At 48.3% G+C, this 70,154-nt stretch overlaps 2 protein-coding genes across 2 annotated transcripts; one reads left to right on the top strand and one right to left on the bottom strand.

The window, feature by feature from the left end:
• Positions 1–14,600: 14,600 nt before the first annotated feature.
• On the top strand, positions 14,601–33,766 carry Strip1 (striatin interacting protein 1). The gene is made up of 21 exons (XM_075981643.1): positions 14,601–15,024; positions 18,083–18,152; positions 18,873–18,947; positions 19,294–19,428; positions 19,528–19,648; positions 20,661–20,729; positions 21,692–21,798; positions 21,908–22,035; positions 24,355–24,537; positions 24,874–25,091; positions 25,945–26,010; positions 26,115–26,178; positions 27,064–27,135; positions 27,809–27,883; positions 28,055–28,152; positions 29,220–29,346; positions 29,560–29,660; positions 30,346–30,412; positions 30,897–31,001; positions 31,520–31,724; positions 32,848–33,766. Exons 1-21 carry the CDS (start codon positions 14,752–14,754, stop codon positions 33,093–33,095), a joined length of 2,607 nt encoding a protein of 868 aa, XP_075837758.1. The 5' UTR covers positions 14,601–14,751; the 3' UTR covers positions 33,096–33,766.
• A 6,179-nt stretch (positions 33,767–39,945) lies between these two features.
• Alx3 (ALX homeobox 3) lies at positions 39,946–50,405 on the bottom strand. Its single transcript, XM_075979024.1, has 4 exons — positions 50,083–50,405; positions 44,667–44,983; positions 41,368–41,496; positions 39,946–40,965 (listed from the first exon to the last, which is right to left on the bottom strand). The coding sequence occupies exons 1-4, from the start codon at positions 50,357–50,359 to the stop codon at positions 40,657–40,659; spliced, it is 1,032 nt and encodes a 343-aa protein (XP_075835139.1). The 5' UTR covers positions 50,360–50,405; the 3' UTR covers positions 39,946–40,656.
• Between the last annotated feature and the right edge of the window lie 19,749 nt (positions 50,406–70,154).

Consider the following 70,154-nt stretch of genomic DNA (forward strand, 5'->3'; position numbering starts at 1 on the left):
CACCTCCCTAGGCATTACCAGGGTATCCCAACACACCTGGTAAACACAGATGTCTGCCCACGACCCTGCTCCCTGGAAAGTCTGTGGTCGCACCAAGACAGCGGTGTGACAGTGAACAAATACTTCATGTCTTGGTTTCTTCTGTCTGCGAAGGGAGCTATGCCAGTGCCCAGCTCATCGCGTTGTGTGAGGACTGAGCTAATTTAGGCCCTTGATGGTGAGCCTGCCACACCAACAGCCTACATCAATATTTGCCATTGTTATTGTTAATATCTAGAGAAATGGCAAGCCAACCCTCCCTGAACAGCCGTCCCCTAAAACACAGTATTGCAATGCAGTAAGCATGACCTGGGGAAGATGGCCATGGAGCCATTCTCAAGGACCATAATGAGGGATGAGCTGAGAGATGCAAGCAGAGCCCTGGATGGCCCACAGGTCATCTGAATTCAGTGCGAGAGTAATGGGAAGGACCAAAACAGCATCGAAAAACAGCCATTTCAAAAAGAACAAAATATTTGTTGAAAATATCTTTGTAGTTAAATTATTAATAACCTTTTTGCAAAGTCTAGGATATTAAGAACTTTTTATGTTCTTATTCCCCATTTATTTATCTTCCTTAAATGTAAACTATCCTCAGACTTTACAATTTTTATTGATTTATCTTTTTATTATTGAACTCTAAGATATTAATATTAGTGCTATATTTTAGATACAAGTTTGCAAGTATTTTCTTCTATTCTTAATGTCTTTTCACTGTTTTGATGGGCTCTGAATCAAAAAATAAATTTTAATTTGATGATATAAAAAAAGAGTAATTGGAAGATTAGATACAAAGGGTGAAGAACAGAGAAGTTAAAGATGCAGCTAAGTTTGGGCTTAAGAAAAATAGGTATTTGGCAACATTATTTGTTGAAATAAAGAAGAGTAGTGTCTAAGTTAGGATTTCTATTGCTGTGAAGAGATACCATAACCGCAGAAATTCTTATAAAGAAAAACATTTAATTGGGACTGGCTTACAGTTCAGAGGTTCAGTCCATTATAATCACGGTGAGAATCATGGCAGCATGCAGGCAGACGTGGTGCTGGAAAAGAAGCTGAGAGTTCTACATCTTGATCTGCAGGCAACAGAAGGAAACTGTCCCACACTGGGCATAGATTGAGCATGTGAGACCTCAAAGCCCACCCCCACAGTGACACACTTCCTCCAACAAGACCACACCTAATAGTGCCACTCCCTATGGACCAAGCATTCACACACACGAGTCTATGGGCATGCCATACCTATTCAAACCATTATAGCAGGTTTAGGATGGGAGACAGAACTCAGTAAGCAGCCACGTTTGAAATATCCATGACATCTGAGAGACCAAGTCAGCCATCGGATGTGTACGTGGGTTCTTTTGACTACTTCATAGTGCTTTAAAAAAGCTGGAACACTATGATTCAATCTGACCCAGGTTAGGGAAGAAGTTGAGTTGGTGGAGTGCTTACTTAAGCATGCAAAAAGCACTAGACTGCATAAAAACAGGCATAGTGGTGCATGCCTGTAATCCCATCACTTATGAAGTAGAGGCAGGGAGGTCAGAAGTTCAAGACCATCCCTCAGCTACATAGCACATTTATCTCACTAAAATATTGTTACTCTTTCATTCTTCTCATGGCTACTAATGGAAAGAATTGCGTGTACCACCATGCGAGTACAGGACCAGATCCACAGATGCTCCATGGCTCATGGCTTGTATTGTGTATTTCAGTGAGCAGGAACATCTTAGCCAGGACACAGGGTGGAAATTGCCAGAAACAAGTTTACTCTATCTTCCAGCATGTACTTAGGCAGCAGTGGCTCCAAAGCACCTTGCCCAGCACCTGACACCCACGTTGTCCAGCACCTGATGACACTCCATACATTTATAACCCCAGCTGGTGTCCTACATAACTCAAGTGGGACAACCATCAGATTTGGGAGGCTTCTGCCATGCTGTGAAGTTCCACTATGAACTTTTGCCTCCTCCAGAGTCAAACCAGGATTCTTTGTGGTGGCGGGAAAGCTTCTTGCCTTACGCATCCCTTCTTCGTAACAATAATCACTCCCATTTAAGAACAATTTTCAGAATAATTTCAAAGATCTGTCTGCTTTGATCCATAGCTTCTGAGGGTAGGTGTGATGGTCCTCGTTTTTCATACAAGCAAAAAGGGCAATACTTGAAGACACTTCTGCAGTGTCCTTTCTCCTCTTGGTTGTAGCTTCCTGGGGTTTCCTTACAAAGTGGTGGCATGAGCTGTGTCTGCAGCTGCACTGTAACACCTTCATGTCTGGAAGTCTTCACCAGTTTGTATTAGCCTGTTTTCGATGCTAAAAAAGAAACACCACTGACTAAGTTATAAAGAAAATACTTGATTTTGTCTCATTGTTCTTTCTCAACGGGTAGCCAATGGCAAAAACAAACAAACAAAAACATATTACTAAATCATCACCCTAGAGTTGAGTGTGGTGGTACCTACCTCCAGTCCCAGCACTTGGGGGGCTGAGACAGGAGGATTACCACAAGTTCAAGGCCAGTCTGGCTTACATATTGAGTTCTGGGTCAGCCTATAGAATAAGAATATTTAAAGCAAATAAGCATTCATATTAATATTTCATACAAATGCTAGAGCTTCTTCATATTCTAGCTTGCGTATGCTCCGCTTGCTACTTTCTTCCTATTTCTCAAATTATATATGTCCTTACGTTATACCACCAAGAATACCCTGCCTGGAACATTTTCATCTTTATGAAAATCTCTGCTGTTTCCTTGAGATCCATAATATTACTAGGAAGTGAGTTATTGAGCTCAACTCTAGTATATGATAGTAGTATAGCGTAGCAGATTCAGAATCTGCTATCCTGACTGTTTACTGAAATAGTCACGTGTGTTTCAAGGTTTAAGATGTTTCTCCCCATTAATAAAGAATGCTCAGTCTTAGAACCTGACCAAGTTATGGTCCCTAAAATGATGTGTGTGGGATCCTGTATGATTTGCTGCTTTGTGTGTGTGTGTGTGTGTGTGTGTGTGTGTGTGTGTGTGTGTGTGTGTGAGAGAGAGAGAGAGAGAGAGAGAGAGAGAGAGAGAGAGAGAAGCCTCTAGATACTGACACATCCTTCAAATCCCTTAGTTTAGCCCACCTGTTTGGCCTAACCCAGGAAGGGTGAAATGTTGACTTAGAGATATTACTGGGTATGAAGGGGCCCGATAAAGTAGCCGACGGCAGGAAGGAGGAAGTAACAAATGGCAGCTTGGGATGCATTCATTAATTTACAGCACAGACTTTATAAACACCTCGTGGGTGAGACCCACAGGAAATCACACAAGAGTTACATCACAGGAAGTCAGAGAGACTTCAGCCCGAGGTGTGAAGCAGCGAAGATGGAGCACTGGAGAGACAAAGGCGGAGGAGATACCTGTGAGGGTTTTACTGCATAGCAACAAGGGGCAGTAGCAGCCACCTCAGTGGGACACATCCAACACAGAAGTCTAGACCTGTTCTTTTTCTTCTGCCTTCCATGTGTGTTAAAGATTGAAAGCATGCATGCCTGCTACTCCACTCCCTTTCAACTCTTAGACAGCTCATGACTCAGACCCAGGGAAGGGTGTCACCTCTTCTTAAATCAGGTCAACCCCCCACAGACTTGCCCACATGCCAATTTTGATCTAGACAGCTCGTCACTGAGACTCTCTTCCCAGGGCGATTCTAGATTAGGTCAAGCTGACAATTAAAGCTAGCCGTAGTGTTGCCTACACAAGACAGAAGAATTACCATGCTAAGCCAACATTCCACACTGGTGTGAGCCGCCATCCCCTCCACCTACAGAGTGTTCTACCCTCACCTGTTCTTGCAGGGCCTCTCATTCTTTCTTCCCAAAGCAGTCAGGTTGAGTTGTAAGCACCAGACCATGGTATCTGTTTAGTTAACACTTAGGATAAAATAAGAGGTCTGTCCTTTAGGATGCGTTTTACAGTCCCTGTATTCTCTGAGCTCCCCATAGACTCGGGGCTGCTGCCTTTAGCTGGCCCCTCTACCCTCGTTCCCTTCCTGGATCTTGGCTGAGCTCTCTATAATCTTTCAGAATGCTTCCAAGTTCTCATGCTCAGGCTTGCTTTCCCTGCACAGCCTGCCTGACCATAGCCACACACACTGCCGTCTTCTGATCTCTTACATGTTTTTTAAAAAGATTTAATTATTTATTATGTGTACAGTAGTCTGCCTGCATGTATGCCTGCAGGTCAGAAGAGGGCGCCAGATCTCATTACAGATGGTTGTGAGCGGCCATGTGGTTGCTGGGAACTGAGCTCAGGACCTCTCTGGAAGAGAAGCCAGTGCTCTTAACTGCTGACCCATCTCTCCAGCACCCTGATCCCTTACACTTCTTATTTCTTTTGAAAAAAAAAAATCTTTCTCTTTTGGCCAAAATTTTGTTCTGTGTGATTGCTAATCTCGGTTGTCAACTTGACTACATCTGGGTGTATCTGTGAGGGATTTTTCTTGATAAGTCTTGTTTTTGTTTTGTTTTTTAAACAGGATCTCTCTTCACAGTCTTAGCTGTCCTGGAACTTACTACATAGACCAGCTTGTCCTCAAACTCACAGATATCTCCCGCCTTCACCTCCTGAATGCTGGGATTGAAGGTGTGGGCCACCAAGCTTGGCTTTTGGCTTTTGATTGGATCATTTGAGGTGAGGAGACCCATCCTAAATCTGGGCCTTCTGGTGGCAGCTCACACCTGCTTTTTCCCTGCCAGCCCTCACTCTTGATGGCAAATTCAGCTATCCTGTTCATGAGGCAGTCCTTTGCTGGTGTTAGAACCTTTTCATTTGGGATTCCAGCATGGACTGGAGTCTCTAGGACTTCCTGGGATTCCAGCTCCAGACCAAGACTGCTGAAACAGCCTCATGGACTGAGCCTTGGCCTTTCCATCAGCCATTGTTGTCTACTTGAACCACAGCCTGTAAGCCACTCTAATAGATCACCTTTTACTATACATGGACAGATATAGTCCTTCTAACCATTTGTCGCGTTAAAGAACCATGGCGGACTCGGGAGGCAGAGGCAGGCGGATCTCTGTGAGTTCGAGACCAGCCTGGTCTACAGAGCTAGTTCCAGGACAGGCTCCAAAACCACAGAGAAACCCTGTCTCGAAAAACCAAAGAAAGAAAGAAAGAAAGAAAGAAAGAAAGAAAGAAAGAAAGAAAGAAAGAAAGAAAGAAAGAAAGAACCATGGCGGACACAGTCAGGCTCCTCCCCTCCTCTGCTTGTCTCCCATTCTCTCCTTTAGTCCAATCTGAGTAGCCCGTTAAATGTTTTAGTTTTTGTTCGTATTTTTCGGGATTCATGTTTATGTCACAGAGCCACAATTTTCTGTCAGCGGCTGTTACGAAGCAAGGACTCTGCAGTTAAGATCACCAGTCGTATTTAGAGCACAGACACTAGGAAGATGTTTATGCAGTATGCATAGAGCTAGGAAAGGCAGCATTTCGATACAGTAGAACCCTTAAGACAAGAGGACAGATGGGCACTAGGATTCAGACGATGAACAGCAATAATGCGGACAGAAAGGCTTTGCCTGGGAGACTTTCAGGAAATTGTTGGGCTATTTGATACATAGATAAGGACTTGAGTTTAATCGTTTCCTATAGACACTTTTGTTATTATATGTGTCTGTATGTGTTGTATGTGTTAGTGTGTGTGCACGTGTGTGTGCAAGTATGTATGACATGTGCTGCTCATGCAGTGGAGGCCAGAAATCAATGTCCTGCCTTCCTCTGTCACCACCCACTTTTGTCTTTGAGACAGAATGTCTCCCTCCCTGAAGTGAAGCTCATCAGCTCTGCTGGGCTGGCTGGCTGATGAGCTTTGGAGAGCCATCTGTTGCTCTTTGCCCCAGTTCTGGGGTTACAGGTCCACACTGGCATCTCTGGGTTTTTCCTTTTCTTTCTTTCTTTCTTTCTTTCTTTCTTTCTTTCTTTCTTTCTTTCTTTCTTTCTTTCTTTCTTAAATTTTATTCACAGTGGTGTTTTGCCTGCATGTATGTCTGTGTGAGGGGGCCAGGTCCCCTGAAACTGAGTTACAGACACTTGTGAACCGTCATACGGGTGCTGGGAATTGAACCCTGGTCCTCTGGAAGAACAGTCAGTGCTCTTAACCACTGAGCCATCTCTCCAGCCTCTTCTTTTCCTTTTTTGAATGTGGATGCTGAGGATTCAAGTTCAGGTCCTCATGCTATCACAGTAGGCCCTTTACGCCCGAGACATCTCCTCACACTCTTTCTCTTTTATTTTTAGTTTTTAATTTTTTGTATACTTCATGTAGCTCAAGGCTCAGGGTGGCCACCAAGCCGAGTAGCTGAGGGTGAACTTTAGTTCTTGGTCCTCCTGCTTCTACCTCCCGAGTGCCAACAAACTTGGTTTATTGCAGTCTTTCAGTGTATGATGCTGATAATAGAATTCTAAAATAAGGAAAGCCTTGCTGGGCACTGTGGCCTAGACGTGTGATCCTAGTAATTTGAAGGCACACACAGGGGGATCAGGAGCTCAAGCATAACCTCAGCTGTCGTAGAGGCCAACCAGAACCATATGAGAACCGATGTCCAAAACAGTGTATATGGATAACCATAGTGCAGAAATAACTGTTCAGTGTCTTACACGAGAAAGTGCTATGGGTGTATAAAGAGAGTATTGAGAGAAATTCAGCCCACCATTGAAGATATAGTGTGCCTCTGGTTCTCACGGAAACAATTTGTTTTGCTAATAATGGCATATACTTGGGGACTATCCAGTTTAATTTATCAGTAATGACATATTTTATAGTTATGGACAATTGAAGTACTATTGTTGGAAACAAATTCTACTATTTTTATTTTTAAGTAAAAATAACTATTACTGATTGAAAATTGAGTCAATACTGCTAATAAAGTTTACTGCTTCATGTCTAGAAAAAAGCTAAAGAAAAATCAAATTTTATTTTTTTCAGAAGGTGCATTGGGAATATGTTATTACTATAACAAAAACATGTGTCAAAATAATAATCCTTAACATTAAGAAAATCCTGGTTTCTATGCACCTGAAAAAAATGAAGTTTGATGAAAGTCCCACCCCAACCCTGCGTTGGGATACTGAAGCAGGATTTCTGTGAGTTTGAGGTTAGCTAGGCTACAACAAACTAACAAAAACAAACAAGCAAACAGATGCTTTATTTAAAAAGGAACTTATTTGTAGAAAAGGATGCTTTATTCAGAAAGTTTTAGTTGCTTTTCTGAATCTGTAATCTTGGGAAAAGATGAAAAACAACTCTGTGATTCACAGCGGTCTCAGGAGGGAAGAACCTATATCATCTGTGGTGACATCATCGTATCCTTTCCATGGGCCATCAAGAGAAATATCTAGACTGTGTCCTAGCTCGCTTTCTATTGCTGTGATAAAAATACCATGAACAAAAGCAGCTTGAAGATGAAGGGTTTATTTGGCTTACACGCCCACGTCACAGTCCATCATCAAAGGAAGCCGGGCAGAAGCAGAAGCAGGGACCACAGCTATTATCTTGCTCCCAGAGTCTAGCTCAGCCTGCTTTCTTACACACCCAGGACCAGCTGCCCAAAGGTAGCATTGCCAGTAGTGACTGGTCCCTCCCATACCAATCCTCAATCAAGAAAATGCCTTATAGCCGGGCGGTGGTGGCACACGCCTTTAATCCCAGCACTCGGGAGGCAGAGGCAGGCGGATCTCTGGGAGTTCGAGACCAGCCTGGTCTACAAGAGCTAGTTCCAGGACAGGCTCCAAAACCACAGAGAAACCCTGTCTCGAAAAACCAAAAAGAAAAAAGAAAAAGAAAAAGAAAATGCCTTATAGACTTGCCTGCAAGCCAATCCAATGGAGGCATTTTCTCAGCTGAGACCCATCTTCCCAGACAGACAGCTCCTGCTATTATTTTGTCAAGTTGACAAAGAGCTCATCAGGACAGACTGTGACCTGTTTGTAGGGATGTTTGTCACCCTCAATCTATTAGCACACTGGCTGCTTCTGTCACAAACTGCACACACTGGATAATCTTATTAATCAGATCCCCAGATATCCTTGTCCTTGACATTCCCACTGACTTCCATGCTGAGTCTTCATTACAGATCCTCACTTCTCTATTTTGGACTCAGATTTAAGTCCACTCTCCCCTCTCTCTCCATTGCAAAACACAATCCCAGTGACTCCTAGCCATAGCATCGCCATGACCCCCACCTTGAATAAAATCTCTTGCCATTTCTTTTAATTTTAAAAATAATTTTTAAGACCTTTGAAACTATGCTATAATTACACTTCCCTCTTCACTTTCCTCCCTCCAAACCCTCTCATGAAACCCTCTTTCAAATTCATAGCTTTTTTTAGTTGCTACATATGTACATATAAATGTATGTATATATTCTTAAGTACATAACTACAACATACTCAGTTCATATAATGCTGCTTTTATGTTTATGCTTCCAAAGCTGAACATTTGGTACTGAATAACTAATTGGTGTGTTCTTCCCTAGGGAAAACTATTTCTCCTGTTCTTAGCATCCCTTTGTTGCCTGAAGTTCTTTGTCTAGGGTTGAGGCTTCATGAGGGCCCCCGTCCATGTTAGCTGTCATTCTTGTTCAGGCAGTCATGCTGATGAGAGAGACTTCATAGGTGTAGCTGCTGACATTTCTAGGAGACACAATCTCACAGCAAAGTGTTCTTCTGACTCTTCCAATCTTTTCGCCCCCTCTTCTGTAGTTATAGTGATCCCTGGCTCTTAGGTGGAGGAGCTGTGTTGTAGATGTAACAGTTGCAACCGCTGCTTGCCCTCTTCGAAGAAATTCTTTGGTAATTTCATACATGTACCCAATGTATTTAGATCAGGTCCTACACCCCCTCGGTTGCTTACCTTTTTTAGCAAGTGGCAGAGATAATTTTTAACAATTACTTTGTGTGTGGCTCAGACGAGATTTGATTTCTCATTCAATCCCAGGACCCCAGCTGTGAGAGTCTGAAGCCTTCATCTTGTTCCTTAGAATTGCTTGGGAGGCGACCCCCTGGGCATGTCTGTCAAGGCATTTCCAGAGAGGATTAGCTGACAGGGGAAGATCTTCCTTAACCTGAGCAGTGCCATCCTGGAGACTGCGGGGAGGGGGTGGGAGAGAGCCAGGTAACCATCGGTCCTTTGTCTCTTGTTTCTAGACTGCTGCTGCAATGTGACCAGCTGACACACCCGTCCCCAAATCTCTGCCGCCATAGACTGCACCATGGTACTGTGAATCAAAACACACCCTTCCTTACGTTGATTTTATTAGTTATATTGTCACAGCGGTAAAAAGAGTGACGATCAAGGATCTAATGACGAGTCGAGCTGGTGCGCATCTTTGGAGCTGGTGCGCATCTTTGGAGCTGGTGCGCATCTTTGAAGCTTGTGCGCATTGTTGGAGCTGGTAAGGAGCAATTATGAGTCTTAAGATTCTGAGCACAGTTTTTGAAGCGGCGGCAGAGTGTGCCCAGCTTCTTTTGAGAGGCACCTGCAGGCTGGGAGGTCTTCCTGGGCCTCTTTCCTAAGTGGGAATTACTCCACGCCTCCCTGGGTTGAAGTCCTTACTGCATCTCTGTGAGCCTTTCTGTTCTCTCCATATCCTTCATCTCCTACGAGAACTCCTCGGTTGGCTGGATGACCTTCTTCTGTTCAGCTCCTCTGTGCACTGCCAGACTTCTACCTTTCCCAGTCAAGAACTCGAGTCACTTGAGCTTTAGGTCCCGCTGCTCTTAAAAGACGCAGGAATCTCCAGGAGACTGATTACAAATGGAACAAATCTTTTCTCTGTTCAGCGACGCTTTGGAAACATTCAGACAGCCAAAGCTTCCCTCCAGTCTCTCACCTAAACTAAGTCCAAAGACCCCACAAAACTGACCTCGACAAGTGTGTCTTAAACTCCTAATAATAAACCAACCCCAAAACCAAAAGAATAAAAAAACAAATGAACAAAATAAAACACAAATTTAGAAAGCAAGTGAGGGTCTCAGAACGTATCTCAGCTGTTAAGTGCTTGCTGAGCACAAATGAGGCCCCGTGCTCAGTCTTCATTACTTCAAAACAAACCAACAAGGAACATAAAACCAACAAAACCACACACACATACATGCCCACGCACGCGCGCACACACACACATGCACTCATGCACACACGTGTACACACATGCACACAGGTGCACACACACATGCACGCACACACATGTGTGCACACATGCGCACACGCACACACACAGAGCAGAAGAAAAACTTCTGTGTTTTAAGACAGAAATGTTCTACTTCACCACCTAGGACTTGAGGGGTATCCTCAAGAATTGAGAGTTCAGAAGAATAGAGGCAGTGAAAAAGAGGGCCTTCTGAAACAGAGCAAGCATTTTTAAGTCTTCAAAGTTTGCAACACAGATCCTGGTAAGAAAGTTTTCTCTTCTTCATGGATAAACTTAACCCACCTGTCAGGAGCACGGCTTTGGTCTAACTGTTCCACAGTAGCGAGTCCGGTATAACTACTCCTGCCTACAGACTGAAGTTTTTAAGATTTGAGGCTTCTGTTTGTGTCTGTCACTATGTTTATATAAGCCATATGTGTCATATGAATGATATCCTCCTATCTCCAAAAATAACTTGTAAAAGCTCTACTTAATCAGCTTAAAACAAATAAGCTCTTACGTAATTAAGTATTTCTAAAAAAAGAACTGACCCAGACATTTAAGATTTTGAGAAAATCTTTATTAAATAAAAATACTGTTGGATTAGTGGAGCGATTTTACAGTTGGGTGTGGTAGTACATACCTGATCCCAGCTCTCAGGAGGCTAAAACCAAAGAATCACAAGTTCAAAGTTAGCCTAGAGCACACAGTGAATTCCACGTCACCAGAACTACCTATCAGGATTTTCTCTCCAAAACAACCCAACTACAACAACAAAAAAAAAAAAAAACAGTAAAATAGAAAGACAAAAGATGACCTCTCAGAGTTGTCAGCATTAAATATAATCCAGACTTATGCCTTGGATTCCACGTGGGTTTCCTAAGTAAGTTCATGTGATCTCTGTCACAAGGTTCAGAATGAGGTGACATTTAGGTGATTATTATCTCAGGAGATTTTTATTAGTAAACCAACTACAGTTTTTACAAACAAATTATTAGAGAAAAGTACATAAATAAGTAAATTGTTTGACTATGATTGTTTTGTTTCATGTATGTTTTATATGTCTACTTAAAAATAACATCCTAAGCTGGGTGTGGTGGTTCACACTATGTATGGGCTGTTTCATAACGAAAAGGGAGGCGGAAGGACACAAACTAAAACAACAACAACAAAACCAAAAAACCCCGAAGTGCCATAGGAAGTTGTAGCAAGAAAAAAAAGAGGTCAAATTATCTAAGCTTAAATGCTTTTATTATAGAAGTCTTAAAATAAGCTGTAATATAAAACACATTGATACAGATAGTAAACTTTGGCCACATCTCTGTTAGGATGACAACGTTTCTCTGGAGAATTAAGGAACCAAGACTGAATAATACTGTCCTTGGCAAAACTGGCCTGATAGCTTGTTTTTTTAAAAAAAAAAATGTTCCCAGCCTTACAGGGAAATAAAGAACACCACTTTCTGGTACTCCTAAAAACATACGAATATTTAGAAGATCCCTGAAAGCAGAAGAATTAACCAAATCAAAGTCTGACATGAAGGTTGGCCTTCCTATCCTTGAGGGGTTTTAAAAGTTCCTTCTGTGATGTGGGGGATTGCTCGGTTAACACACTTTGTCTTGCCTGAGACCTTAGATTGACACACACACACATACACACACACCAGTCACATTCCATATAAAGAGTTCCAGCAAAGAATACTTAAAATGAGCTCGTATGTGAAATGCTGTTCTTGCTGCACTTTTGCAAACAATCAGCCCACATCTGTCTTACTCTGATTATCTTTGCAGAAATGGGAGAGAGAAAGCTTGTGTTTTAGTAGAAAACTCGAACATAATCATTATGAGCCTGTAGCCCTGATCACAATCCCAAGCTTTTGTTACCTACCTATAGGTAGGTAGTAGATACCTGAATTCTTTCAGCTCCCTCCAACATCTGGCTATAAAGACCTTCAAACTAATGTTTCTGGTTTGGCTCTTGCCCTCCTGACTGTCTATCACTGGAAACTAAATCTTCTTGCTGCCTTGGAAACTAACGCTAAGACTAGATATAATCTTTTACAACCTCACATACCAGGCCAGGCATGAGCCACCTCACAGCACTGTTGTGTGGTTATTCAGAAAGCTCACCCAAGTGTCCACTGCCCTAAACACTCACAGTGCAAACCAGGAAAATTGTCCTGGTGCAATGGCCATCCACATCCCACTGTTGAGAGATGCTTAGTGCTCAATTTAGAAATCTTGACAAACTGTCTTCCTTCTTCTTTTTATTTTCATAGAAATTCCCCCTCACCAAATGCCTGGCTGCTTCTACAATCAAGAAAATACTCACTTTTACCAAACAAACAACTAGGCTAAGTCCTTAAGGAGCAGCACACATTGTTTAAAGATTGCCTCTTCCTTCAGAAACTGGTAAAACCTCAGCTTTGACTTCCCTTTGGCAAGGCTCCCTTCAGTTCCCTCCTTGACCAGGTTCAGCTGTAGTTTTCTTTCTCTGTCCTCACTGAATCTGATAAAGCCACACATAATAGTTCACATCTGCAATGCCAGTACTTGGGAAGCTGGGACAGGAGGATTGCTATGAGACCAACTTTGACTACATTGTAAACTCTAGGCCCTTTGCTCTTGGTGCCCTGGCATATTTTGGAAATAATCCTTTAAACAGTTTAGCCAGAAAACCCTCATCTTCAGTGTCACTGATTAGCAAGTTTCCATCGCGGCCCCCACCCTGCTACTGTTGTTAACACTCCCTTACTCCACCTTGCTGAAGAAAAGTTAGGTCCTGTCTCTCTCATACCCTCACTCCCCCCCAAAAAACTTCCTCTCCCAGTTGCCATGGCTCCTTCTGAATAAAGCCTGACTTGCCACCTTTAACAAGTATCATTAAAAGTCCGATTTTTCTTTAATGCTTCTGAATACGTATCAACATTTTACATAACAAATGCATTTTAAATTAATGTATAATGTCTTGTGTGATGATCAAATCAAATGACTTTGCTTATCTATCATTTCAGATATTTATCATTTCTTGGCATTGAGAACATTCAAAATCCTTTTCTATAAAGTTACTTGAAATATGTTGTCAACCATAGTTAGTGTACTGTGTTAAAGAAAATGCTAGGGGGCTGGAGAGATGGCTCAGAGGTTAAGAGCACTGACTGCTCTTCCAGAGGTCCTGAGTTCAATTCCCAGCAACCCACATGGTGGCTCACAGCCATCTGTAATGAGATCTGGCGCCCTCTTCTGGCCTGCAGGCATACATGGAGGCTGAACACTGTGTACATAATAAATAAATCTTTAAAAAAAAAAAAAAGAAAAAGAAAATGCTAGAAGTTACTCTGTCCACTCTGAAGATACAGCTTGATGGTAGAGAGCCCTTGCTAAGCATGTACGTGGCTCTGGATTCAGTTTCGCTTCCTAGTAACACACACAAAATTATTCCATCCAACTACACTCCTGTACCTGTAACCTAAAGTTTAGGGCAAAAGGTGCCTGGATTTTACAGCTCCACTAGTCCAGCTCCATCACCTGCTTCAAAACGGCCAATGAAGACCGAAGCTGCTGAAAAGCAGAGATTTCATTGATATGCACATTGGGAAAGGAACCGATAAGTCTAGTCACTCCAAATCTGTTTTGGGGGAATTTACAAGAGCTTTAGTTTTAGAGGAAGAATTGAGGTTCGGGACAAGAGGTAGGAATAATTGCTGGGCAGTGATGGCATACACCTTTAATTCTAGCACTTGGGAGGCAGAGGCAGGTGGATCTCTGTGAGTTCGAGGCCAGCCTGGTCTACAGAGCAGGCTCCAAAGCTACACACAGAAACCCTGTCTCGAAAAACAAAAACAAACAAACAAAAGAGATAGGAATAGTGAAACAGACCTGGTCAAGTGCAGTCTGATTGATCATTGTCTCAGTGCTGGTTCTACTTAGGTGCCTCTTTGGAAGAGGGCACTGTAAAAAGTGACAGTAGAATGTCTCGGTTACTCCTATGTGTTTGGCATTCTGATTTGAAGGAAATGAGTTTTTAGACAGATGTTCCTCGAGTTTTATACCTCAGTGCAGAGGTCAGCAGGTAACCCAGAGTAAATGAGGCGGCTACAAAATGAAGGCAAAGATGTCAGGGTTTTCTGCTTTTCATTACCTTTGGGCCCGAGTAAGGAGCCAATGCTTTTTAGCAAGAGCTGTGTCTAAGTGTCTGCTACATACCTTCCCCCTTCCCCATGATTTCTCTAGTGTGCATAGATTTCTATTTTGTGTTTTATTTACTCATTTATCTCCCCTATGTGAATGTAAACTCCATGAAGACTGGAATTCTATCTCTTTTGTTCACTACTATAGCATTAAAGTCCCTGTCAGTGGTTTGGGGACAGAGACACAGCTCCACCCAGATTAGCAGAAGGTGTTAAATGTCGCCAATTAAAAGGGACCTAAAAAGGAATTCCCGCGAGTCCAGTGGCACGTCTCTTCCTTAGTTCCACTGGAAGGAGGGAAGAGAAACTAAATGACAAAGACCTGGAGGTAATTGACAGTTCCGCCACACTCAACATGGCGAGTGGGGAAATTTCCTGGAGGAAATCACGCGAGAGTTGCCTGACGGAGCCCGTCCGAGAATTGAGCCGGGGGTGTGGAGCAGCCAAGATGGAGCCGGCAGCCGCCTGTCCCGGCCCTCTGATTGTGAACAACAAGCAGCCCCAGCCGCCACCTCCTCCTCCGCCTGCCACCGCACAGCCTCCTCCCGGGGCGCCGAGGGCCGCTGGAGGCCTCCTGCCGGGGGGCAAAGCTCGCGAGTTTAACCGCAACCAGCGCAAAGACTCGGAGGTCAGAGCTGCAGGGGGGCGAGGCTGCCACTGGGCGGGTGGCAGAGGGGGTCCCGGCACCGGGGCAGCTTCCGGGCCCAGCCGGGCTTCCGGGTGGCTTGACAGGCGGGCTGGGGCCTGTCACTTTACCGAGAAGCGTGCAGCTAGGGAGACTGGCAGCTCCCGCGGCCCCGGGAAGGGAAGCCCGGAGCGCTGCCTCGAACTCCTCTGCGGCCCGGGGGAAGGTCCTGGAGCCGGGGACAGCAGGTCTGCTCCCCGGGGGCGTGGCCTGAGGCACAGCCCTGGGGTACGGAGTTAGTGGTCTGCTCTTTGCCCCTCATCATTTTCGGCCTGTTGTCCTGGACGGGCGGTGAGCGACGCCAGTTGTCAGCGAAGGGGGACCCAGGAGAGTTTAGAGGGCGCTTTAGGACAGAGCTTGTATCTCTAGTGCTGCGTGGCCCGTGTTGTGAGAGAGGCAGAGAGAGAGAGTGAGTCCTGGCTTCCCCTCCAAACTTTAGCCAGTGTAGGATCAGGCCATGGGCAGACACCGACAAGTGTCTGTATGCCCAGTGGACCCAATACTAAATTGTTAAGGATCAGAAGTACCCAAAGGGCGTCGGATTCTCCTTGCTAGTGAGCTGTGATTCCCTCTGCCCGCGCAGTATGGAGCTATTCACCTCGCCCCAAGTTAAAATTCCTCCCACTGCTTCCGTTTGCAGAATTCATGAATGAACACACACCCGTGGCAGCATTTTAGGGCTTCTTAATCAGCACATTCATTCCCAGAGCACTTACTATGCAGTCTCCACCTGGGACAACTCCCAGTGTGATGAGCAGTCAGGCACTTGCTGAGAGGGAATTCCTCATTAACCGAATTTGATGCTCCAGCTCAAACCAGAGATCAATGATACCTCTGAAATTAGTTCCTTTCAAACATTTTTGTTGCAGGCTCGAACCTTGCTAAAACATGTTGCAAATGAACAACCCCAGAATAGAGAGACTGAGCTTAGAATGGTCTTTTTTGAAAAAGCAGAAGATGGATCCTTTAGGAATCTTTTACTGTGGAACAATGGCTCATCAGTGGCCACTTCTCAGTGATCTTTCAAGTATGGAGGAATATGAAAGTTTAAGTTTGTGAAACACCTTTAATGACCAGACTTATTCAGTTTTTCTGAAGAATACCCCAAGAATTGAACTATACCCCAGACTTTCTCTTTTAAATGTTTTAGGAGGCTGGAGAGATGGTTCTGTGGTTAAAAGCAGTTGCTGCTCTCTTAGAGGACCTGAGCTTGGATCCCAGCACCCATATTGAGCAGCTCACAACTGTCTTTAACTCCAGCTTCTAGGGATCCAGTACCCTCCTTCTGGCCTGTGTGGGAACTTGCATGCATGCATGCACTTAAACACACAGATAGACACATAAGTAAATATTTAAGAAAATGTTTTAGGGTCGGCAAGATGACTCAGCAGGTAAAGAAGTTTTAAATTTCCCTAACTAACCCCCAAGAGATAAATACCCTTTCATGCATTTTATTATTTTGTGATGCTGAGACTCAAATTCCAAGCCTTGTTCAAGCTTGGCAGACACTGTACTGCCGAGCTACACCCTCAACCTCTATTATACGTTTTAATTTCTCTTTCTACCCTTTGATTTCACCACAGCCAACATCTGGAAGGCCCGTCAAATAGTGAGATCTGTCTGCTTGTGTTAGAGATGCTGATGCTGCACACGTCTCCTAGTGACAGCTGAAGTCAATGTCTAGAGGACAGGGAGGAGAGCTCAGTATGTGCTATGTCCTCAAAATTAGCCAAGGCAGCCAGGCGGGCTTCCAGTCTCAATACACAGGACGCTGAGGAAGTAGGATCAGAGCTCAAGGCCTGGGCTCCACAGTAAAACCTTGTCTCGACTTAAGTACATTGGGAGGGGATAAGAAAGGGTAATGGATTTGATTGTGAATATGATCACAATACATTATATAATGTATATGAAATTGTCAAAAAAAGTGGTAAGAAAAGCAGATTTTTGTCATTCCCATTCCGTAAATGAGAACTCAATCTCAGTAATTTGTATTGCTGTTGATTTTATTTGTGTTTTGGTGGTGCTGAGACATGAATCCAGGACTCTACACGTTAGGTAATCATTCTACCACTGAACTATATCCCTAGCCTAGAAACTCATTAGCTTGTAAGTGTCCACTGTTGTCCATTACTAAGGAGTAGAGCTATTGTTTGTGGTATATTGTGTCATTTTGTCCATGGTCATTATCTTTCATAAGGTTCTCCCAGACCCACCCTCCATCTCACTTGCTTCTTCCCCAACCCCCAATGCTGAAGAGTAAGCCTAGGGTCTAGCACATAGTAGGTGAGGTGCCCTACACTGACCTCTACCCTCTGTTCTTTCAAGTACATTTTAATCAAGACTAGCTTTATCCATTTTTTTTTTCTGATCCTCTCTTCCCAGCACAAGGCTTCCAAGATGGCGTGTTCTCAGGAATCACCTATCCCTAACAGATTCTCATTGCATTCTCTCCTGTGTGTGGGAGGAAGGCCAATCTGTTCCGTTTCTGCTTTCTCTGTCTGTCAGTTCTCACTGAAAATTGAGATAAGAGCAAAGTGGCTGAGGGTTTCAGTACTCATTTTGTCCTTAGCTCTTTATAGTCCACAGTTCAGAAAGAAGTGCAACTTCTAGATATCCGGTGCTGTGTGGAATGGTCAGGCACTGCACAAAATACAAGTTTTGTGTTTGTTGTTGAACAGGTGTGTAGTGAATATCATTGTTCAGCAGAACAGAGTTTCTGTTTCCAGGAACTTACCGTCTTATGGAGAGGAGGATGAGTGAAAAAAGGAATCCAGTGAATAATTCTAGTTTAGAGTAGGTGCTTTGAAGGTGAAATACAGGGTGCTGGAGAGGGCTTAAAGGGGACTTCAGCTAGCTCAGGAGACAAAATACTGTGGTAAAAGATGAAAAAAGTAGAGGCAGTGATGTCACGTAGTGCCATAGTGTCTCTGAGGTATTTGTGTTTATCCCTTTGCAAAACACTCAGGAGGATCTTTTGTGTGACATTCTTTCCATTCATTAGGGCTATTCTGAGTCTCCGGACCTGGAGTTTGAGTATGCTGACACAGACAAGTGGGCTGCAGAGCTCGCAGGTAACGTATAGATAGACCGTTGTCCCATTTGACAGGACTTTTGACTTGGTTCTTAAGAAAATTAAGACTGGATATGATTTTTCTCTATGTATTCCTATTAATGATATCTAAAGCATTAGTTGGTTATTTAACTTGGACTGTGTATTCAGTAATTTTGGATGGTCCTTTATCTTCATGAAGGCTCTTATTTAGAGTCAGCTGAATTGGTTATCGCCCAGTCCCAGGGTAAGACAGTTAGTGGTACCCCTTGCTGAACAACAACTGGACAGATCTCTAAAGAGTGGTGAGTCCCAGGAATGCTAGCCACTGCACTTAAATCTTTGTATATCTGTCACAGTTAACGTCATCGATCTATAATGTAAGGTCAGCATAAGCTGCTTCTCCTGGCTTCACGATCCTTATTCAGGAGGTGACACTGAAACGTATTCAGGGTGATGGTCAGCCTCTAACACAGCACAGTCTAATACATATCATACTAGAAATGCCCAGATTTATGCTCCGCTGACATTCCAGTTAGAGCTTCCAAGTGGCCAGTGTTGTCTGTCGAGTACATGAGAACTCTAAGACCTTCCCCACTAGTAACCAGAGAGGGTAGTCTAAGGATCCCTGTGACTCAGGCAGGAGTATAGTTGGGCTGGAAACAAATGCCTTACTTTCTCTGCTGCACATGAGAACTGATGTGGAGTGTGGTAATGGTGAGGAGACTTTGTTCTTTGACAGAGCTTTACAGCTATACAGAAGGACCAGAATTCCTGATGAATCGAAAATGCTTTGAGGAGGACTTCCGGATCCATGGTGAGAGCACGTCCTCCCTCTTGGTTCACTTCATATTGCATCAGGAGAGGACAGGGTTTCTCTTCATCATCAGACTGATCTAAGACATCCAGGAACATGAAAAAAAAACTGTTGTACTAGTTGTTCAAGGCCAGATGCGACATGTAGAATGTCACATGGGCATTCTGGGCATTCTGGGCATTCTGATGGGAATTCCAATTCACAGAACAGCAGTGTGGCCCTATCCCTTATGAAGGAGTAACTTGCCTTTCTGGTCCTGTTCCTGACCTGATTTGAAAGATTAGCACAGCCCATTTTATTGTAAGGAATTATGTGGGTTCAGTTATAAGTGTCTCGTGCCCTGCAGTGACAGACAAGAAGTGGACCGAGCTGGATACCAACCAGCACCGTACCCATGCCATGAGGCTTTTGGATGGCTTGGAAGTCACTGCCCGGGAGAAAAGACTCAAGGTGGCTCGAGCAATTCTCTATGTTGCCCAAGGTATTGTGATGATGTCCCCAGGGAACCCTGACACCTCTGCCGGTGACAGTGCCTAGTTGTGTCTGGAGGGTCTTGGTAAGCTCTGCCCTGGGTTTGCAGGTACTTTTGGAGAGTGCAGCTCAGAGGCAGAAGTGCAGTTCTGGATGCGCTACAACATCTTTCTGCTCCTGGAGGTGGGCACGTTCAATGCCTTGGTGGAGCTTCTGAACATGGAAATAGAGTGAGCACTTCTGTTGAGGGCCTAAGTAGGGAAGGGAAGGGGAGGGAATGGGAGGGGAGTAGTGGGAAGTGGGCTAGAGCTTGCAGAACTAACAACATTTGAGACAGCTGAATAGGCCACTTAAGGTGAAGGGTCTCTGTTCTCAGGCTATTTGGAACATATAAGGTTGAGTAATGGAGAAGCTGCTTAATGATTCCTTGGAAAATCATATAGTAGAGAGAGAGATGAGAAAATAAAATAACAGAGAGAGGTGAGAGGTTCCCATGCTGATAGAAAGTAGTGTTGGGTTCCTGTGCTGGGTCCGCATGCTCTGTAATGTTGGAGCATTGGTACCTGGGCAGGTTCCACTCATGCCCAAAACAGTCCTCAGAAGGAAACTGCTCACCTTGAGCACCCCTCTGTATTTTCCCTTCAGCAGGACACCAAGCCCAAACTTAACATGTAGGCACAACAAAGCTTGTCACCTCTGGTCCTCGTGAACAAGGCAGCTACTGCTCAGTTAAGGATAACAGCCATCATAAATAAGGGAGATTGCTATAAGTTGAAGGCTAGCCTGGTCTACATAGTGAGTTCCAGGGTAGCTAGAGCTACTTAGTGAGATCATATCCAAAGCCAAAGAAACAACAAAATTAAAATCAAATAATTATAGTAGTAACTAAAGGCACTCACCTAGAACTACATCTTCAGGCATATGTTCATCCTGTTTTTAGGACATTTTGTATACTGAATCATGTTATGACTCAAATACAGTTATCACCCTGATTCTGTAGATGAGACAACTAGACACAGAAATTGACTCTACCTTGTCCATGTATACTAACTCGTAAGCAGGATTCACACTTTAAGACTTGACAGTCTGGTCAAGGGCTTGAGTTCTTAACCACTGTGGTGTCCTAAGTTCTCATGTAAAGCCTAAACATAGCAGCTTCTTGTTGCCCTGTGGGACAGTACTTGTGAAGGGCATCCCTTATCTCCCTGGCCCTGTCAAGCTGATTTCAGATCTCCTTTGCAGTAACAGTGCCGCATGCAGCAGTGCAGTGAGGAAGCCTGCCATCTCCCTGGCTGACAGCACAGACCTGAGGTGAGACAAGCTTCAAGTACCCTGAACCAGAGCGTGAGCTCAGAGCAAAGCTGAGCATCTCTTAGCTGTGTGTGCATTCCTGTTGCACACCAGTCAGCTCAGGTGATAGGCTCACCGGAGTCATTAGTAGGCCCTGATGTCTTAGGGGAGGGAAGGGGCCTGGAAAATCCAGAGGAAATCTCGGCTCAAGTCACTTAATAGAGCAGCTAAGAAATTGGTCATAGAGTATATTTAATGTGGACAAAAACCAGGGCATTGCTCTTGGGCTCCCACCACCCACTGTGCACAGTTTGATCCCATCTATACTGGTTTTCCTGACAATTCAGCCATGCTTCGTGTCTGTACAGGACTAGAACTGCTAAAGAGAGGGTCCTCTTCCCATGTTGTAGGACTGAAATCTGGTTTTGGAGTTGGAGTGTGATTCTCCTCACTGTAGGCACTGTCTCTGCATTCACTGCCTGCTTCCACTCTCCCCGGAAACTCTGCCCTCCTTCTGATCCTGCCCTGCTTTGACCTCAGTCTCTTCCTCTAGTCAGTTTTGTTTTTTCTCTCCAGGAGGCATAGGGCAGAACATTCTGCAGGCCATTCTTGTTCATATTTGTCGGCTCTGAGTAAGCTCTGTTCAGACACTGCAGATATAGAGTGAGTTATAGTCTCGACCCGAGTAAAGATCCTCAGGTGTCGGTTCTCTTCTTGGGTGTCTCTCTGTAACAGCCTTCTACCACATGCATGAGTGTTTACATCTTAGCCAGGGGGCGTGAAAGCCCAATGGTTCCTCCTTCACATTTTGTTTGTTTGAGACAGACTCCATATATGATTTAGGCTAGCCTAGCACTCACTGTGTAGCCCAAGCTGGCCCGAAACTTGAGACCCTCCTGCCTCAGCTTGCCAAGAACTGGTATTTCAAGCATATACCCCCACTCCTGGCTGAGAGTGCCCTCGGTCCCCTGTCTTGCGCTTAGGGTTCTGCTCAACATCATGTACCTGATTGTGGAGACTGTTCACCAGGATTGCGAGGGTGATAAGGCCGAGTGGAGAACGATGCGGCAGACCTTCAGAGCTGAGCTAGGTAGGGCCCTGGGGATCCTCTGTTAAGGCCTCACCTGGGAGCTGAGACTGGGGGGCTTTGGTGGGTCCTGTTACTGGCTGGGATCCTGATATCTTTGAGTCACTTCCAGGGTCTCCCCTGTACAACAATGAGCCATTTGCCATCATGCTATTTGGGATGGTGACCAAATTTTGCAGCGGCCATGCACCCCACTTCCCCATGAAGAAAGTTCTCTTGCTGCTCTGGAAGACCGTATTGGTGAGCACCTTCTTGGGGGCACTCATATGCTAGGAGACGAGGCAGGAAAGGCATCTTTGTACAGTTGGCCCTCTGTACCTGTGGATTTTCATCCATATATGCATCCAAGTGCAGGTCATAGAATGAGGTCTGTAGACTGTACAGACTATGTTGTTATTATTCCCTAACTAGTAGCAGTGATTTACAAAGCTTTGGGTATTACAATCATCTAGAGATGATTTCAAGCTTACAGAAGTTTATACCTAAGTTATATGCAAGTCCCATTCCATCTTCTGAGGGACGTGATACCTTCCTGTGGGAGAGGGGTGAGGGGAAATTCCTGGGGCCAGTCTCCCATGGATAATGATGAATAACTACATTTTTTTGAATACTGAATTATGTGAATATGTAACTACTTAGTTTAAAAAATATTTGTTTAGTGATATTACAGATTGAATCTAGGACCTTGAACATGCTAAGTAAACAGACTATTTACTTACACTGGTACTGTTTTTGCTTATTTATTTACTTATTTCTTGTGCATGTGAGTATGCATTTGGTACAGTGACATGCATGCATAGTTGCACACACCCATGCTCAGAGACCAGTTTCCTGCTCTATCTTTCTTTGGCATATTCCCTTATGGCAGGATCTAACTGAACCTGGTGCTAAGCTGGCAGCCCTGCTACTTCCACTCTGCTGTTGGGGTTACAGGGTTACAGGCTAATGTGTGACTTATCTGGCTTTTTACATGGGACTGGGATTGAAACTCAGATCCTCATCTTTTCTTACCCATTGAGCCATCTCCTTAGCTGTTTAGTTTCTATTTTGACACAAGGTCTGGTCTTAAACTTGAAATATTCCTGCCTTAGCCTCGTCAGTATCTGCTACCAGGCTCAGTTTTTAAAAAGTTACAGAAAAGAGATGAAAAAGAAATACAGGGTATGGTGGTGCATGCCTTTAACCGCAGGACTTAGGAGGCAGAGGCAGGCAGATCCCTGTGAGTTTGAGGCCAGCCTGGTCCACAGAGTGAATTCTAGGACAGCAAGGACTACATGGTAAGACCTTGTCTCAAAAAAGAAAAAAAAAAAAAGCTGAGTAGGGGCAGGCAGGACATAGTCATACTAGATTGACTAGATTGGCTCCCTGACTTTTGTTGAAGCCATTTCTAATCATACAACAGCTCCATCTTCAAACAAGACGCCTCTTGGAGACCCTTCCGAAGCCTATGTTTGTAAAGTGGTTTGCGGCAAAGATGGAACTGATATAGTTATAGTCCACTGGGCAGATGACTTTGGTTACCTGGGTTGAGATTAGCTTTGAACAGTGGCGCTCTCTCTCCAACCCAGTAAGGTGTCTTTTGAAGAAACAAGAGTGAGCCTCTAGCTAGCCTGTTTCCAGAGTGTACTGTGAAGTGGACGGTTTCTCCACGGGAAGGGAATGGACACTGGGTGGACTGGCCATCACCTTTAGGGTGGGGGCACTGTCAGATTCCAAACTCAGGGCAAGCAGGGAGTACTTTCTCCAGAGGAGCACTATACTAAGTGGGGGGTCTCCCTTTTGCTCTGCAGTCAGAGCTTAGTGAGTTTAGAGCCTCTTAGGGTGTGCACAAGCTTTATCTTGACCAGACCTGCTGGTTCCTCAGGAAGCCTCACTCAGGCTGAGAGGAAGCTGAGTTACTTAGACACAGTGGCACTGAGCAGCCACAGTGACTGCCGGGCTAGAGCTTGAGCTTCTAGTGAATTTACACAGGAGGGTTTTTTGTATATTATTTTATTTGAGCAACACATAGTATGCTTTAGTTTTGTTTGGAAGACTGACATGTACAGCCTTGAAGCATCAATCTGCTGACATTTCTAAGAACTGGCTCTACTCTAGATTTTGTCTGTTTGGTTTAAAAACATAGTCTCTGTGTAGCCTTGAGTAGCCTGGAACTTGCTATATGCACCAGGCTGAACTTAAAATTATGGTGATCCTCCTGCTTCTGCCTCAGAAGAGTTGGGATTATAAGTTATGTGCCACCACACCCTGCTCAATCTGCTTCTTTTTAAAATTAGAGACTATATCATAATGTACAGAATTGCATGTATCATGTGTCAGCTTCCACCAGCTGGTGTTTTATTTTTTTCTTGCTCCCTTTTCTCTTGTTCCTTGTACAGAGCACTGAATTCTTGGATGGCTTTAGTTTTTTTTTTTTTGTTTTTTTTTTTTTGTCGTCCAAGGGTGGATCTTTATGAGTCTCTATAAGGTGTGGGTTCTGATGGTGTCGTGCATGCTTGTTAGCAAAATGATATCACCAAGGACATGGTGACCTAGGCTCTGCATCTCCGTTTTACACAGTGCACACTAGGTGGCTTTGAGGAGCTGCAGAGCATGAAGGCTGAGAAGCGTGCTCTCCTTGGCCTTCCCCCACTGCCTGAGGACAGCATCAAGGTGATCCGCAACATGAGGGCTGCCTCCCCACCAGCTTCTGCTTCAGACCTGATTGAGCAGCAGCAGAAACGGGGCCGGCGAGAACACAAGGTGAGGCAACAGAGGACCCCAGGACTCCTGAGAGATCTCAGAGTACATGGAGTGGGTGGGAGCGCATGCTCCTGAGGTAAGCTGGATATTAGAAATCAGCTCCCATCAGGCTGCATGTCTCCAGCCCCAGGCCTGTGTGTAGTGGATCCTTAGATCTAGGCAGCTTGTGAGGTGCTGGGGCAGGAAATGGTCTGTCACTCTAGTCTTAACTCCTTCTCTGTATTCGCTGGTGTCACAGCTCCCTATCTGATGTCTTTCTGTTCCATGTGAACTGTTTCCCTCTGCCATCATCTCTTTAGTTGGCTAGATTTCTTAGCTCCCTCCCCTTGCTTTCAGGCTCTGATAAAGCAGGACAATTTAGATGCCTTCAACGAGCGGGATCCCTATAAGGCTGATGACGCTCGAGAAGAGGAAGAGGAGAATGATGATGACAACAGCCTGGAGGGGGAGACATTTCCCCTTGAGCGAGATGAGGTGATGCCTCCCCCACTACAGCACCCTCAGACTGACAGACTCACCTGCCCAAAAGGGCTCCCTTGGGCTCCCAAGGTCAGGTGAGTCTCAAGTTCTAGAGCAGTCTTGAAGTGAGCCCTCAAATCCTCAGGCCAGTGCTGACCTGAGCTCCTCTGCAAGGCTTAGATGACCTTAAGTTGTTCTGTGCCGTCGGGGTTGCTTCTGGGAGGATGGCCTTGCTGATGTGACATAAAACAACCCAGTGCAGTTCTTGCTTCAGTAATTTGAACTGGTCAAACTCAAGAGTGAAGAGAGGGAAAAAAATGGCAAACCTATCCCCACTCGTATTGGAGTTGTATATGGCATTTTATATAAAATGATAGATGAAGAGTTTCACAAAACCACTTAATGCATTGAGCAGTATCCTTGGAAGTCAGAGGGGAAGGTAGCTGAAGTTGTGGATCTTTATAGGCAGCAGCTCAATGAATAGATGTGTATATAAACTGATGTAAAGGGGCGAGTCCTCAGCTTTCTGGATATTGTGAGTAGAATGTAGAACAGGTCACCCCCCAAAGCCAAGGTGCTTCTGTTGAGACAAGAAAATGACCTTTTTGAAGTCTATAGCTCATATCTCTCAAACTTCTTGGTGTCTGTAAGTATTAAATATTACTATTGTTAGAATAATTTGTGCTTTTAAGTTTAATATACCTCCCTGAATTTGAGTCAGCTAGCCATGAATATTATAGAAATATAAACATCAAGTTTATAAACCCAACAAAATTATATAAAAATCAAAGTAGCTGGAATTCAGATTTTTTCCCCTTATTGTAAGAGATCTTTTCTTGTCTTGAAATCACAATTTGGAGCTGCTTTGTCTGTTAGAACACAGGCCTGTGACAGTAGCACCCCTTGAGATGGAACTTGATAAAATGTCCCTCTTCCTTCCTGTGGTAGAGAGAAAGATATCGAGATGTTCCTTGAATCCAGCCGCAGCAAGTTCATAGGCTACACTCTGGGCAGGTGAGTGTGACCTGAGTTCCTTTGAAGTTCACTCACCTGGCCTTGGGGCAGCGGGCAGGTGTGTGGGTGTCTGGGCTCAGCACAAGGTCTTCTTTATTCTCCAGTGACACCAACACAGTGGTGGGGCTGCCAAGGCCAATCCACGAAAGCATCAAGACACTGAAACAAGTAAGTGGCCCAAAGGGAACTTTTGGCCTTTGGTCCCAGGTGAACAAGTGAGAAGGGACAAGGCTTTCAGGTTATTGTTTGCCAGCAATAGCCTGGGAAGCACCTCTTCTTAGCTGTGATGTCTTTTAGGGGTGTGTTATACACCAGCCTCAGAGTTCAAGACGCCTGTAAGTAGTGTAGCCTTCCCTTTGCCTGAGCCAAGTTTGAAGATTTGAGAGGAGTTGCCGGCGGAGATGACATTGTCAGCTTCGCTGTCCATGGAATGGCTGGGGTGCAAGGCTAATGAGCACCATTGTGGCTGTGCTAAGAGCATACTGTAGGAATCAGGCAGCTTCAGTTACCCAGTTCCAGACAGAGAGCTACAGGCGGGCAGCCAGGTGGAGTCTAAAGACAGGGCTGGGGCCAAGACTATCATGTTTTTCTCCATGCTCACTGCTTGTGGGAGCTGTGGGTGTAAGGATGAGGTGGGGGAGACACCAGGGATCAGGAGAAGTACTTCTAATGTATTTGGATGTAATAGTTTTACGTCCAGTTTTGAAATTAGTGGTACCAAATGGTCTCTGCAGCTAGGATTTTGAGCACAGAGTTTTGCCTCTGATGTCTTTTTCCCTGTCATTTTTGCTTTTGGAAGCCCTTTCCCCCACTTTAGTTTGCGTTTTGCTTATTGACTATGAACTTACTTTTTACAGAGGCTGTCAGAAGTAGATGCCTCCTTAGAAAGCTATTATAAGTCTGCAGTTTCATAGGGATCTGTGATGTGACTTAACTCTCTCAAGACCAGAATAAAATCTTGGATCTTTGCCACTGTGTGTGGGCAGGTGAGGGGGAGTGTGGCCAGAGAATAAGGGTGTTTTTCTCAGCACCTCCTCTCCTGCCCCTTTTCAGCACAAGTACACGTCGATTGCAGAGGTCCAGGCACAGATGGAGGAGGAATTCCTTCGCTCTCCTCTCTCAGGGGTGAGTTAAGAGGCCTACAGCCATAGAGTTCCCAACTGCTCTCAGTCTCTGAGCTGGGCCTGGCCCACAAAGCTGCTCCTGAGCTTGGCCTCTCCTTGAAGAGATTCCGGTCCATGTCCTGCTCTTTCAGTCCCTGAACAACAAGCAACTCGAGCACAAAACTTGATCTCTTGGTGCTTTGTTCCCTTCCTGTGACAGATAGGCCAGTGCCTTTCTCTGTTATTTACTTGTTTGTTTATTTGAGATAACATCTATCTATAACCCAGGTGGCTTCACTATACAGCTCAGACTGGCCTCGTAAACACCAGTCTCAGCCTAACCAGTGCTGGGGTTACATGTGTTACTATGGTACCTTATGAAGAATATTATAATAAAAATTAACTAGACTGGGCTGGAGAGATGGCTCAGAGGTTAAGAGCACTGGTTGCTCTTGCAGAAGTCCTGAGTTCAATTCCCAGCAACCACATGGTGGCTCACAGTCATCTATAATGAGTTTTGGTATGCAGGCATACATATGCAGGCAGAACACCATGCACAGAAAGAACTAACTAAACTGTTGCAAGTGAGGCTCCTGGCATCATCATCAGTGTCACTCTTCACTTTGCTGCTTAGAGGGTCTAGCTCAGGAGACTGTACCTGGATGTAGGTTTTGTATCTGTGACTTGTATTAAAGGGAGAAGAGGAAGTTGAGCAAGTTCCTGCAGAAACCCTCTACCAAGGCTTGCTCCCCAGCCTGCCTCAGTATATGGTGAGTGCTCTGTGTCTGGGACCAGTCTTGGGGCCTATCAGTAGGCATCTGTGGTGAGATACCCCATAGGCTGGTCTCCTTTACCCCTGCAGACCTGCAGGAGTCCCATTTCTCAGGATTCCATTATGGTCCTGGGCTCTGATGCCCATCTAAGTGGTCTGCTTTTCCCAGATTGCCCTCCTGAAGATCCTACTGGCTGCAGCTCCCACATCAAAAGCCAAAACAGACTCAATCAATATCCTGGCAGATGTTCTGCCTGAGGAGATGCCGTGAGTATCAGTGCTATCAGTGGGTAGAAGGAAGAGGGCCAGTGTTTTTCAGGTTGCTTTCTTTTGTTGGTCCAGCTTTGCTACTTAAGTCCAGGGTATTTCTGATTCAGATGAAGGGAACTACTGGATAAGTTTCCCTGGGTAGAGAAATAGCTTAGCCTGAATCCCAGCACGGACTGTCACCGAGTGAACTTCTCAGTAAATTAGGAATGCCAGTTTTCCTTTGTAAAATAGATGGGGCAGTGAACTTCTCAGCCCTCCTAGAAACATGTGGTTGGCACACCCTGCATGGGAGAGGTAACTTCTGGTCTGCTTGTTAGCCACCACAGAGCCTGTACTGGTGTGGAGTCTCTCCTGCTGGCCGGTGAACTGGCAGGCTGAATCCTGGCAAATGTCAGAGGAGAGAGTGGAACTCCAGGGTTTGTTCACCTCTGGCTGACAGATCTTTCCATGAGAGAGAAACAGCCTGAGACTGTACTACACTGAGAAAGGACCCAGGCCCACACCTGATTGGCCTGCTGGCCAGGAGTGCCTTGTTCTGAGTGGATCCCCCCTAATCTGGTGGTGATGGCCAGGTGAGGGAGATTAGCTCCTACCACAGGGAGGTTCACAGAAAGTAGGCCGTCTTGATAATGAAATACTGTGTTCCTCTTCTGTAGATTTGAAACAGCTGTAACTCAGTGCTTCCTAAATTTATCCAACTTCAGGATCCCCATCTTACCACTGTAGAGTAAAACCTCTCCGCACACTGGTGTTCCACAGAACATGCTTTGGGGAACTCAAGTTAGTAGGGTGGCCAAAGCTTAGGGAGAATTTAGAGAAGTTCCTTTTTTGGAGGAGAAGCAGAGAAAGGGACTGAGAGTGTTTTGGGTGGCATCATGGGAAGACAGAAATTGTGCCAAGCTGGATCGCTTAGGAGATGGGTAGGTGGATCCCTAAGGCTGACCTCTGAAATGTTTGTGAGGTGTGAGCCTTTGGCAGAGGGTTCTGGACTCCATCCCCACTGTGGACACCTAGGAAGAAGGTGCCGTGCTCGCTGGTGACTCACCAGGCCCTTCTGTTTCTAGCACCACAGTGTTGCAGAGCATGAAGCTGGGGGTAGATGTGAACCGCCACAAGGAGGTCATCGTCAAGGCCATTTCTGCCGTGCTGCTGCTGCTGCTCAAGCACTTTAAGTTGAACCATGTCTACCAGGTACCTGTAGGGTCTGTCTGCCTTCTTGTGCACTGGGCCAGCGCCTCAGTCTGTGCTGCTTCTCCTGCCCAAGAGAATAGGGCTTGGCTTTTGATTCCACTTGAGCTCTGCATGAGCATTCTAATGTGAGATTCTCCAGCCAGGCTTTTTATCTCTAGAGGAAAGAAAATAAGGTCCCAAAGGGCGTGTTTATTTATCTTCTCTTGGTTTCAGTTTGAATACATGGCCCAACACCTGGTCTTTGCCAACTGCATCCCTTTGATCCTGAAGTTCTTCAATCAAAACATCATGTCCTACATCACTGCCAAGAACAGGTGATGAGTACCAGGGGCCAAGAAAGGGTGGTATAGCTAGATGGCAGGACTTCCAGCTGGGCTCTCCGTTGAGACTGTTCAGCAGACATTTTCTGAGCATCTGTGGGTGTGACTTTGCTAGGCAGTCAGGAGACAAAGTGAGTGACAGCGTGTCAATTTTGAGGTTGGCTATTCTCGTGTCTTTCTGTCTGTCCGAGGCTCTAGAATTGCCCTCACTATCCCCCTGTTCTTCTTCCCTTTCCCTCCCAGTTCTCTGTAAGGAGCTTGGCCTTGTGCACTGTAAAGCACTGTCTGATTCTTAGCACCCACCTTGTGCCAGCTGTACCTGACAGCACCTGCTTATCAGTGTAGACTTCACAAGGGAAGTGTCTGGCTAGCTGTGGCTTCTAAGAGGGCTTGTCATAAATCTTATCATAAGTCTTGAGCCCTACCTCCCCGATTTGTGTTATGGGGAAAGCTGCAGTAGTGTGTCCCTGCCTTGCAGTTACGAATTAGATTTCAAACTGGTCCAGTCACAGGGAAACTGTACACGTATTGTAGCAGATGTTTTTTCATCTTACGGTCAGGGAGACTGGGTTAGAGCAAGCAAGCTAGATTGCTACTTCTGCTTCAACTGAACCATGGCTACTCTGGCAGACCCAGCCTTTGCTCACGATGAGCACCTGGGTCTTGTTGCGTTCTGCAGCATTTCTGTCCTGGATTACCCTCACTGCGTGGTCAATGAGCTTCCAGAGCTAACTGCAGAGAGTCTGGTGAGTGGCTGGGATCCCCTGGCTATCCCTTTGCTATGCTATGAGGATTGCCTCCCCCACATAGATAGAGGTGTCTTCCAGAAGAGGTCACCTTTAGCTTTTAAAGTACCAGAAATGGCCTTAAAGTCGGGGAGGGGTGTTATACAGCAGAGCGATTGGGGGCGGGGGTAGGGCTAGTAAAGGAGTATGTCCTGCAGGGGCTGCTGACCTAGAATTTGCCTACTCTAGTTGCTTGCATCTTCCCACTAAAATCTGGGGCCATGGTCCCTAGTTTTGTGGCCCATGTTTCCTGCAGGAAAAGTCTGTTAAGTTCTTGTTTCTCTGTCAACTTGTGGGGTGGAGTTTCCCTTTGGCTGTGAGACGAGGGAACTTTGTGCTAGAAGCATTGAAACATGGCCGCTGCCGTGTATTTGTCAAGGCCTTTGGACACTGCTGAGCAGCCTGTAGCTGTGAGAGCTGTGATGTCTCTGGCTTTTCCTTGCAGGAAGCAGGGGACAACAACCAGTTTTGCTGGAGGAACCTCTTTTCCTGCATCAACCTGCTTCGGATCTTGAACAAGCTAACAAAGTGGAAACATTCAAGGACCATGGTGAGTCAGTGCTGAGGCGTCCTGGAACTGGGGTCTCATAGAGCACTGCCACATGCTATACTTCTCCTCAGCTGGGACAGGGAGTCCTCAGGGTGAGGCTGGTGAGAAGCATTGTCCTCCCTCAGACTTCTGGTTCTTTGCTGAGTAGAACTGGAAGTTGGAAGAGATTCCCAGTCATGCCCTGAAACAGATACCTTTCCCCCCCTCACAATACTTTTCCATAGCCTCTTGATCCTGATTGGGAAATGATAGTCAGGAGTCCAAGAGCAGCTTTAACCCTGGGATGCCTTTGGGACAGGGCAGGTCCATGAGTTCTCAGAAATTAGATTACAGAGTGATTCATATTTAGGGTGACCAACCTTTGTGGTTTGCCTGTAAGTTCCATGTACCAGCAAGCAGGGAGTTCAAGAGAAACTGCATGGCTTGTGGCCCTGTTCCTACCCCAGAAGGGTTAAGTGACCATGTAGTGGCACACACCTACTCCTTTCCTCATCATCGCTGCCACTGTGCCTGCCCAGATGCTGGTGGTGTTCAAGTCGGCACCCATCCTGAAGCGGGCCCTAAAGGTGAAGCAAGCCATGATGCAGCTCTACGTGCTAAAGCTGCTCAAAGTGCAGACCAAGTACTTAGGGCGACAGTGGCGCAAGAGCAACATGAAGACAATGTCTGCCATCTACCAGAAGGTGCGACATCGGCTGAACGATGACTGGGCGTATGGCAACGGTGAGGCACTTTGAAACAGGGTTGGGAGAGGGTGGGACAAGGTGCACTTTTGACTCCTTGCCTGTGGTACCTTAGTTGTCTCTGCCCTGAGGCACAGAAAGGGGCCTGGCTCTAGTTTTTGTGGCCCCAAGAAGGGAGCTCTATGCAAGACTTTGGAAAGCTTCTCAGTGTCTGTGCTCATCCATTTCTCTGTCTCTCCATTCTAAGTCATGTCATTCCTAGAAATTGCCATAACATTCTGCCTGTCTTCATCCTTGTTGCAGCTGCCTTCTGGCTGCCTAAATTCAAGAGTTCCTGACCGGCTATGATTCTAGTTTCTGCCTCTGGTTTGACTCCTGTAATCTTTTCAACATACCCACCCTATACTGTTGCCTCCTGAGTAAAATTCCTGGTTAACTTCTTATTTCCCTTAGGAATGAAGTCAAACACTAAGGCAGGGAAAGGACACTCACTCATTTCCCTGCTCCCATAGTCCACAACTTTCTTTTCAAACCTCTTATTATCTGCTGGCAGCCGGTCTCTGTCACACCCAGGACTCTAGGCACAGAGTAGGATCCCTCAGTACCTGCTGAGAGTTGCTCTACAGATCCCAGCACACACAGGTGCCTGTGCTCTCCTGTGTGCCCTCTGTCAGAATAGACTGCACTTAGTCCCTGAACCTTCCTGTGTCCGGGTCTCTGGATACCTATGGTATCTTGTCTCAGTCTAACTGCTGTCTGGGTGTTGTTTGTTACATTGTTACAGTCACAGCACTGCAACACCGTATCCAGCATCTGGGCTCAAGTTAGCACATGACGTCTTGTCAGGGAGGTGAGGGGAGGGACAAATGAGGGAGTCTCAGGGCTGCACTTCTGTCCCCTGGAACCAAGGAGACTTCATGTTTAGAAGTGTTTTTTCCAGGGGCTCTCGTCTGAGTCTACATATTTTGGAGAACAAGCCTCTTTCTCAGTAGTTTTGGATTTTTCTCCTTATATTTGTCTGTCCTCTACTTCTGGGAAATAATTTCTATTCATCTTCCTGAGGATGGGGCTTGGAAGTAATCTCCTGTTAAAGATCATAGTCTTACTCATGGGGAGCTGCTACAGGGCTGGACTCCTAACTGAGATTTTTTGCTTTGTCCCAGATCTTGATGCCCGGCCTTGGGACTTTCAGGCAGAGGAGTGTGCTCTCCGTGCCAACATTGAACGCTTCAATGCCCGGCGCTATGACCGGACCCACAGCAACCCTGACTTCTTGCCAGTGGACAATTGCCTGCAGAGCGTTTTGGGCCAGCGGGTAGATCTACCTGAGGACTTCCAGATGAACTATGACCTGTGGCTAGAAAGGGAGGTCTTCTCTAAGCCTATTTCCTGGGAAGAGTTGCTGCAGTGAGGACTGAAACTTCATCTCATCACCCGTGAGGGACTGTCCTCATCATTGCTGCAGTTCTCGTCATGCCCTCCAGATGGCAGCACAGCTCCATTGAGTCCTTACAGCCAGCCCTGGGCCTGTGAGGACATCTAGGCTGACCTCTGCCTGACTCCCAGCATCCTACTCAGGAGCAGTCACCTCCAAGCTGGAATCTACTCTTTCTCCACTTCCCCAGTTTCTACCCTCCCTTCTTGGTCATGACTGATTGCAACCTATTTCACAATTAGCCGTAGGCTGGGAAAAGCTGAGACGGGCCTTGCATCCCTTCTCATCAGCAACTGAATCTCAAGGTCACACTGACTCCTGAGCAGTTTTGACATGTCGGTTGGTCAAGACGGAGAGATTGGTGTGAGGGTCAAGAACTGAAAACTGACACTTTGGTTGTGCTGTGGGGGTGACATGCCATTCCAGCATCCTGGGGAGTTTGTCCAGAAGTGATAGAAACCACAGCTTCTGCACCCTGATTTTGGATGTGATCAAAGATAGAGCAAGGCTTCCCAAAGTCAGAGGTGCCATTTTCCTCTTGATTGCCATGGCCTGTAAATATATAAAATTCTCTGTGTTCTCTTGTGTCATGGTGGGGTTTTTAATGTGTTTGTGTATTCTGTTTACATTAAAAGAAAGCAAAACTATCCCTGTTGTTGTCTATATAGGCTCTGGGGGCTAGGGTTGTAGCTCAGGGTAGAGTGCTTGGTTGGCAGGTAAAAAGCCCCAGGTTTGGTCCCCAGCACCACATGGCAGTGCATACTTGTAATCTCAGCACTTGAGAGGTGGAAGCAGGAGAATCAAAGGTTCCAGGTCATCCTCGTCTACATAATTCAAGGCTAGCCTAGGCTGCATGAGATTCTCAGAAATATGGTCTGAAAATCTCCAGTTCTCAAGGACCACTTCCCACCAGCATGAGAGGCCACCCACTTGCCTGCCTGCCTGCCTCTCCTATCTAGTGTGGAGGGAAGGAGAAATTGGTACTTTGATCATCTGCCCACATCAGTCTAGGATTGCTTTAGGGTGTGGGTCACTGTAGTTCTGAACTACTTACTGGCCTTGCTATAGTTTCTATAGAAAACTCAGGTTTCTCTGGATCACACTCCTGAGTGTCCTCAGTCAAGCTAGTTAGTGCTCAGTTAAAGAGGAGTCAGTTGATTGGAACAGAGGTGTTGGGGACAAAGGAAAGTTGTATGCCCTTGGGAATCTGTCATGGTGCGAGAGTGGTGGAGAAAGTGTGTAGCTTCTATGGCCAAGGAAGAAACAAGGGAAATGTGTCTGTTTGAGTCCTGGGACCTCACTTGGCTCAGGTACCTGATCATGTCTGCCTCAACCTTCTTTTCCTTCAGATTGATCCTCATTGTAACTTTAGTGACAGGACTGGGTTTTTTTGTTTTTTTTTTTCATAATTCCAAGAAGCTCCCTGAAGGCAACATGCATGAGGTCTTAAATCTCTAAGGGGGAGAGGGTCTTGACTGATAAAGGAAATATTCCAGGACAAGTCTGTTCTGTGGATATTTAGATTCAATGCCTGCTAGGTCTGTGACCTGCTAAGCCGCATGCTTTAATGTGGGTGCATGGTTAATATAGGTGGAAGGGTCAGAGCTTAAAAGTCACAGAGCCTTATGGGATGGAGAGGCCCTATGATTGGCTCTTTTCCTCCAAAGTAACTGCACAGGACAAACAAGCCCTATCATTCTTGTGTGCATAGTGGATCCGTTGCTGCTTGCATGCATGGGGAATCTGCTGCTGCTTGCATGCATGGTGGATCCGTTGCTGCTTGCATGCATGGTGGATCTGCTGCTGCTTGCATGCATGGTGGATCTGCTGCTGCTTGTGTGCATGTTGGACCTACTGTTGCTTGTATGCATGTTAGATCTATTGTTGCTTGTATGCATGTTGGATCTATTGTTGCTATATGCATGGTGGATCTGCTGCTGCTAGCTGGAACGGATAGTAAGGGCAGATGCTGAGGTTTCTGTCTGGGGAAGGTGGGTTTTCATGGTCTTACTCCAACATGTAACTCAGTTTCTGAAATCGTGTAGCCTGAGGCTTTGACCACCACTGCTCTTCTTTGTAGACTTCCCAGACTCTCTTCTGCCTTGCAGAAAAACAAGAGGCCATTGAGCCTGGGCACATGGAGGGGAGCAAAACAGCTTCTCACAACTGTGGTGTGGTACTGTCATATTGCTCCTCAGAACACAGGTCCTTGTATGTAAATATCTTGGAGGCTGACTATCTCGTCTAGGGGATGAGATGTACATGAAGGCATTCTGAAAATGGTTGAGTTACCCAGAAGGGTCCAGTGTTCCTTAAAGCACCAAGGGATGGATTACCCCAAGGCCGTATCCTCTCAAAGATTCATTTACTGGATGCTAAACAGGGACCAGATGCACCATTAGGTGTCTCCCAGTCGCATTTTCTGCATAGTAGTGATTAAACAGAACACCTGTCATAATAGCCTCATGGGATGGTTGCTCTTCACTGTCAGCGTGACTGGATTTAGAATCACCTAAGAAGTGCACTTCCAGGTGTATCTAATGGGGACATTTCTGGAGAGGGTTAACTGAGGGAGGGAAGACTTACCATAAGCATAGACGGAGAAGAAAAGGGGAGGAAGAGGACTGAACGCCAGCATTCGTCCCTGTCTTTTTCTGACTGAGCAGACAAAATGTGGACCAGCCACCTCACACCCCCTTCACCATCCTCCTCCATGACGCATGTGTCCCCAAAAACTATGAGCCAAAACCGTTCTTTAAGTCACTTTTGCCAGGGACATTGCCACAGCAGGAAAAGCAGCGAGTGCACCACGTAGGTTGCCGCAAGCCCAGTTTTGCGAATGTGCAAGCTGCTGCAGAAGGGGGAAAGAACTCGCCCAAGGGCGAACAAAAGTAAGGGACAGAGCCAGAATTCAGACAATCTCTGCAGTAACCATGTACTCCCCACTCCCACCCCCTTAATCATTGCCATCCCTTGGCACTCGCTGCCACTGCTCAGTCCTTCATTTGTTTACCGTACTTACTTGGTATTGGCTCTGACAGGGTCCCCTAGCACAGAAGATTCATGGCAAACGCCCCTTGCTTTAGGCCCTATCTGGGCCACCCAGGCTTAGCCTTGTCTTAGCTATTGGCTAACCCTGAGTGTACCCTCACAGTAACTTGGATTACTGCTGTGTTTTTGTGTTTGCGTTTTGTTCTGTTTGACACATTAGGAGATGAACCAGGGCCTTGTACACACTAAGAAGCACTTTGCCCCTGAGATCCATCCACAGCACCCTCTGCTTTTTATTTTGCGGTATGATCTCAATAATTCTACTCAATCTGGTCTTGAACTGCCTTGTAACCCCAGCAGGCCTTATCTTGTAATCCTCCTGCCTCAGCCTTCCAAATAATTGGGATAACAGGTCTGTTCCATTTGGTCCAGCCTTGAGCCTGGATTTATTCCTCTCCTGGTCTCAGTGGACTCTCCTACATTAGCTACCCCTTCTGTCCTTGTTGGGTTTATTTCTCTGGAGGCTGTCTTCCTGTCTGTGGTGTAATAAACCGATTACTTAATGGCAAGTAGAGGCTATCATCATTTGGTACTTGGTACAGTCAACTTCAGGTTGTCTCTTTAAAAGGGAGTTTGCTCTCTTGGGAGTCAGACAGCTCTGACCCCCCCCCCTTCTGAGATAGGGTCTCACTATGTAGTGGGTCTCACTATGTAGTTCTGGTGGCCTGGAACTAACTTCATAGTTTGACTCTGCTGGGTGAAAAGTGGGTACTGCCATGCCCAGATAGCCCTGACTTTAATCCAAGCCTTGACCTTTACTCCCTGACTGTCCTTGAGCTAATGGGGCTCCCAGCCTCATTACCTGTAATGTTTGCCTTAGTGATAGCAGCTGTTGCAAGGACTGACTAGGGTAACAGGTAATGGAGTTTCATACCTGGCCGGCAAGGGACAGCTATAAATAGGTAACCATTAGCATCTCTGATGCCCTTCTAATTCTGATCTGTGAATTTGCATATGCTTCCTCTATCTCCTAGAAAACAAGTCCTTGAAGGACAGACCTTCCTTCTGTTCTCTGCCCTGGGCCAGTTGCTGTGTTAGGCATCTTGAAGGTCCAGGTGAAAAGGATACCACAGTCTACCATTCCATCTGAAGGTCCTACCGTGGGCTCCAGAGCCCCAGGCCATGGACAAGAGACTGGGCTGGGAGAGCCTACAGCCATGGAGTGGAAAGGGAGCCAAGGAGGCTGGAGGGATGGGAGCTATATGCTCCTTCAGCTGGGGCAGGAAATGCCTACTGAAGTTCTGTCTAGGCTGGGTTCTGTTCTCTGGGGCATAGAGAGTGTGTACTTTTGGCTGGCGATTCAGGTTGATGTGTCAATGTCTGAGGTAGGTAGCCTGGACTAATGTGTCAGCTTGGCTCGGGCCCTGCAATTCTTCTGTGGAGTCAATGCTCCTGTCACAACTGTGATTTAGAGATGGACTCTGTGACCCTCCTACCCTTGTCTCTTCGGCATACCCTCTTAGTGTGCACCGCCACAACAGGCATAAGCTTCAGTCTGCACTTGGCTTTCAGTGAGACCTAGAAAAGCCTCAGCAAAAACAGATTAAGTACAACTCAGCCCCTGAAGTTGGGGTTCCAGGTAGAGTCACTTCCTTTTCCCTGCCCAGGAGTGAGAGAAACCCACTGACCTTGGTAAATGACAGGATCTAGCTGGGAGTCTCTGGTCACCTCTAGAGTGAGCTTGGAGGCTGGGTATCTGGAGGCCTGGGGGCTGTGTCTTAAAGGCACGGAGGAGGAGGGGTGTATGGCTAATGGGAAGCAGGTGAGGGGCTGTCTGTGCCCCAGCCAGGGGACAGGCTGGCTGGGATGACCCAGCCGGTGGGAGGACCTGTCAGCTCACAGATAATCCCCTGAGACAGGCTCCGGGGTGCCCATTCGTATTCATTATGTGTGAAGTGGGCGGTTGTAAAGTTAGCTTTCTCTTCATTCAGTTGTCGCTGGACAGAAAAATATGAGCTGTGGGCAGATGCACCTGGATGGGAGCCAGTAGCCAGCATCCGGCCTCCCCGTGCCCTCCCCGCAGGCCCTCTAAGCATTGCCCATGGCCTCTGTCGGCTCCACCGCTCTCTCGCTGACTTCATCCTGGACTCAATGTCATTTTCTTCTGTCTGGTCCCATCCTTATGTCAGCTTCATTTGCTTGAGCTTCACAGAGTCTCTCTACTTCTCTCCTTCCATCTTTCTTTCTTTCTAAACTAGGAGAAAAGAAAGTGTGTTTTTTGGCCATTGCTGTCGCTGGCATAGCCCAAGGCCTAGCATGGAGTAGGAAGGCCTTAGACATCTTTCTGCCTCTATGGCCTACCATCCCACAGACGGGGGTCCCAGGCTGAAATAAGAAAAGCAAGCTGAGCGGCAGCACACTCCGCTGTACTTCCTAGCTGTGAGCACAATGTGACAGCTGCCTCACGCTCCAGCTGCCTTGCTTCCTCCAACACAGTAGGAACTGGGCCACAGCCGAGAGGTGTGGAGACATTTTAATTCCCGGCAGAGGCAGGCAGATCTCTGAGTTTGAGGTCAGACTGGTCGACAAAGTGAGTTCCAGGACTACACAGAGAGCCCTGTCTCTGAAACAAAACAACAACCAGAACAGAAGCCTGTGCCGTGAGCCAGAATAAATCCTCACCTACTTACACTTGCTTTCGTTGGGATTTTTATCACAGCAAGAGAACCACCCAGGACAAATGACTCTCTGGCTTTTGTAGGGCGTAAGGGTCCAAACAGCCCTGACCACTCCTTGAATGGAATGATGGCATTTCTAGTGAAGCCGTATGTCCCCTGGAATCCGAAATGGGGACTTGAGCCCCGATCCCCTTACTGACCAGTGGGCAAAGTCTAGGAGGCTCACCAGTGAGTGGCAGTCCTAGACAGGGCTCTCTTTCAGCCAGTGTCAGGATAGAGAAGAAGGAAGTTACCAGAAGCTTTCTCTGGGAAAGGAAGAGAGAAGGTGGATCCATCTATGGGGCTGCACAGCCACCTCATGGTAACTGTCTTGGTTAGGAAATTCAGTCTGATGGGGGACTTGTTCTCTCCTTGATAATAAGCATAGCACCCATGTGTCTTTGCATGCTTGGGTTTCTCTGTGCCTGAAAGATGAGGCGTGGGGTGGGGGATGGCAGGGCTGGGCTGAGTGGAATTCTTCAGAGCAATGTGGTTGTGTTTACTGGGAGGGTGGGAGGGCCAGGCCTGCTTTTTCCCTGCCTTCCAGGCTCCAGAGATAAGGCAGGGGATGAGGGGTAGAATGGGTAATACTCTAAAACCACAAGAAAGAGTTCTGGCTTTTGTCTCTACCCCACAGCTCAGACACGCTCTCTGGGGCATCTGGGAGAAGACAGCTGCCCCGCCCCCAGCACTTGGGGTCCCAGCCCACAGGCACTCAAAACCTCCATAAGATCCCTGTCCTTCGATTCTCTCCGTGGTCACTTCAACCACAAGCTTTCCTCAGCTTTCTTACTTCTGTTCCCACCCCCGAATTTCCCTACCAAATAAATGAGGCCCGACGCATTAGAGCCTCTTGGGGTCTGCCAAAGCCAGTGAGCTGATGCAGGTGACAGAGCCAAGCATGACATCCATTGACCTTGAGGGTTCTGTCACGGACCCTGAACCTTTTATTAGAAGCCCCTGGATTCTTGCTGCTCCACAGGAGGGCTTGGCCCAACCTAGATCATAGATACAGTTTAATCCTAAAGCAACGGAGGACCAGGCACGTTGGGGACAGACAGCCGCTCAGAATGAAAAAAAAACACCACTGTGTTTATTACTACAAAACAAAGGCATCTTTACAAAAATTGGGATCCGGGTCTCAGGGCCTCAGAGGCTGGAAAAATCTGTTTTATTTTGATCAACATCCAATCTGGTTTCTATGGCATAGTCCTGACCTGATTCCATGAAAACAAATCCAAATATTTAATGTTTGGTGGAATTTCTTCCCTGCCCCTTGGAGAAAATGACTCCAAGTATGTTGGTAGACTGGGCTGAGGGTAGAAATATGTGAGGGGTGCTTGTGGCAGAGGAGACCTTCACTTTTTATCAAACTGACTATAGCCTTTTGGGCAAATGTCAGCTCCAGGCACTGAGCGAATGTCCCCTAGTGGCCAACCCTAAGTGCCACAGAGAGCACCTCCCTGCTCAGTCTACCTCCTCCTTCCATCTTCCTGGACTGGCTCCCCAGATTAGAAACAGTCTTGAGGAAAAGGGCAGCGTCTGTCACCTTTCCTCTCGCCCAATTTGAATGAGGGGACCCAGTTTATAAGGAAGAGTCCTGCGTGCTTTGAAGTCTCTTCAAGTCGTCCCACCTATTCTAAGAGATAAGATCCTGCAGCCTGTTCCCTGAAGGAGGCTGAGGGTCCCAGATCCTTTCTCAAGCTTCTGGAACCACCCATGATACGGAGGCAGAAGGGTTTGCTGTCTGGTGTTCAGGTGGAGATGGGCGAGGAGCAGGTGAGAGCAGGAAGAGGAGCAGGCAGCTCAGTCTGTGTCCGTGCAAGCCATCACGTGGTCCAGTTCAGCAGGCTGGGGGACTCTTTGGGCTTCACCCTGAGCGAGACAAGGCTTAGAGACTTGTAGTCACCATCCGGAGAGGGCTCAAAGCTATGTCCTCCCAGGGCAGGAGGAAAGCCATGGATGGAATAGATGCCGGGGTGGGCTGCAGGGGAGGCTGGCACCCCCATGAAGCCAGCCACATTTCCATGGGAGTGGGAGTATGGGGACATGCATGGAGAGGGGATGCCCTCTGGAGACATGAGGCAGGGTCCCCCTGGGCTCCCAGACCCTGGACTGGGCCACAGGGAGTTCTGCAGCTGAAAAGAGAAGGGGAAAGAAAGGCTATGAACTGCTTGGCCCAGAAGCTGGCATCTTACCCTGCTGGCTCTCCCATTGTCTTTGAAGCCTCAGAAGCTTTCTAGAAGTCTCCACTAGGCCCAGGGTCACATCCCTCCTATCATCCATACTGGCATCCAGGATGTCCCCACCATGGTTTCTCAGAAACTATACTCTCTTCCTTAATTCCTCCATGTTCTGCGTGTATCAGAGTAGGCAATAGCCCTGCTCTGCAGAGGAAGAAATTAAATGATTTGCCCATATCACACAGCACCCAGATGCTGCAGGAGATGCTGCAGCCCCTCCCTTCTCCCTCAGAGCACATTTCTCACTGGCAACCCCATAGATCAGGCGTTGTTGAAGGGTGGGGCTAAAGGTCTCACCTGAGGATGACTGTCAGTTCGGGGCAGCACAGAGATGTCATAGGCAGTGGTGAAAGGATTCCGTCCCTCCTGCATCTTCCCATAACGCTCCCGCTTCCGCCACTTGGCTCTGCGGTTCTGGAACCAGACCTGGGGACCATTGGGGAGGGTTAAGGGGTGCCAGAGCAGCCCTGAGGACTAGAGCCTAATGGGTGAGGGTAATCACTGAGTCCTCTCCTGGGATCTAGATCCAAGTCAGAAAATCCCCAGTGGCAGGAGCGTAGAGAATCCTCACTGTTTCCAGAGCCAGTGGAGCCTGGGAGAGGCCCCATCCCAGAGCAGCACTATTGGCCCCCAGGGGCCCCAGCAAGCATTCCCAGGCTGAGTCACTCTCTTCATTTCCATCCTGGCTAGGTCTTGTCACAGTGTTTGTTATAGGGAAAGGGGGCCTGTGGGCTTCAGGGGCCCAGGATACCTCCTAGGTCCGCCAGTGTGTGGGTGTTGGAGTCTGGTTGATCCGCCTTGTAGCATCCAATGAATTAAGGCATTCCTATTCAGTTAACACATTCCTATTCAGGTCATGGTCCTGTCTAATCCCTCAGTGGCTCCCTGGAAGCCCCGGTTTAGAGCCCAGCAAGGCTGCTTAGGTCTCTGCCGTCTCCATAGCCTTCTGTCCTGCCATGTAACAGCACTTTGTTCTTCCTCGATGCCTCCCAAGCTCCCACCCATCTCTCTCTTCAGACACCTGCTGTGTTGTTCCTTCCCGCCTGTGTGTAAGTTCTCCCTTCCTGGACTGCCCATCTCTTCAACACGTCATCCAGTCTGGGTTCTTCTGTAATGGCCTGACCTTCCTCAGTCTCTCATCACATTCTAAGCCCATGCTCTCTTTGGGGATCTACTTCTCAGTCATTCATGTGTTCTTGGCAGGTGAGGGATCATATGTCTTATACACATCTGAGCATACACGTGATGAATTTGGCATATACCCTATCCTATTTTATTTATTTGTATTGGCATATATAATTCTATTTCTTTCATTTAATATCATGTCAGCTGTGGAATAGATGCTGGTGATATTGAAACCAAACCAAGGTGGGTGCAGTGGCGCATGCCTGTAATTCCAGAACTTGGGAAGCGGAGGCTAGAGGATATCAGGTGTTCAAGGCCAGCTTCAGTCACGTACTGAGTTTGAAGTCAGTCTAAAATACGCGTAACCCTGCCAAAATTCAAATCCAAAACCGAAGTCAAAGCCAACCACACACAAACCAACCATTGTTTTCTAGGGAGCCATGTGGAGATAAAAATAGAAAGAGCAGTGATTGTGTTTCTTATCTGTGTGTAAAACCCCACCACCCTGTCTGGGAGGAGAACATCCTCAGCTCTCGTATGTTCCCTTCTCCTTGATTACCTCTACTCATGTAGGCCAGTGACCTGATAGCTAAGAGGCTGTGCATCCCCCAGGTTTTTGGGACCCCAGGGCAGGCCTGGCCAGGGTCAAGAGTGTCCACCATGAAAGCCCTCCTCTCTCCTCTTCCTCCTCTTCAGGCATTAGGCCTTTACTGGGAATTAGTCTTCTGTCACCGTCCATTTCCCGCTGGAGCCTCTCCACTCTGGACCTCTGCCTGGGCTTGGGACTTGCCCTCTCCATTGTCACATGTGTGGTCTTAATTAGTCCCCTTCATGGGGTGGGGTTTATGGTAAGTGTCATGCTCCTGTCAGAGAAGAACCTCCCCGTTCTCTAGGGCCTTGGTGGTTGGGGAAGCTTCTGAACTGGGTTTGGGGGTTCCATGGGTCAGAAAGGCCTAGGAGCTAGGCCTGGTGGCTCATGCCTAAAACGTGTGTTATTTTGCCAGCCCTCAGGAGGCTGTGGTAGGAGGATCTTTAGTTTGAGGCCAGCCTGGGCTGTCAAATGTATCCTGGGATAGCCTAGGTTCTAGACAGAATGAGACTCTGTTTCAAAAGCAGCCCCCCCCCTCAAATTAAAACAAAAGAAAAAGAAAAGGAGGAGGAGGAAGAGGGGGAGGATCGTGGAGAGGAGTGAGGGAGGTGCCCCTGCCCCACACACCACGCATTTCCACAGGGAAGAGCAATTCAGACACCACCCCAACACAACATTCCAGAGACTCCCTGTTCTGGACTTTCTTAGCTTGTAAAATCTGGGGTTGTTTCCATAGCTTGAAGAACCTTGGCGGACAGTCATAGAAGAGAGTTTTAGCTGCCACCTAGACGGGACAGGAAAGCAGGAGGACACGACAGGGAGAGGAAACCACTTGAGCCTCTCCAGTCCTATCTGGCTATCAGGCCTGCTTGATGGACCTTGCTGGCTTCTGTAGAGCAGCCTGTGGGGCCCCACTGTCTGTTAGAGTTGGTCCCCACCGTAGCATCTTCTCGAGTCTCTAAAAGGGCCCCATCCTGGGAGTGATTAATAGGAACTTCTCTTCCCTCACAGAAGGAGAAGCAGATTCCTCTGCCAGGATGGTGATCTCACCTTTCTCTAGAACCCCAAACCCTTCTCTGCCACTGGGAGCCTGTTATGATTAAACTGTGAACCAAAGCAAGGCCATGGGTGACCACTCTTCCTCTAGAGCCAGACTCTCAATAAAGGTCCTCTCCACCCCAGTCCTGCTTGTCACCTTCCTGTTCTCCATCGCTTCCAACACGTTTGGGCACAGCTTTCCTTCTCCCCCTTCCAGCATCCGCTCACCCTTCTCTCCCCCTTCTTCACTGGCTGGGTTCCCCACTATGTGAGGCAGTTGCAATAGCCAAAGGCCCTAAGGGTTGGTCTCTGTACAGAAGAGCCTGTTGAGGGGAAACATTCCTGGTCAAGTCCTCCGAGCTAGAAGCTGGTTGTTGGCTCATGGTGAGCCTGACACGCCCTGAAGTCACATTCCCACCCTGGCCAGCCACCTCAGAAGTAGCACTGTTAAGTGTTCAGGACTCACTTCTTCCACCTGGTGGCCCTCAAAATTCTCTGGCTTTCTACTGGTAATTCCTTTCCCAAAAGTGGGCAACAGAAACACCAAATATCTAGCCAGCTGGTAAATAACAGAGGATTCCCAGGGACCATGGGACTCCAAGAGAAACAATGCAAGACTATGCCTGAGCCCTAACCTAATGCAGTTCATTAGGAATAGAGAAAAGTCTGTAGCCACAGTAGAGCTAAGCATGAAGGGTGATCTCCAAAGGCCAGCCTCCAGGAGGAGCTGGGCAAGGCGACTCTGTGAGACACTAGTGCCCACCTCTCCTAGCCCTTCCTTGATCTGGTCCGTGGTCTGAGCGACTGTGTCAACCAGAAAATCTGGTGCCCACCATGGCCTCACCTGTACCCGGGCCTCAGTCAGGTCCGTGCGTAAAGCCAGCTGCTCCCGGGCATACACATCGGGGTAGTGGGTTTTCTGGAAGACTTTCTCCAGTTCTTCCAGCTGGAATGTGCTGAAGGTCGTACGATTCCGGCGCTTCTTGCTCTTGCTCTTGGCCAACTCCATGGAGTCAGGAAGTCCCGGGGAAAGAGGGACACGAAGGCTGGCCAGGCAGGGACCTGGGGAACCTTGCACGTCAGAGGGCCCGTCTCTAGGACCTCCTCGGCAGTCCACGGGCAGCTGGGGGAAGCTGGCAACTTTGGAGGCCTTCTCTTCAGCTACAATGGAAACACAAAAAGGAGGATGAAAACCTAACAGGGGGGTTTTGTGGGTGGAATCGAGGGAGGGAAAGAGCATTGAAGTTCTAGGCTCCGCCTCCTCCTCCTTCCCCTGCTCTTCCTCCTGGCAGCCACCCTCCCTGGGAGCCTGGCATTCAGAGGCCTGACTGTTGAGCCTCCAGCTGGGGAGGGGGCCCTAGGGAACTATGAGCTCTGTGGTCTGGGCAGATCTTCTAGGGCCTTAGGGGGGTTCATTTCGGGGAAGTGCTCTGTGGTGGTGTGTCCCACAGGGTGTGGAGGTGCCAGGATTGGCGCCACAGCAAGGACTGCCACCCTGGCAGGGCCAAGGGTGGGGGCAGGGGTTAAGGACGGGGTGATTGACATCTCCCACCCCTTTCTAGAGTGTTCTCTTGTTCTGGTTGTGCCGGCCTGGATTCCCAGGCCCTCCGGCATGAGATTGCTACCAGGGCCAGGCAGGCATGGACAGAGATGCATAGACCACCTTTGGCTGGTTTCCCCATGCCTCATTCTCTGAAGTCCAAGTCTCGCTGACATTAGTATTAACTTTCCCAACTCTGAAGTATGAAGAGCAAGCTGGTACAATGACGATTCCATAGGAATCATGGGTCTTCATTCATTCTAAAGCTGTGAGGTCAGAGCAAGAGCTTAGGGTCCAGCACAGAAAGATGGAGGCCAGATAGGCTGTGCTTTGGCGGGGTCCTGAGGGAACAGTACCACAATCCCCTTTCCCAGTTACCCTCAGCATTGTCTGCCGCCCCCTCCCCAAGGAGTGTCTGAGTGCTTCCTCATCACCTCTGTTAACAGGCCAGGCAGGAATAGATCCCAGCAGCCTCCCTCTGATAGGCTCCTAGTCAGGAACCCCATATGACTGACCTGGCATGGTGAAAAACAGGTCACCACAATCATCTCCCACCCTTTCCCTCTGGAAAAGACCCCCAGCGGTGTCCCCATAAAGTTCCTCCTGGGATGGAAGCCACAAAGACGCCCTGCTGACTCAGAGGGCCCCTTCTTTGGCCCCAGGCCCATCTCCAATGGGGGCCTGGCCCTCAGGAGGCCTAGCTAGCTGGCACCAAGAAGCGTTTCTTCCTGAAGACTTAATGTCAAGATCACAGCTGTAAGTGTGTGGAGGGGTCCCCTGAATCAGATGAGTCCCTATCTGGAGGGCACTTTCAGCTGGAAAGTGGTCAGTAACCCCCTTGGGATCACCCAGACTGTGAAATAAGCTTTCCACGGGTGTCCTGAAGACCTAGGGAGTCACCCCAGGCCTGGCCTCTGGCTACAGCAGCTCGTAGAGGCAGTCTCCTTCATGATGCACAGGTCATGCAGTCACACTGCAGGCCTTACTGTTCCCCATCGTCACATCTTGCTAGGAAGGAGGAATCAAAAAAAGTCAAACTACATAATAAAAAAATTGTCAGAGAGAGCCGGGAGCTTGGAATGGGTCACCCTGGAGATATCAGGACCCTCAAAATGGCCTGGCAGGGAAGAACTTTGCTATCTCGGGTTCTCAGGAAGGTGAGGGTGGATTTCAGGCAGAAAATGGGTGAGAGGAACCCAGGACAAGGGCTTAGGAATACGTTAGTTAACCACCACAGAGAGCTCCCGGAGGTGTTCTGGTTCCTAACTCTCAGTGTCTGTTCCCTGTTCCTAGAAGAGCCAGCTCAAAGGAAATACTCCAATCTAGGGCCCCGCCACTTGCTTTCCTGATAAGCTGATAAAGTCAAGAGATCAAAACCCAGCAGAGCAGTTATCCTTCCACAGAGGCTAAGCCTGCTGGCCTCTGCTCCTCTCTCACGCCTGCCCCCATTATAGTCCTCTCTAAGGGCCAGACAACTGCCCCTCCTCATTACTCTTTTCCTCAAACCTCCCTGCTCTAGCTGGAGGACTCCAGGAACCCAGCCGCTTTCCAGAGCTCCCCAAGCAGCTTCCAGAGGAGTCAGGCCTAGGGAGAGCAGAGACAAAAATGGGAGAAAAGGAAAGGAGCCCCCAGGAAGGCAGTCTCAGAGTTGACGCCAGCAGTTCAAGCTTGCCTGGGGAAGGTGGTTCTGTCAAGGAACTCCTCTGAGCTTTGAACTATTGTCAGCTATTACAGCACATTGGGGGTGGTCCAGAGAGAGAACTCAAGTTGGTTGTTGGCCACTGGGAGCCTGAAGCTAAGTGTAAAGAGGATCCCGAGCCTGTGCAACTGCAGGAATGCAAAAACCCTCTGTAGGAGTGAAAGCCAGGTGCAAGGACTGGGACCTCTAACATGCCAACAGGGGTCAGGATTCTTTATCTCTGACCCGGCCTTCAAGCATCCCTGACAAGGGAGAAGCACACCACAGCCCTACCACAAACTGTCTAAAGTCACCTCAAGCTGGGTTGGTGAGTAGCATCCATCCTCCCGCTCCAAAGTCCGGATGGGTGGCACTCACTGTTGTCACAGAATCAGCCACCTGGCTTTCAGCTTTCATGGCAGCTTTGCGTTAAGATGCATCATTTTTTGTCGTCATGCTGGGGTCTCTAAATGGGTCAGGTAGTTTCTGAGCTTGGGCTTCCTCAGTTCTGAGGGCTGCTTTTAGGGAAGACCTTAAGTTCATAATAAGCACCTAGTTCAGGGACGCCAGCGACGCGGTGGTGTTCTCCTTGGAGGTTCTTAGCCAAAGATTTAACTTCTACCCAGTCGGCCGGGTTTTGGGGCTGTAGGTCTCAACTGAGGCAGGTGGGCAGAACTCTAGCAGGAATCCAGAGGATTCGTTCCCAGGTCAGAGAGCCAAGCTTAGGGACAAATTGGCAACCCTGGAAGAGCCGGAAGGAACCACCCCTGCACACAAAGGTACCACCCGAGGAGGGTGGATGGGTGGCTGGAAAGGACAAAACAAGGCCCGCATCGGGAGAAGGGCAGGATGCTCTTTGCAAAGTGCGGCCGGCTGGCGGGGACAGCCGAGGTGGGGATGCCGGGTGAGAGAGAGTCAAGCTCCGAGCACAACAACCCGGTCTCAGAAAAGACCAGCCAACGCTCCCAGACCGATAATTTAAAGGCAGGGACGTGTGTGTGTGTGTGTGTGTGTGTGTGTGTGTGTGTGTGTTGTGGTGTGTAAAGTATCTTTACTAAAGATCCATGTGCAACGAAGACCAGAACAGAAGAGCTCCAGTCAGGACGTCAGAGGGAACAGCGGTCAGGACCCCAGCCCAGGCTCGAGCTCGCAGCGCTTCCTTTGCATTTGGCCTGTCTCCCCACACAACCCAAATCCCAAATCGTTAGTTTTCGTAGCTCATTTGTTGCATTTGATGCGCGCTACCCCTTTAGGAAGTACCCCTTCTTTCGTTTGTTCTTCTCTCTCTGTCTCTCTCTCTGTCTCTCTCTGTCTCTTTCTGTCTCTCTCTCTGTCTCTCTCTCTGTCTCTCTCTCTCTCTCTCTCTCTCTCTCTCTCTCTCTCTCTCTCTGTGTGTGTGTGTGTGTCTTTTTCTTCCTCGTTTTCCCCGCTTCGTTCGATCTGCGGTTTGTTCTTTTCGTTCGTCCATTTACTCTTTTTAGTTTTTCTGTCCACCCCACCAATTGACTTAGCCTGTGACCTTTATTCTTCAACCTCTAATCCGTTGTTTTGCTCAAATTCCCTATCTCCCCTTGGGTTGTTGCTGGCGTGGTTTTACTTTCTTTAGCCTTGTTTCGTCGCGCGAACAGACTTGCCGCCCTCCTATGCAATCTCACTGCTTTTAGCCATGCGACCACCAGCTTCTTGGCTGTCCAAGAACCCGAACAGTAGGTGCAGGATGCTGCGCAGCGGAGATCTGGACTGTGGGGTGGGTGCTGCTGGGTGCGACACCGATCCAAGCGGGTACCTGTCGCTGGCGGTGCTCTGGGCGCTGCGCGGATGCAGCCGTCTGGCAGGGATCAGAGGAGCCAGGCCAACTGCTTCTCATTAAGTCCCAACTGTGGTTTTTATCAGGAGAGCCTCTTTCAAAGCGCATTAGACGCGAAGCTCAGCGGACTTGCTCATTTCCTTCGATGACCCCAACACACCTCCCGGGCCTCCCGTACACACTCCCACCACCCGAACCGGACGAAGGCTGGAGCTGCTCGCTGCCCAGCTAGCTACTCCAGCTACTCGAAGTGCAAGCGATTTCCGCATGGGCAGATCTCCAGAGAGATCCATCTCAGAGTCTGGGCTGCGAAATGCCGCAGCATACAAGGGGTGGGCGTGGGCGCTGAGACTCTGGTGGGTCAGCGGGTACAGTGGGCCGCAAGCCAGTCTTGCTAGACCCGGCCAGTCAGGCACATTCTCAGATAATGACAGGGGCTGACTCGCCTTAGCACACACTGCCCCTGGAGCGGGAAGCGCCCTAGGGTTTAGGACTGTCCAGGGCCGCTTCCGACGGCTCAGAGGTGGCGATTCGGTGCTGGAATGCCAAGCGCAAGGAGGGCGGCCTTCCCCGTGACGGGAAGACAAAGTTAGTCGGAGAAACAAGAACATAATTATGCGGTCTTGACAATGGCCCCGGCACTGAAGGGGATCGATTGGCCACCTCCACTCTGCGGAGCGTCTAAGGGCAACGGCAACACCCTTTCCTGAAGAGGCTGGGCCCGACGCGGAGAGCTGGGTAAGTCCAGGCCGCAGCCCTTCGCTGGGTCCAGCTTGGCCACTAAGTCGAGACCCAGCCTATGCGCTCTGTCAACGGGCGCCAGACACAAAAGCCGAGCTCTTCTCTCCCAGCGTCGAGGCCCAGTTAGACTTCCGGGCCCTCGACCCAGTCCCCGCTTCTGGGTTGGTGGCAGCAAGAGGCCCGATTAAGGATGAGCATGATCCCTCCTTTCAGGTCCTGTCGCCTTCGAGGCAGGAATGGGCCCAAGATCGTCGCCACTCAACCCTTCTTTGACCTCCCGCCTCCCTTTGCTGCTGCTGCTGGGGACACAGGCGACTCTGCCGTCCCCAGCGCACTGGCCTTGCCTGCCCAGGCCAGTAGCGATCAAGCGAGGGAACCGTGGGAAATACGAGACGGGCCAAAGTTGAGAAGCAGAAAAGTGGGAGAGGGGGTCGGGGAAACCTAGAGGGGTCGGGGGTGTAGGGGGAACGACACCGGGTCCTGCTGCGCTTTACCTTCCGCGGGGCCCTCGTAGAAGTGGCCGCCGTTGAGCATCGGGCCCGGCCCGAGGTCCTGCAGGTACTTGGCGGGCGGCTTGGCGGGCTCTGGGAGGTAGGGTTCCAAGGGCCCGCAGGCCGGGAAGCGGCTAAGCCGCTGGCCTCGGGGTGGTGCGGGGTGCAGGTGAGGCGCTGCGTCGGGAGTCCCCTGGGGGCCTGGAGGTTCGTCCCCTGTGGCCGCATAGGGACCGGCTGCCGGCCCCACGGAGAAGGGCGCGCAGCTCTCAGGGTCCATGCCGGCTCCGGGCTCACAGGCCGCCGGGGCTCCGGGGCTCCCGCTACCCGCGCGGCCTGTGAGCGCCTGCCAAGGGGGAGGGACCTGGGCTCGGGGGCGCGGAGCCCCCGGGAGCGGCGCGCGCCGCGGGGGGTGGGGGGCAGGAGAGGGGGCCGCGCCTCTGACTTAATGCTGGAACCATCCACGTCACGTGCGGCCCCGCGCGGGTTAACCCCTCGGAGCCCAGGATCCCCCTGATTCACCCCGAGCCGATATCACAAGCAGTTGGAAGAGAGGAAGAGGAAGGCAGCTTCCTTTCGAGGGCAGGATCCCCTTTGTCTACCAGTCTGGGTGAGTTTTGGCTCTGAGCTGCACCCTTGAGTCCTGATATCCATCTCAGTGGCTCTTGTCCCCAGAGAGGCGAGGCAGTGTGGGTAGACGTCCTCCTCCAACATATTCTCTGAGATCTGAGTGGAGAGCCCCCTACAGTGGTTACCCTTTACCTGAGTCTTCTGCGGGTGTCTTGGGGGAAAAGCAAGCACACCTCCCTTAGACACTTGTATTGCACAGACTTATGAGTGAGTGATTGGGCACTGAGGTAACAGCTCTAAGCTAACCGGGGCTTGGGGATCTTGGGCCTGGATACTATCCTTAATTTGCTGTGGCTCCTTCAACCGATCACTTAGTGTTTTCATCTGACTGTGGAGGTCCTTCTACATATTGGCGATGAGCTCCAAAGCGAGGCAGCAGGCAGGTTCCCAGGGCTTCACAGCGGTCTTTCCAGGTAGCTCTTGGCGTAGGTATGGAAGAAGTAGAAGGGCCATTGTCCCTCTGAGCAGCGTGAAATAAATGCCTTTCAGAGTGTTCAGGGTCCCACTGCAAAGGGACTATTTCAGGCCTGCTATTTTGGACGGAGCGAGGGTAGGATGCGTTTCCCAGGAGGTGAGTCTCCCCAGCTCCGAGGAGACGTGGGATTAGAGTATAGTTTAGCTTTTCTGAAATAGAATGCTCTTTGCATTCTAAGAGTTGGGAAGAAATGCCAGACAGAGGTCCTTGGGACTCCAGTTTAAAAATCCCTTAGGTCTGGGTTAAACCATTTGTATTTTTAGTGCCCCTGGAGATTAGCGAGAGGGGTGGGGAGTCAGACGTCATTTGTATTTCATTTGAATTCTCAATTTTTAAAGGAATCCAAGAGGCCTGGTGTGAACACCTCCCTCTTCCGTTGGAGGCTTAGAGGGGGTTTCTTGGCTGTCCTCAGCCAGAGTTGGGCTGTAAATCAAGGCCAAACAGGAACCAGAAGCCTTGCATCTCACAAGGAGTCATTAAGCCATTATTAAACATACCATAACTTCTCTGAAGCCTTATTGGCTTAAACACCACATTGGAGGCATTATGGCCATTAGGGCCCCTAATCACAGACTGCAGGCTGGGTAGAGATGGGAGCACCTGGGGTTGCTATTTCCAGCTAAAGAAGCTTGGCTCAAAATGAGGTTTTCCCTCTGCCGTACCGGAGGGGAGGCCACTGGACTTCAGTTGTGGACACCGTTGAATTGATTATTAATACAAGTTCTCAATACTTGTCAATTGGATATGGTTCATTCATATGTATCCTTTTAGGACATCCGAGCAACAAAGTTACCAAGCAACTTAATCAGTTTGAGAGGGTGACAGGGTGACCCAAGAAAAATGTCACTGACAGTTAAACAAGGCAGCCTGGATTAAACTCTGAGCCGTTTGCCTCAGTTTTCTTGTCATAGAAATGGGTCACAAGTATAGGGACATGGGGTTTGAGAAACACTCGCATTTTCTACACTACGTTGTTAATTTAATGACAGCGGTGATTTCTCAAGAAAGTGGGAAGCCCAGATTTCAGGGTTCTGTCCCTGAATCTGTGGAAGTCTCCTGACTCCTGAAGGAATGGCCCCTGGCACTAAAGCTGAACAAAGGAGTCTGTTGCCCCACAGACCCACCCCCTTCCCAGCCCAAGAGATTCCTCTTGATGCTTTTTCCCTCTGCACAGAGGCAATATCCACGCTGTGATGGTGTTACTAACTGAACGAAGGAGACAGGAGGGCCCAGATGTCTCCTTGGAAGAGCTGTCTCTTCTGGAAGGGTTTTCTCCCAGAACTGTGGATAACAAAAAGCCCAGAGGAGCCTCTCCTGCTCCCCTTTGAATTACTGGTCCAAATGCAGGCCTCTATCTCCAGTGGAGAACCATCTGATGAAGCAGGTGCAGAGATAGCACAGGAGAACGTCCAAGGTCTTAGTTTCTTTTCTGGGTGGACTGAGAGTTGGGGAGCCTTGGGAGACCCAGAAGCCCCTCATTTCATAGCTATGTGCATGTACACAGTATGCTGGACTTAGCTTGTATATCCAACATACATGGCTTTACGTATGTTCACCACAACTCATGAAGTAGGCGCAATTATTTGGCCTCCTTTACAGAGTAAGGGAGCCGTTTGTTCAAAGTGAACATAACTCGTTAGTAGAAGAACCAGAATTTGCTCACAGATCCGTTCTTCCCACCCTACAAGTTCTCTATTCTTTTCAGCCAACAAAATAAGGTAGAAATCATTTTTTATACATTCTGTTTTCCCAGTGGGAAATCTGGGACCTGTTGCCCAAAGGGCAGCTGAGACCAGATGGAGCAGAGCTGGTTTGAGCCGAGCTGCACTAGTGGCGTCAGGAACACCACTTGGCACCCAGCTATGGTGGCCAGAAAAGGCGAGGGAGCAGTGAGGTGGTTTCTGCTAAATGGAGACCAAATGAAACACTAACACCTGAGTGTCTTTAAGGCTGATTTAGATGTAGGGCAGAGTTTTGAGAGGATTCATGAATTCACCATTCATGCTGTCTAATGGCCATTGAATTAATAGCGTTTGTTGCTGATCCATTCTCAACAGAGTAAGAGATGAGCCCATAAATCATCCAGAGAATTCTAGGTCCTGTAATTAAGAAAACAAAAAATACCACTTAATAAAACATTCTCCACTTGCCAAGTAGAACAAGTTTTAAAATGGAAACGATACTTTTATTGATGATTGCTTAATTAATTCATCTCCCAGGGAGTCTGCAGGTGAAAGTTAGCTTACCAGGAGACAAAAGGTCCCCTTGCCTGCACAAGGCTGTGTTGAAGTGAAGAGGGTCACTGGCATTGAAGCAAACCATCACTTGGATGTGAATCCATGTGGGTCAGTCCTGGCTTCTAACCCAAGTGTAACGTCAGCTCCTTGATGAGGGAAACAACAGTTACAGCTACCTTTCCCCTTTATTTTCTTCATCCCTCTGCCTCTACCCATGAAGTCAAATATCCTTCTGTGGATATCCAAAGGGAGCCGGAACAATGGTGAAAATGGAACCTCACATTTGGGATTTTCTTAATATATACAAGACCGCCTTCCAGTTGTTTGTTTTTCCCTTGGAAGGGAAGACAGTCAGCATTGCTCTCGTTCTATTTAGACACTGAAATCCTAAATTGATCCTTATGAAAATTCTGGGTTTGGGAGCCCAAGTGGATTGTTTCTCATTAACTACATTCTTCCTGGAAGGTCAGGCTAAGGAATGGTAAATAAACCTTAAGATCCGGTGTTCTTTGCCCATGGATGATATTTTTAAGAAAGGTTTGTATTGTGGGAATCAGGATCCTTGACTACATTCTATCAGTGTAAGCTGGATACTATGCTTTAGGGTGAAATTTCTGGGACGTTTAAGGACTATTTTTTCCTTCTCTATCAACTTAATATACTTGATTGAAAAGCCATTTAACCTCTTCGTAGCTAAGTTTCTATACTACTAAAGTGTGAGGAATGATTCTGTAGTCGGCTTTCCTGGGCTGGGAGAGCTAGTGTTTATACAGATGTTTCTTGAGCCTAGATCTACCTTTGAACACACACACACATGCGCGTGCACACACACACACACATCTATCTATCTCACCAGGGTTAGGTGGAATGGGAGGAGAGACAGAGAGAGGCAGAAGGACGGCTGTAGGGTGCTGTGCAAGAGGACCTGAGATAGTGCTGCTCACTTGACGTGTTTGTGTGGAAAGAAATGAATTCTCTAGCAAGTGCCCCCTGTAGACCCTGTTGCCACTTTGTGGAGGAGTTTTACAGATGCAGTCTTGGTATAAAGCAGAAATGGGCAGTTCTAGATTTGGGGAGAGTTCTAACACCTTGATTGATCTTATGCAATGGTGTGTGATCATCAGACATGTGTTGAATGCCTGCCACATGACAGAAAGTAGGATCGGGCCAGAAATGGTACCACTCACATCCGGGGCCTTTGGAGATGATTAGGAGAAGGATGCAGAGAAATAGGCTTTTGTCTCACAGAGTGTCAGTCCCATTCAGGAAGCTGAAAGGGACTCACAAGACAAATGTCTAACCCAGGAATGGGGACAGCAGGGGACAGGTGGTCATGAGGTACTCTAAGGTTGAATCTAGAAAGCAGAGTGGAAGTTTCCCAAATAAAGGTGAATGGAGGGGCCGGAAGAGAGGGTATCCCAGAAAGAGCAGCTCCTAGGTGAGAGAGGAAGCCACTGTGGGGGAACTCAGATGTGGTGAATATTGCTGGACCTAGGTTGGAGCCACGTAGAGAAGGAGCCCACAGGATCTAGAGACACTCTAACGAGCAGGAGCATCAATCTAGTCCCTAGTGTCTGCTGAATACAGCTTCGAAAACTGTCTTCACTTACGGGAGGGTAAGAGGAGAAAGAGCCAGTCCTTGGGAATTCAGTCTACTCCAAGAGGAGGGGGCGCCCAAGACTAGCCCCCAGCCCAGCAGGCACACACTAAGTCAGCAGACAAGCAACAACGATAAGAAGAGTGAGAACAGAGAGCCAGAAAACATGCTCACAATGGAAGCCTTGAAGTGGAAGGGCAAAGTGTGTGATGTGGGCTAGGCGGTCCCTCTGTGCAGCTTTCTGTGGCAGGATTTTGGCTCTCACAGAGGATGCTGGCTAGGGCACCCCTTGAACTCATTTCAGCAGGAAATCCATTGGTTCCAGAGTGCAGATTCCAGATTTGTTATTTTATAGGGCTAATAAGTATGTAATTATCACATTTGGGGCCCTCAGAAAGAAATGCAAACGTATCCTCCTGGACACCCCTAGAAATGGGAGTGGACTTACCCTAGAGTTCTTGAAGGAGCTCATCACTGTGTTTCAGGCACACCCGCTCTAGGCCAGGATCTGCCAGGCATGAAGGGAGAGAGGAGTGAGACTGGGTCTGAACTTTAGAAGGAATTGGAAATGACACAGGGTAGCAAGTAGAGGAGGCTTTGCCCAGCTTTCTCAGCTCCTCTGGACTATTTGGGAAGGAGAGGTGGTGAACAGTGGTACCACGTCCACTGTTTACAGAGTACCCGCTGTGTGTCAGTCAAGTTTAACTTTTACAGTGCTATAAACTTAGTGGTAACATTGCCATCTCACAAATGGAGAAAATGATTCAGAGCAATATATTATCAGTTTTCAATCGTGCGTAACAAAACATCTCACAGCTTAAGGTCTGTCAGTTCCTGTGGGGAACTGTGGGCACTGTGGGACTCAGGAAGTGTGAGTGGGTGGGTATCGCTTGGGACCTCAGCTCAGATTGAGTTTGACTGGGGCTAGGAGATCCGTTTCCAAGTGGCTTGCTCACATGTTGACAAGCTGGTTTTGGCTCACCCCGTGGCTGGTTGACTGTCACCAAGCACAAACAGGTGACTGGCTTTCCTGAACAGTGAATGGTCAGAGAGACTATTGCGGTAGCTGCAGTGCAATTTATGACCTGGGAAGAACTACCTCACTGATACTGCTTTTTCTCATCTTTCCTTTTTCTTTTCTTTAGCCCCTCCCTTCTGTGTGTGTGTGTGTGTGTGTGTGTGTGTGTGTGTGTGTGTATTTCAAGTGAAGGTCTCCTGAACCCAAAGCTTGAACTCTTGATTCTCCTCCTACGTCTACCTCCCAACAGCTGGGAGTATAAGCATGCACTACCATGTGCAGCTCAGCTCCGCCACCTTCTGCTAGCTACCTAGGTCAGTCTCAGTTAAGCATAAACAAGGACGACATGAGGCAAGAGCTCCTTGGAGGTCACTTCAGAGGTTTGCTACAATAGTCTGATTCAGACCGCTGCTCATATCCTTCTACTGCTCCATGCTTTTGAGATATCCTGAGGTTGGGTGCTGGTCCTGTGTGCTGAGTCAGAGGAGTGGCTGGATTGATGGGTTAAGATGATTGGAAAGGGCATAGGGTGCTTGGTGGGTAAGTATCAAAGCCCACAAGGTGGGAACTGTCAGCCCCTGACAAAGCCCAAGCGTGCTAACAATGGGGAAAAGTGTGTTCTGCTTTTCTCTCTGCACTTATGTCTGATTGTCATAGCAAGCAAGTTCTCTGGCCTCAAATTAGATAGAGATTAGCACTTCTGAGATAGGTATTCAACACTGCCCATCTTACAGAGGAAGAACATGGACTCATACATTCACTGCTGTAAGCTGGGGAAGGGAGGCCACGGCAGTCGCATGGTATGCGTGCCCTGTCTCCAGCGTGCAGTGCTGTCAGAATCAGAATCATCTCATGTGTACAGTGGCTATTGTCCTTTTGGAGCTATTCAAAGGGTCTGGGAATTCACCAGAACTGAGTCTGTACCCAGTGGAATGACAGAACTAAAAATACACCCTCATGCCATAACCTGTCTGCATCCTTCTTATTAAGAGTTTTTTTTTCCCTTCTAGGTAGACAAGATTTAGAATTATGAATGATTCCCTAGCAACATAGTATGTTGGCTGAATGTGAGCCCTTGTCTTTGATGAGAAGCAGACAGTCAGAAGGGGCCTGTCACACTGCCAGGTGACTTTCAGGTAGAGAAGGAGACCAGCTGGTCATGAGATGTCCCTGGAGTCCAGATGTGTAACTACAGAGACTAAGGCAAAAGAACTCTCCACAGTCCCCCAGAGAATCCTCAGAGGTTTTGAGCTTACAGCCTGAGAAAACACGAAGGGCCATCAAAATATGGGCAGATGGCTCCATGTGTGGAAGGCCTTGCCTGGGCACAGGGACGTGCTGACCATCTCTAGCAGAGGGTTTGCTGAAGGAGAAGCAGGTGAGTTGGGCAGGATGTGAAGAATGCCTGTTTTCTTGTAGACCGTAGGGAACCAATGAATAGTGTTAAGATGCAATTGGAAGCCGGGCAGTGGTGGCACAAGCCTTTAATCCCAGCACTCAGGAGGCAGAGGCAGGCAGATCTCTGTGAGTTCGAGGCCAGCCGGGTCTACAAGAGCTACTTTCAGGACTGGCTCCAAAGCTACAGTGAAACCCTGTCTTGAAAAAGATACAATTGGAGCAGGGCCTGGCTTATTGTGAGGATTTGTTGGTCATATTATTTTGACTCTGTTCTTTAGTTGGAAGGTGAGAGACGTGCTTTGGTAATATAATTTTGGAAGCCTGGCCAGAATAATGATTATAACGATGAGACCTAATGTTTATTGAACACTTACTTGGGGATGAGACCCCTTTCAATGCCTTACTTTTATTTAGTTCTCTCCTCCTTATGAAGGAGTTCTCATCTTAACAAATTGAGGCACAGAGAAAATAACTTCCCCACAGTAGCCAGTGGGCAGAATAAGCATAGTGAACGTACTCAGTAGACGAGAGATTGGTCCAGAAAGGAGATGAGGAGGCCTGCACTGGAATGTGGCTGAGGAAATGGAGAAGGATGATTGGGGGGAAAGGTATTTATTGAAAAAAAATGACAAGACTCATCTCCACATCGGAGTAAGGTGTGCGCGTGTGTGTTAGGGAGATGTATATATGATCCAAAGACCAGAGAATAGGGGCCACAGTGCCCCTCTGGCATTAAAAAAGGGATAATTGGTTTTCCTAGGATAGAGCACAGGAACGGATCTTCACGAGTATTGTAAACCTCTAAGCCAGACTCATGCAGGAAGGACCTAGTATACCTGTGCCTCATATGCACGGAAAACAACAATGTCTGGGCATCTGTAAGGCCTGGGGTGACTCTCTGGACTTTAGGAGTCCCCTTATTTGGGTGGGGGGATAGAAAGAAGGCAGCGTAGAGTGGGATTTCCAGGCTTAGAAACAGTACCACCTAGCTGCTGATGAGTTTAGCCCTTGGGGTTGACATGATTTCAGCAATACAAGAAGGTTGCTGAGGGAGGGGGCAAAGGTCTGGGGGAGCCCGGGCCTGTGGCTGTTTTGAGTTTCCCTGCGACAATTATGAAACACACATTCCCTTTAAAGGGGTGCATAAAGCCCAAGTCTCGCCTGCACAGGATGGGGCTCTCTCCGCAGAGATCCCGAAATTTTAGTCTGAGATGGTAGTGACGATTTTAGGAGCAGCTTCTGCTGTTGGGATGGGCTCCGTGCCAGGCTGCTTGAGACGGGGGTGTACAGGGAGGCCAGTCTGCCGTGGCACATGGGGCTTTCTAGTGAGTGAGAACATTGTGTATGCATGTGTGGCATATGTGCCTTGTGACCCTGTTCAGAAGTCCTGAAGCCCCGCATCTGCTTTGGAGGTGGGGGGGGGCTTGCTGCAAGAAATGTGCAAAGCCCGGATTTTGCAGGGTGCTCACAGGGAGAGGGATCCATATCCATACAGACCCCAGGACGTCTGGGGGGAAAGCAGCTCTGTAGGCACATTCACACCAGACCCCTAGGACAAAGAGACCGGATATTTTGCTGTTTGATAAACTTCATAAAACAGCGGAGCTGAGTGATTCTGCTGCTGTCTGAATGGAAGTATCCTAAGAACCCATGCCAAGAAGATAAATAAGACCGGGACTCCAGGAGAGGAGCTGAAACAAATGTGCCCTGAGAGGTACATCAAAGTAAAACTAGTTCTCGTGACTGGGGCTCCGTGTGTGGTGAAGTGTGTGTGTGTGTATCTGAGCATGTGTGCACACAGGCGTGTGTGCGTGCGTGTGTGTGTTGGGGCAAATGTTTGGCAGATACTAGTCCACATGGAAGGGGCCCAGAGATATCCCCTGGGCTGCTGCCAATCCTTCCGAAGGCTGCTGTCTACGCACCAGGCCTGCCTGGAACTCAGTTAGGATTAGGCCTAGCGATGCAAGGGCACCAGGAAAACCAGCCTTGGCTATGACTGGAGCACTTGGTCTTGTAATCAGCCACCCGAGGGGCAATTCAAACTGGAGAGACTGCATTCTGTGATCAGAAATCCCTTAGTGGGTGGGGTAGGCAGTCCTTGTTGTTTTGCTAAGAAAGAGTTACATGCCTGGGTATAAAACATCAATCTGTTCATGTTTGGCTCCAAGATCTCCAGGGGCTCTTAAAGACACAGAATAGAACAGAGTGCGAGGCCTGGATGTGTGTTTAAATGTCATATGCAAAGGTTCTTGAAGTCCTCAAGCCAGCAACAACAACATCAGGGAAAATGTTAGGAACAAGGCAGTTTATCAGGCCCTATCTTAGACCAAGCAAAAAAAAAAAATTCCTTGCTGTAGGGCCCAGGCATTTTTGTTTTAGCATATGGTTCATCCCCAACCCCCAGGTGATTCAACTGTACTTAGGGGTTGGAGATTAGAGAGGGGACTTGGGCCAACAGCTCATAGCTAATTAGGACACTGCCACATTTCTCCTCACCCATATGGTCTCAGCTTTTTATGTCGCAAATTGCACAAGGAGGGATTTTTAATAACTTGTTTCTTAGAGGTAATTGTTGTGTGTTTATATATTTTCCATTGCTAATAAGCTATTTAGGTCACTTGTATCCCTGGTGCCCAAACTGTGTGCTCCCCCACCTTATGGTGCTGGGGGTGCAGTTCAGGACCTTGTACACGTAAGACAAGCACTCCAGGGCAGAGCGACACATCCAGCTAAATGCTGAAGTTATTCACTGTGAAGTTCAGGCTCTGGGGACTTTGGCCCCAAGCCCAGTCAGTATTTCTCTAGCTAGCCCCAAAGGCACCAATACCACGCTCTACTGGCCGGATTCTCTCTGTAACTAGCCCACGAGCTCCATGATCTCACACTGCAGATGTTTTGGTCAATAATCCCTCCCTCGGTCTGCTCTTGCCAAGTGAGGGTGAACTTAGTTTCACACACTGGTCTCTGCTGCCTTCCTGAGGAGAAGGACCTCTCTTTCCGGCTCTCACAAGTGGGCCCAGTATGTTTCCAATATCACACTCGTGTTTTTTGTTTCAACAGGGTCACTCTGTGATGGGGCAGATTTGTTCTCTGTGTGGAAACATGTGGGTTCTTGTCAGAGGCCTTGAGAAGGAGTAAAGTGAACAGGAGTGGTCGCCCTCCACATCTGGCTTCCCTGGCTGAGCGCAGAAGGGTAGTTTCCTAGAGCCTGTGTTGGAAGGACTAAGGGGCCCTCTGAGGATTTGGGGTGAATAACTCCTTTAAAGGAGTAGAGCCACCATAGACAGTGTTTTGTTTTTTTTCTATCCATCCAGATTCTTAGGGCAGCCATATAAAAAATCTCTTTGGCTTGAATTTTCTAGCAAACAGGGAAGGAAACAGTTTGCTTTGTCCAGTAAACTGCACCTTGCTGGAGGATTTTTTTTTTTTTTATGCTGTGGAGAGGATAGAACCCCAGACCCTGGCTTCTCCAAAGGTCTGGGAAGAGCTAGATGAGGGTGTGCTGGAGAAAACCCAATGAGGGACAGAGTGCCTGCCCTTCTTGTCAGGGTTCTTTCTCTGGCTCCAAAGCTTAACAAACCAAGCCCCTGCTCCCCCTCCCCCATCCAGGACTTTCTGAAGGAGGCATCTTTGCCTCAGGTGTTTGTGGTGCTGAGGATGAGCCTTGTTGGGTTCATCAACATTTTGTAGCTGAATAATTAGTGCCGATTCAAGTTTCATTTTGAGGGTTTCACAAAGCCCTAGAAATCACCAGGAGCTCCCTGGAGCGTTGCAAAAGCAGGTTTGGAAATCTCAGATGAAGAGAATTCTGGCCAGTGAATGACAGACAAAGGACAGGCAACACAGGAGACGGGAAGCGGGCGAAGTCTTTAGTTTCCATTGCATCTACCAGACTGGACTCCCGGGTCTCTGGTTGGTGATCAAGCAAGCGTTGGTTTCTCTTCATCAGAGTGGAGATTGAAATGTCTGCACCAGGCAGGAGACAAAGAGTCTCTGGGCCTTCTCACCCAGACAAGGATAGCCATTATTGCTTCCAAGAAGAGACACTCTGGAGTACCCAGATCGCCTTTTTCCCTGCCCTCCCAAGTACACTGGACTCGAGGGAAGCCCCTGTTTATGATTTCAAAGTCGGCTGTTTTGATTCTGGCCCCTAAAACCTTGCCTCCTGCCCCGGAAGATTTATTTTATTAAGTGGTCCACACCTGAAAGTAATTGAGTCTTGGCGTGGACGCGGGAGGCTGCAGAGTGAAGATTGCGCAGTGGCAACTCACAGCATTTGGGGAACCTCCCGATGCCCAAGTCTCTCCTCAACCTTGCACCGCCCCAGGGCCGAATATTATTTTGAGGAGAGGTAGCTCATGTGGGGGAAGGAGAGGTATGTGGGGAAAGTGGGAGCTAAGTGTGGATGTGGAGATGGGGCTATGCCCCGGAGCCTCTCCCGCACCCCGCGCCGCGGAGCTGAAAGGCCGGGCTGTTCCCTCCCTCGCGTCCTCGCGGGTTAGCAGGGTTTGATCCGCAGCGGCACAGTTCACCTCTAAAATAGGAATAAGAGAGAGATTGAAATAGATAAAAAGCGTTCGAAGTTTAATGTCAACTACAAGCCTCTATAAAATCAGATCAAAGGGAACCGGCGCTCGGCTTCCTCCGGGATCGCCAGGGACTTCGGGGCGCTTCCAGAGTCCAGCCCGCTGCCGTGGGGCGCTCTCTTCTCTCCAGCCGGGGCGAGGACTCGAGGGCCGCGGCGGGGGGCGCACGCGAATGCAACCGGGCACCGTGCTCGTGAACTTCGGGGCCGCCGCAGCTTGCCATCGGACCTCACGGACTGCTTGTAGCCAGGCGGCCGGAGGTGAAACCCGCGAGAAGGGAGAGCGGCATGCAAGGAGTCATCCACGGACCCACGATCAGAAAGACTCTCAGAGGCGGGTGCGTGACTCCCGCAGCGAGTCCCCGATGCCATTCTCGCGGTCTGAGTCACAGGCGCCGGCGGGCGAGGCTCCGGCAGCCGGCAGCAAAGCACTGGGTCCCGTCGGTTATCCGTGCTGGCGACATGGGCTCGGTGCTTTCCAGGGACTTTTGGGGCCCGAGCTGTACGCGCGAGCGCTTTCGTTTTTCTCTTTCCTAATTGCACTCTTCAATAAACGTGGTGTGTGTGTGTGTGTTCCCATCTTTCCCTTTGTCCTTCGGAAACTTCTGACAAATTTCTAAGGTGGATGATAAAATGGAGATGCGAGTAGTCATGGGAAAACTAGGCTCTTAAAAAAAAACAAAACAGAATAAACAAACAAATGTGAACCTAAGATCTAAATGAGCCTTCAAGGTTATGGTGAGAAGAACCGAGAATGGAGGGAAACATATTTTGAGAATAAATATGAAGAATTTTATTAGTAGTAAAATTATAGTCTCTTTCTCTTGCTCCATATAAAAAAGAATTATAAATCGTGGACTTCTTTGCCTGTATCGGTTTTATGCACTGTAGCATTCCACCCCTCCCGACATAAAATTCCATGCCTGCAGAGCTTGCTTATAGGTGGAACCACATGTGTTTTGTGTGTGCCTGTGTGTGCTGGCACAGTAAGCTCGTGGCGGTGGACAGCTTGTGGTGATGCACACCGGGAGAAGGGTCCCTAATGTGCACAAGGAGGGTCATTTGTGTTTGGACAACTGTGGAAATTACCCGGGACTCACGGCGATAAATAAACCAGCCCAAAGACCTTCACCTCTAAGCCGGGAGATACAGGAAATTCACGAGCAGAAAAGGCAAGAAAACATAGAAAAATAAAAGTAAAATTAAGAAGAAAAAGCTATGAGGGGGAGTGCGGAGGAAGAGAGAGAGAGAGAGAGAGAGAGAGAGAGAGAGAGAGAGAGAGAGGAGAGAGAGAGCACTGAAAGACAAAAGGAAAGTCACACAGATTCTGAAGGGAAAAAAGAAATGGAATACTTAGAAAAAGAAAAAAGGGAGGAGAAGAATGGATTAGTGGAAGGAAACAGAAAGCACAAATAGAAGAAATATATCAGGAGGTTTGAAGAAAAGAAGGCTCTTGCTCAAAGTGGGGCTTTGGTGGCGTGGGGAGAAGGCAGAAGCCTTGGTAGGTGGGAGCTTCCCCAGGGCCAGACGCCTCCCTCAAGGGCCCCTGCTTCTCAGGTTTCCCCAATGTAAGGGAAATCCAGGGGAGACTTTGTGGGCACAGTCTGCTTTCTACCCGGATCTGATGATGCCGTTCATTTGGTTTTTAAACAGTAGATTTGCAGCCTTCTGGGCTGGGACGGGGGGTCTGCTAGCCATCCTCAGAACCTGCAGATTGGATTGAATTTCGGCCACTTTGATGGTCCTGTAATCGGCTCCCAGTTTTCCAATTTCCAGTCCCCTCCACCAGGCTGGGGGTTGAAAGGGACTTTAAAGACGCCTTTCCTTTGATAATGGCTCACGGTTACATATTTCCATAACAATTTTCTTTACCAGATCTGAATGTCTGATGTAGTCCCAGATGTTGGGGGGGGGGCAGAAAAAAGGGAAGCAGTCCCCTCTGTCCCAGGCTGCCAGACACTTGAAACAGGGGGAACAGGCGTGGGGAGGCAGACTCAGACCTTCCTTGAGCGTTTCTCTGCTCTTTGGCGCCTCTGGCCCCTCCCTCCAGCTCTTCCACAGCTAAGCCGACTGTTACTTCTAAGGACACATCCTCTACATATGGCTCTGACACCATTAGACCCAAGATACTCCTTTTCCACCAAAACTTACCTATCCTGGATCCCCTCCGTGCTCTCTGGTGACAGTTGTGGAGCCCATCGACTTTATGTCATAGGAGGTGAAATTGGTTCCAGGTGTCACTCCTGGAGCACATGAACTTCTGCAGAGCTAGCGTCCTCAGGAGCACCCGGAGACCTTTTCTTCCTTCCCCAACATTTGCTGACTGTCACTGTGGAAAGCACCCCATTGCATGGCAAAGCCAGCCAACCATCACCCCTCATCTCCAGCTCTTCATGCGGGCAGCACCTACACTCTTGGAGAAAGGAGGCAGGTATGCCATTCCGGCAAAGCCCTCAGGGTGTGAAGAATGCTGGAGAGAGGTGTCATAAAATGGACAGAGTGTTCAAAGGCAGCCTCTGGGAAAGCTTCATGAAGAACGTAGCATTTGTTCTGGCACCAGGAGGACATTCAGGGTCAGACTCTGAGATGGTGGGGGAACTTTAGGCACAGTGTTAGCACTATCAGTATGGGGAATTCTTGGGGGGACATCAGTATGGGGAATTCTTGGGGGGACAGAGAGACATTGCCCTTCTTAGTCCCACCACAGAGCCGAGAACCCTGGAGCAAGTTCCTCACGTTTATTACGTTCACCCACCATTTGTCCAACACAGCCTAGACCGGGCATGCTCTGGACTCTGGGGCATGGGAACAGAGAGGACAGGCTCCCACTGCTCAAACACTGTGGCCTAGAGCATATTCTGGATAATTCCAGAAGCTATTTGGGGCTGTTCCACAGAGAGAGGACAAGCAGGTGGCCGCTCACCTCTGTCTCAGGCACACCCATTCCCCTTGTGCATAGTACTGGAGTTCCAGGTGAAGTTTCCTTTGGAAGGAGGCCGGCAGGAAGCGGGGAGGCTCGGCTTAAAAATGAAGGAAGACAGAATGTCCCTTGTTCATCGGAGCTTGAGTGTTGTGAAAAGTAGCTAAGGACTAATTAGCCAAATGCAGGTGTGAAATGTATCAGAAACCAAAGATTATGATTAAGTTCTAACCCAAGGACTGGAGACCGGAGAGATGGCTCAGTGGTTAAGAGCGCTTGCTCCTTTTGCAGAGGACCTGGGTGTGATTTCCAGAACTCATTTTGTACCTCAGAATCCACTCTTTAACTCCACTTCCAGAGGATGGAACACCTCCTAGGGGCCTCTGTGGGCACCAGGCACATAAGTGGTGCGCAGACATCTAAGCAGGCAGAACACTCATACACATACAATAAAGCAAAAGCGAAAGTCCCTTCTCTGCTTTCCCTGTCTCTCTGGCTTGTGAATAGAGCAAGCATTAGGCTTTTTTTCTGCCAGGTTCTATGGCACAGCCTCCCACATCCTGCTTTCTTCCGGTCCCCAGCTGGTTGGGAATGACTGGGCTGCAGCTGTTCCTAGAATACTCAGGGGCTCCCATCCTAATGATGAAAGACCAGGCCCGAAAACAGGGGCGACCAGCCTCCTGAGCTTGCCTTAAACACCAAGGGTTGCAATATAGAAAACTACCACTAGGGGGCAGGATACAAACACACGGCTTCCCTCTATGCTTTGGCCTTGGTCGCAGTACTTGCAGAATTTGCCAAGAGCAGAACTTCCCACAACCTGCGTCCCTAAAAGACCATTGGAAAACACAGATATTTACATTACAATTCATAACAGTAGCACAATTACAGCTATGAAATAGTAACGGAAATAATTTTATGGTTGGGGATCAGCACAACATGAGGAATTGTGTAGACGGGTTGAAAGTTCCCTTTTATACAGCCCCCCCCCCCCCCCCCCCGCCTCTCCCAGCCTCTGCCCTGTCTTATCTCTCAATAGCTTTTGCTGCACTATAGCTACTCACAGCTGGTTTCCTCAGACGCAGGATCCTAGGCTGGATTCTGTCCTCCCTAAATGACGTCATGTTTACCTGGCATGTTTACTGTGGGCTCGCTGCAGGGAGGACCCTTGAAGGACCAGGATGCTAGAGCCCAAGGTCAAGGTCTCAGGAGAAGCCAAGCCACTTCCCATCTCTTCACAGTCCATCTATCCCAGATGCTACCTTTCTTCTGACCAAGGCTGGGCTCTGTCCAGAGGTCTGCCCGTGTCCCCCTGCGCCCCAGCCTGAGAGTGGGTGCCTGCTTCCACTTTTTTTGAAGTGTGGAAAATGTCACTTAAGATTAAGTGTTCCTGCGAGCTTGTGAGTATAGGAGGAGGGTAAGAGGCAGGGAACACTGATAAATTGCTGGGGCATCTACCTCTCCGACCTGTCCTCCGTACCCAGGCCCTATACCCAAGACAAGTACCAAGTAAGTACCTTCTTGTTCAGGTCCTTGTGCTAGGCAGCCACTGTGAAGTGGGGCAGTGTTAGACAGGGCCCTCACAGGGAGGAAGGTCTTCCAGACCCCCCCCCATGGGGGGGGGCTGGGGAGTCAGGATCCTACCCAAGCTTTGAAGAGTATGTCATCTTCAAGTTCAGGGACAGGCTAGGGCGTGCTGTTCTTTCCCTGGGAATTCCAGGTGCCTGGTAGTGAGCATGGTACTCAGTTGGCATCACATTAATGCTGTGGAATACATACAGTGGGGGGGGGGGGCAGAACAGCAGTAAAGACTTTCAAACAAGGGGAAGCGGGGTAGAGGTGGGTAGTCGCGTAGCCAGGCTGCACCTCAGGTGACCCACGATACCATTTTTGAACCTGAGAGTCCTGCTCTGTGGAGTCTCTTGGAGTCTGAGCAAACCTGCACAGTTTGTCACCCTAACTCTCTTTCCTCTTGGGAACAGGCTGCCCCTGCAGGGCCTTCCCTCTCTGGCCCCCAAGTCACCCCTTTCTCTTTCTTCTCTGCCAAGCAGGGTCTCCTCCAAGGTCCTCTGGGCTGAGCCCTGCCCCAGCCATGACCCCCCCAGCCACGATCCCCCAGCCTGACCTCCAGGGTTACCCAACCCACTTCCCTTTCACTCAGCCACCCCTGATAAGAAGACTAGAAACAGGTTTGCCCTTTCACCTCTGCATATCTCTCTGAGGAGCCTGCAGGTCCCCACATCCTGGGTCACATCCTGAGAGGCCCTGTGCCTCCCACAGGTTGTGAGCCGGCTTTTGCAGGGAGGTGGGGGTTGGAGCAGAGGCCAGAGCCCTCAGGAGACAGGCAGCTCCTTATCATGGCTTAAGAAGGTCCTAGTGCTTGCTCCTAAGACACAAGAGCTAGCAAGTGAGAATGGCAAGCTGGCTGATCCCTCCCCAGCTCTTTGATTGACATTCTTGGATGGAATTGGCCGGATGTTTCTCCTTCGTAAGAGACACAGCCTCCGGCAGTACAGCTGTGCCTCCCTTGGCCCGGCTGCAGCTGGAGGTAGAGAGAGCCCAGAACCCACACTTCCTACTTTTGGGATAACATCACTGGGCCAAAGGTCTCCAGAGAGGGCCTTCCACGAGGTCCTAAGAGGGTCAGCGTGGCTCATATCTGATTACCTTCTGTGATGGTGCTCTGATTTCTGCTCATGACATCTGAGGCCTCCATCCCAGTGTGTTCATCTGACTGACCCACAGTGCTGGGTGGATCTTAGAGCTTGCTTGGGGTCTGGCTTTGGCCAAGTGCTGCCTGAGACAATGCCACACTAAAACCCATTCTGAAGACACTGTCCGCTAGAGTCAGAAGTGTGCTGGGGCGCCACTTTTACTCCTAGGGCGCGGTGCAATCTTCGCTGATGTAGAGGGTCTCTCTCAAATTTGCATCAATAGGAAGACGACAAGCATTTGAATTTGTGGTTTTGTGATAAGAATCAAGCAGAGAATTTTTCCCCTTGGTGAGCTCCCACGGACAGGGGTTAATTGGTCATGGAAAGGGGGCATTAGCCACTTGTTCAGGAAGTAGGGATGGATGGGACAAAGGAAAGGAGACAATCCCTCTGCAGCCTGGGGAGGTTGGGTCATTATAAGCTCTGTGTACAAGGATAAGCCCAGGGCTATAGTTTGTTTCTGTTTCTTTTAGGGTCATGTTTTTCACACTTTAGTCACTTGAGTAGAATCTCTGTTGTCTTGGTTACCATCTGAGTGTGCTTGTACCGCTAAGATTTTCCTTTAACCTGCCGTACACACGCATACACATACGTGCATCTTTGGGAGGAAATTTTACATCTTTACTATAAATGGAACACGAGCAGCACTTGCCATAAACAGAACAGCTATAAAAACAAACAGGGCGACAACGTAGCAGTGTGGCTAAGGCAGCCGGTACAGGGCTTTGGGTCTCAGGTTTGCTTTCTTTTCTTAGCAGGAATGTTGGTGGGTGTTTGGGGTCTCAACCTCCATTTGCCACATTTTGGGGGACCTGATGTGGTTGTTACTTGGAGGGCACATTGTGTTCCCATGCACTGAGGACTGGAGGGATATGTATACAAGGTGCCATCTAAGACAATCTCAAGTCCTCTCGGGGAACTGGAGGGCTCATGGATGTGTGCACGTCCTCCCCTGACCATTGCCCCTCTCAGTCAGCTCCTGGGCATGTGTTGTCTCAGGGCTTTGCTGTCAGCATATGGGGGCTTGTACTCTTCAGCCTATAGGGGTGAAAGGAACCGAGGGAGTCGCTGGAAACAAGGCAGGGAAGGAGGTAGGTCTCTGGTGTTGCCAGAATATTCCAACCTTGTTGGGACAACAGTAGAAAGATCTTTTCCACTGGCCCTGGTGGAGCTGTGTGGAGTTTCCCCTGAGGATTCCAAGACAGTCACAAGCTTTAGCATGGTCCAGTGTTCCAGCTGCTGTCTCTCTGCCCCCTCCAACTCCCAAATGATATTCTCTCATTTCCCAGAGTCCTGGACCTACATCCCCAGAAGTTTGGGCTTAACAGACACCTCAAACATCACATATTCAAACAAACAAAGTCTGCCCCAGCCTGCTAGTGTCCCAGAGCCTGACAGCAGCTGTTAGGCCAAGAGTCTACACAGCCTTTTTTTCCCCCTCACACTCCAAGTCCCACACACTTGATAGCACCTTCTGGGTACACCCAGATCCAGGGACTTCTATTGCTACCCGGGAACCTGAACCGCTGCAATGCCCTCCAGCCAGTCTCTTGTCTTCTCCACAAACCGAAGCCAGAGTGACCGTTCAAAGGTTTAAAGTGGATGTCGCCACCCTTGGCCATGGAGTCTCATGATAGTGCAAATCAAAGCTCCTTCTGCGTCCCGAGCCTCTGCTTTACCAGTCTCTCTTCATGCCCTCTACCCAAGGCCTGATGTGCTTCCCCTCCCTGAGCCTCTCTATTGTTCTCATACCCTGTCCAGATTCAGGGGCTTCTGCCCTGCTGTCCCCTCTCCCCGGTGCACCCTCCGCCCTCACCCTCACCCGACCAATGTCCCACTCTTTTGCTTTGTTTAGGTAGTGTCTTAGAGAGAGGTCTCTGAAGAGACAACCCTCCCCGTTGCGAGCTGACTCCCTCCTCTCTAGTTCTCCCTCTCAGCTCTCACTGCTATTGACATTGTCCGTCTGGAGTCACTATTTCACTTTCACTTTGAGGGATAATTTCACGGGATGCAGAATTCTTGGTATCTCATGTCAAGGCTTCAAATATTCACTATCCCCTGGAGTCTGATGTAATCCATTTCTTTGTTCCTCCACGAGAAAAGTGTTTGCCCTTTTTGGCTTCTTTTGTGATTTGTTCTTTGTCTTGATTTCTCACATTTTCATTGTGGGACATTTGGCATTTTTGTTGTTTTTGTTGGAATCATATTATCTATTTATTTGCTTTCTTCTATACTGTCTCTGTCATAAGACTGAATTTCTTCCTACTGGCAGGAACACTCTTGGAAGCTAACAGCATGCATTAGGTACTTGCTACATAATTTGTAAATTTTCAAATATAGATCTTCAGGATGGTAAGTTTGTATACGAAAGTTAGGGGCTGGAGAGACGCTCAGCAGTTAAAGCATATTCTCTGACTTGAGCTTGGCTCCCAGAATCCATGTCAGACAACTCACAAACTGTTTGTAATGCCATCTCCAGGAGATCTGAGAGAGACCCTCAT

The sequence above is a fragment of the Microtus pennsylvanicus genome, chromosome 7 (genome assembly GCF_037038515.1).
Source record: "Microtus pennsylvanicus isolate mMicPen1 chromosome 7, mMicPen1.hap1, whole genome shotgun sequence".
Classification (NCBI taxonomy): domain Eukaryota; kingdom Metazoa; phylum Chordata; class Mammalia; order Rodentia; family Cricetidae; genus Microtus; species Microtus pennsylvanicus.

Coding starts and splice junctions, on each gene's coding strand:
- Strip1 (XM_075981643.1), top strand. CDS start 14,752: ATGGCGAGTGGGGAAATTTCCTGGAGGAAATCACGCGAGAGTTGCCTG. Junction 15,025..18,082: donor ACCAGCGCAAAGACTCGGAG/GTCAGAGCTGCA, acceptor TCCATTCATTAG/GGCTATTCTGAGTCTCCGGA. Junction 25,092..25,944: donor CCTTGGGCTCCCAAGGTCAG/GTGAGTCTCAAG, acceptor TTCCTGTGGTAG/AGAGAAAGATATCGAGATGT.
- Alx3 (XM_075979024.1), bottom strand. CDS start 50,359: ATGGACCCTGAGAGCTGCGCGCCCTTCTCCGTGGGGCCGGCAGCCGGT. Junction 41,497..44,666: donor TGACTGAGGCCCGGGTACAG/GTGAGGCCATGG, acceptor AATGGTCCCCAG/GTCTGGTTCCAGAACCGCAG. Junction 40,966..41,367: donor GAACTGACAGTCATCCTCAG/GTGAGACCTTTA, acceptor TTCTCTTTTCAG/CTGCAGAACTCCCTGTGGCC.